The sequence below is a fragment of the Hydractinia symbiolongicarpus genome, chromosome 14, assembly GCF_029227915.1.
Source record: "Hydractinia symbiolongicarpus strain clone_291-10 chromosome 14, HSymV2.1, whole genome shotgun sequence".
Taxonomy (NCBI): Eukaryota; Metazoa; Cnidaria; class Hydrozoa; order Anthoathecata; family Hydractiniidae; genus Hydractinia; species Hydractinia symbiolongicarpus.
In genome coordinates this window covers 19,890,652-19,962,740 of record NC_079888.1, presented here as the reverse complement: position 1 = coordinate 19,962,740, position 72,089 = coordinate 19,890,652, and positions in this window count along the sequence as shown.

Genomic DNA, 72,089 nt, shown 5'->3' with positions numbered 1-72,089 from the left:
TGACACCGTTAAAAGTCAATGAAATGTAGTTTTTGAAACTATCGCTATTTCTTCAGCGCGCGGTAACGGATAGGATTGGTCCTACAGTAAAGAATGACTTATTTATCTGAATTTTTAAATGAAGCGCTACCACAGCGCCCAGTGTAATCGCTGAGTTCCGGCAATCACGTCAAATTAAGAAAAATGTTATTTCTTGGAGTCCAATTGTCTCATTAATCACATTTATCAGGTCACACTCCAAAGTTAGTTCAATTAAATCCCACAGTCAATCGTTTCACTGTTAAAAGCGATGCAACCTAGTAATATCAGATAAATATCGCTAAATACATGTTGGTTCGAATATTTGACCAAACCGTTGAAATTCAAACGGACTGACACCGTTAGAAAGTCATTGAAATGTAGTTCTTGAAACTGTCACTATTTCTTTAGCGCGCGATAACGGCTATGATTGGTCCCACAACAAAAAAATGACTTTTTTATCTTAATTCTTAAATGAAGCGCTACCACAGAGCCCAGTGTAATCGCTCAGTTTCGGCAATCATGTCAAATTAACAAGAATGTTATTTCTTGGAGTCCAATTGTCTCATTTATCACATTTATCAGGTCACAGTCCAAAGTTAATTCAATTAAGTCCCACAGTCAATCGTTTCATAGTTAAAAGCGATGCAACCTAGTAATATCAGATAAATATCGCTAAATACATCTTGGTACGTATTTGTGACCAAACCGTTGTAACTGAAATGGCCTGACACCGTTATAAAGTCATGGAAATGTAGTTTTTGAGAATGTCGCTATTTCTTCAGCGCGTGATAACGGATAGGATTGGTCCCACAGTAAAGAATGACTTATTTATCTAAACTCTCAAATGAAGCGATACCACAGCGGCCAGTGTAATCGCTGAGTTCCGGCAATCACGTCAAATTAAGAAGAATGTTTTTTCTTGGAGTCTAATTGTCTCATTTTTCACATTTATCAGGTCACTGTCTAAAGTTAGTTCAATTAACTCCCACAGTCAATCGTTTCATTGTCAAAAGCGATGCTACCTAGTAACATCAAAAAAAAATCGCTAAATATATGTTGGTACGAATATGTGACACAACCGTTGAAACTTAAACGGACTAACACCGTTAGAAAGTCAATGAAATGTAGTTTTTGAAACTATCGCTATTTCTTCAGCGCGCGGTAACGGATAGGATTGGTCCCACAGTAAAGAATGACTTTTTCATCTTAATTTTTAATTGAAGCGTTACCACATAGCCCAGTGTAATCGCTGAGTTCCGGCAATCATGTCAAATTTAGAAGAGTTATTTTTTTTGAGTCCATTTGTGTCATTTATCACATTGATCAGGCCACGGTCCAAATTTAGTTCAATTAAGTCCCACAGTCAATCGTTTCACTGTTAAAAGCGATGCAAACTAGTAATATCAGATAAATATCGCTAAATACATGTTGGTACGAATATGTGACCCAACCGTTGAAACTCAAACGGACTGACACCGTTAAAAAGTCAATGAAATGTTCTTTTTGAAACTGTCGCTATTTCCTCAGCGCGCGATAACGTCTAGGATTTGTCCCACAATAAAAAAATGACTTTTTTTATCCTAATTTTTAATTGAAGCGCTACCACAGCGCCCAGTGTAATCGCTGAGTTCCGGCAATCATGTCAAATTTAGAATAATTTTTTTTCTGAGTCCATTTGTGTCATTTATCACATTGATCAGGTCACGGTCCAAATTTAGTTCAATTAAGTCCCACGGTCAATCGTTTCATCGTTAAAAGCGATGCAACCAAGTAATATTAGAAAAATATCGCTAAATACATGTTGGTACGAATATGTGACCCAACCATTGTAACTCAAACGGACTGACACCGTTAGAAAATCAATGAAATGTAGTTTTTGAAACTATCCTTATTTCTTCAGTGGACGATAACGGATAGGGTTGGTCCCACAGTAAAGAATGACTTATTTATCTAAATTTTTAAATGAAGCGCTACCACAGCGCCCAGTGTAATCGCTGAGTTCCGGCAATCTCGCCAAATAAAGAAGAATGTTATTTCTTGGAGTCCAATTGACTCATTTATCACATTTATCAGGTCACACTCCAAAGTTAGTTCAATTAAATCCCACAGTCAATTGTTTCACTGTTAAAAGCGATGCAACCTAGTAATATCAGGAAAATATAGCTAAATACATGTTGGTGCGAATATATGACCCAACCGTTGTAACTCAAACGGACTGATACCGTTAGAAAGTCAATGAAATGTAGTTTTTGAAACTGTCTCTATTTCTGCAGCGCGGGATAATGGCTAGGATTTGTCCCACAGTAAGAAATGACTTAATTATCTTAATTCTTAAATGAAACGCTACCACAGAGCCCAGTGTAATCGCTGAGTTTTGGCAATCATGTCAAATTAACAAGAATGTTATTTCTTGGAGTCCAATTGTCTCATTTATCACATATATCAGGTCACAGTCCAAAGTTAGTTCAATTAAGTCCCACAGTCAATTGTTTCGTAGTTAAAAGCGATGCAACCTAGTAATATCAGATAAATATCGCTAAATAAATTTTGGTACGTATTTGTGACGAAACCGTTGTAACTGAAATGGACTGACACCGTTAGAAAGTCATGGAAATGTAGTTTTTGAAAATGACGCTATTTCTTCAGCGCGTGATAACGGATAGGATTGGTCCCACAGTAAAGAATGACTTATTTATCTAAACTCTTAAATGAAGCGATACCACAGCGGCCAGTGTAATCGCTGAGTTCCGGCAATCACGTCAAATTAAGAAGAATGTTTTTTCTTGGAGTCTAATTGTCTCATTTTTCACATTTATCAGGTCACAGTCTAAAGTTAGTTCAACTAACTCCCACAGTCAATCGTTTCATTGTCAAAAGCGAGGCAACCTAGTAATATCAAAAAAATATCGCTAAATATATGTTTGTACGAATATGTGACACAACCGTTGAAACTCAAACGGACTGACACCGTTAGAAAGTCAATGAAATGTTGTTTTTGAAACAATCCCTATTTATTCAGCGCGCGATAACGGATAGGATTGGTCCCACATTAAAGAATGACTTATTTATCTAAATTTTTAAATGAAGTGCTACCACAGCGCTCAGTGTAATCACTGAGTTCCGGCAATCATGTCAAATTAAGAAGAATGTTATTTCTTGGAGTCCAATTGTCGCATTTATCACATTTATCAGGTCACAGTCCAAAATCAGTTCAATTAAGTCCCACGGTCAATCGTTTCACTGTTAAAATCGATACAACCTAGTAAAAACGAAAAGATATCACGAAATACATGTTGGTAAGAATATGTGCCTCAACCGTTGTAACTCAAACGGATTGATACTGTTACAAAGTCAATGAAATGTACTTTTTGAAACTGTCCCTATTCCTTCAGCGCGGGATAACGGCTAGGATTGGTCCCACAGTAAGAAATGACTTATTTATCTAAATTTTTAAATGAAGCGCTACCACAGCGCCCAGTGTAATCGCTGAGTTTCGGCAATCATTTCATATTAAGAAGAATGTTTTTTCTTAGAGTCCAATTGTCTCACTTTCACATTTATAAGGTCACAGTCCAAAATCAGTTCAATGAAGTCCCACAGTCAATGGTTTTACTGTTAAAAGCCATACAACCTAGTAATATCAGAAAAAGTATCGCTAAATACATGTTGGTACAAATATGTGACCCAACCGCTGTAACTCAAACGGATTGACACCGTAAGAAAGTCAATGAAATGTAGGTTTTGAAAATGTCGCTATTTCTTCAGCGCGGGATAACGGCTAGGATTGGTCCCACAGTAAGAAATGACTTATTTATCTAAATTTTTAAATGAAGCGCTACCACAGCGCCCAGTGTAATCGCTGACTTTCGGCAATCATTTCATATTAAGAAGAATGTTATTTCTTAGAGTCCAATTGTCTCACTTTCACATTCATAAGGTCACAGTTTATAATCAGTTCAATGAAGTCCCACAGTCAATGGTTTCACTGTTAAAAGCCATACAACCTAGTAATATCAGAAAAAGTATCGCTAAATACATGTTGGTACGAATATGTGACCCAACTGATGTAACTCAAACGGACTGACACCGTTAGAAAGTCAATAAAATGTAGTTTTTGAAACTATCCCTATTTCTTCAGCGCGCGATAACAGATAGGATTGGTCCCACATTAAAGAATGACTTATTTATCTAAATTTTTAAATGAAGTGCTACCACAGCGCCCAGTGTAATCACTGAGTTCCGGCAATCACGTCAAATTAAGAAGAATGTTATTTCTTGGAGTCCAATTGTCGCATTTATCACATTTATCAGGTCACAGTCCAAAACCAGTTCAATTAAGTCCCACGGTCAATCGTTTCACTGTTAAAATCGATACAACCTAGTAAAAACGGAAAGATATCACGAAATACATGTTGGTAAGAATATGTGCCTCAACCTTTGTTACTCGAACGGATTGACACCGTAAGAAAGTCAATGAAATGTAGTTTTTAAAACTGTCGCTATTTCTTCAGTGTGCAATAACGGATAGGATTGGTCCCACAGTAAAGAACGACTTATTTATCTAATTTTTTAAATGAAGCGCTACCACAGCGCCCAGTGTAATCACTGAGTTCCAGCAATCACGTCAAATTAAGAAGAATGTTATTTCTTGGAGTCCAATTGTCGCATTTATCACATTTATCAGGTCACAGTCCATAATCAGTTCAATTAAGTCCCACAGTCAATGGTTTCACTGTTAAAAGCCATACAACCTAGTAATATCAGAAAAATATCGCTAAATACATGTTGGTACGAATATGTGACCCAACCGTTGAAACTCAAACGGATTGACACTGTAAATAAGTCAATGAAATGTAGTTTTTGAAACTGTCGCTATTTCTTCAGCGCGCGATAACGGCTAGGATTGTTCCCACAGTGAAAAATGACTTTTTTATTTTAATTTTTAATTGAAACGGTACCACAGCAACCAGTGTAATCGCTGAGTTTCGGCAATCATTTCATATTAAGAAGAGTTATTTTTTTGTTGTCCATTGGTGTCATTTTTCACATTGATCAGGTCATGGTCCAAATTTAGTTCAATTAAGTCCCACAGTCAATCCTTTCACTGTTAAAAGCCATACAACCTTGTAATGTCAGAAAAATATCGCTAAATACATGTTGGTACGAATATGTGACCCAACCGTTGTAAGTCAAACGGATTGACACCGTTAGAAGGTCAATGAAATGTAGTTTTTGAAACTGTCGCTATTTTTTCAGCGCGCGATAACGGGTAGGATTGGTCCCACAGTAAAGAACGGCTTATTTATCTAATTTTTTAAATGAAGCGCTACCACAGCGCCCAGTGTAATCGCTGATTTCCGGCAATCATGTCAAATTAAAAAGAATTTTTTTTTTGGAGTCCATTTGTGTTATTTATCACATTGATCAGGTCACGGTCCAAATTTAGTTCAATTAAGTCCCACAGTCAATCGTTTCACTGTTATAAGCGATGCAAACTAGTAATATCAGATAAATATCGCTAAATACATGTTGGTACGAATATGTGACCCAACCGTTGAAACACAAACGGACTGACACCGTTAAAAAGTCAATGAAATGTAGTTTTTGAAACTGTCGCTATTTCTTCAGGGCGCGATAACGGCTAGGATTGGTCCCACAGTAAAAAATGACTATTTTATTTTAATTTTTAATAGAAACGCTACCCCACCGCCCAGTGTAATCGCTGAGTTTCGGCAATCATTTCATATTAAGAAGAATGTAATTTCTTGGAGTTCAATTGTCTCACTTTCACATTTGTAAGGTCACAGTCCATAATCAGTTCAATTAAGTCCCACAGTCAATGGTTTCACTGTTAAAAGCCATACAACCTAGTAATATCAGAAAAATATCGCTAAATACATGTTGGTACGAATATGTGACCCAACCGTTGTAAGTCAAACGGATTGACACCGTTAAAAAGTCAATGAAATGTAGTTTTTGAAACTGTCGCTATTTGTTCAGGGCGCGATAACGGCTAGGATTGGTCCCACAGTAAAAAATGACTTTTTTATTTTAATTTTTAATAGAAACGCTACCCCACCGCCCAGTGTAATCGCTGAGTTTCGGCAATCATTTCATATTAAGAAGAATGTAATTTCTTGGAGTTCAATTGTCTCACTTTCACATTTGTAAGGTCACAGTCCATAATCAGTTCAATTAAGTCCCACAGTCAATGGTTTCACTGTTAAAAGCCATACAACCTGGTAATATCAGAAAAATATCGCTAAATACATGTTGGTACGAATATGTGACCCAACCGTTGTAAGTCAAACGGATTGACACCGTTAGAAAGTCATTAAAATGTAGTTTTTGAAACTGTCGCTATTTTTTCAGCGCGCGATAAAGGGTAGGATTGGTCCCACAGTAAAGAACGGCTTATTTATCTAATTTTTTAAATGAAGCGCTACCACAGCGGCCAGTGTAATCGCTGATTTCCGGCAATCATGTCAAATTAAGAAGAATTTTTTTTTTGGAGTCCATTTGTGTCATTTATCACATTTATCAGGTCACGGTCCAAATTTAGTTCAATTAAGTCCCACAGTCAATCGTTTCACTGTTATAAGCGATGCAAACTAGTAATATCAGATAAATATCGCTAAAGACATGTTGTTACGAATATGTGACCAAACCGTTGAAACTCAAACGGACTGACACCGTTAAAAAGTCAATGAAATGTAGTTTTTGAAACTGTCGCTATTTCTTCAGGGCGCGATAACGGCTAGGGTTGGTCCCACAGTAAAGAATGACTTTTTTATTTTAATTTTTAATTGAAACGCTACCACAGCGCCCAGTGTAATCGCTGAGTTTCGGCAATCATTTCATATTAAGAAGAATGTTATTTCTTAGAGTCCAATTAACTCACTTTCACATTCATAAGGTCACAGTCCATAATCAGTTCAATGAAGTCCCACAGTCAATGGTTTCACTGTTAAAAGCCATACAACCTAGTAATATCAGAAAAAGTATCGCTAAATACATGTTGGTACGAATATGTGACCCAACCGTTGAAACACAAACGGACTGACACCGTTAAAAAGTCAATGAAATGTAGTTTTTGAAACTGTCGCTATTTCTTCAGGGCGCGATAACGGCTAGGATTGGTCCCACAGTAAAAAATGACTTTTTTATTTTAATTTTTAATAGAAACGCTACCTCACCGCCCAGTGTAATCGCTGAGTTTCGCCAATCATTTCATTTTAGAAGAATGTAATTTCTTGGAGTTCAATTGTCTCACTTTCACATTTGTAAGGTCACAGTCCATAATCAGTTCAATTAAGTCCCACAGTCAATGGTTTCACTGTTAAAAGCCATACAACCTAGTAATATCAGAAAAATATCGCTAAATACATGTTGGTACGAATATGTGACCCAACCGTTGTAAGTCAAACGGATTGACACCGTTAGAAAGTCATTGAAATGTAGTTTTTGAAACTGTCGCTATTTTTTCAGCGCGCGATAAAGGGTAGGATTGGTCCCACAGTAAAGAACGGCTTATTTATCTAATTTTTTAAATGAAGCGCTACCACAGCGGCCAGTGTAATCGCTGATTTCCGGCAATCATGTCAAATTAAGAAGAATTTTTTTTTTGGAGTCCATTTGTGTCATTTATCACATTTATCAGGTCACGGTCCAAATTTAGTTCAATTAAGTCCCACAGTCCATCGTTTCACTGTTATAAGCGATGCAAACTAGTAATATCAGAAAAATATCGCTAAAGACATGTTGGTACGAATATGTGACCAAACCGTTGAAACTCAAACGGACTGACACCGTTAAAAAGTCAATGAAATGTAGTTTTTGAAACTGTCGCTATTTCTTCAGGGTGCGATAACGGCTAGGGTTGGTCCCACAGTAAAGAATGACTTTTTTATTTTAATTTTTAATTGAAACGCTACCACAGCGCCCAGAGTAATCGCTGAGTTTCGGCAATCATTTCATATTAAGAAGAATGTTATTTCTTAGAGTCCAATTAACTCACTTTCACATTCATAAGGTCACAGTCCATAATCAGTTCAATGAAGTCCCACAGTCAATAGTTTCACTGTTAAAAGCCATACAACCTAGTAATATCAGAAAAAGTATCGCTAAATACATGTTGGTACGAATATGTGACCCAACCGTTGAAACACAAACGGACTGACACCGTTAAAAAGTCAATGAAATGTAGTTTTTGAAACTGTCGCTATTTCTTCAGGGCGCGATAACGGCTAGGATTGGTCCCACAGTAAAAAATGACTTTTTTATTTTAATTTTTAGTAGAAAGGCTACCCCACCGCCCAGTGTAATCGCTGAGTTTCGGCAATCATTTCATATTAAGAAGAATGTAATTTCTTGGAGTTCAATTGTCTCACTTTCACATTTGTAAGGTCACAGTCCATAATCAGTTCAATTAAGTCCCACAGTCAATGGTTTCACTGTTGAAAGCCATACAACCTAGTAATATCAGAAAAATATCGCTTAATACATGTTGGTACGAATATGTGACCCAACCGTTGTAAGTCAAACGGATTGACACCGTTAGAAAGTCATTGAAATGTAGTTTTTGAAACTGTCGCTATTTTTTCAGCTCGCGATAAAGGGTAGGATTGGTCCCACAGTAAAGAACGGCTTATTTATCTAATTTTTTAAATGAAGCGCTACCACAGCGGCCAGTGTAATCGCTGATTTCCGGCAATCATGTCAAATTAAGAAGAATTTTTTTTTGTTGTCCATTTGTGTCATTTATCACATTTATCAGGTCACAGTCCATAATCAGTTCAATTAAGTCCCACGGTCAATCGTTTCACTGTTAAAATCGATACAACCTAGTAAAAACGGAAAGATATCACGAAATACATGTTGGTAAGAATATGTGACCCAACCGTTGTAATTCAAACGGATTGACACCGTTAGAAAGTCATTGAAATGTAGTTTTTGAAACTGTCGCTATTTTTTCAGCGCGCGATAACGGGTAGGATTGGTCCCACAGTAAGAAATGACTTATTTATCTAAATTTTAAATGAAGCGCTACCACAGCGCCCAGTGTAATCGCTGAGTTTCGGCAATAATTTCATATTAAGAAGAATGTTATTACTTACAGTCCAATTGTCTCACTTTCACATTCATAAGGTCACAGTCCATAATCAGTTCAATGATGTCCCACAGTCAATGGTTTCACTGTTAAAAGCCATACAACCTAGTAATATCAGAAAAAGTATCGCTAAATACATGTTGGTACGAATATGTGACCCAACTGTTGTAACTCAAACGGACTGACACCGTTAGAAAGTCAATGAAATGTAGTTTTTGAAACTATCCCTATTTATTCAGCGCGCGATAACGGATAGGATTGGTCCCACATTAAAGAATGACTTATTTATCTAAATTTTTAAATGAAGTGCTACCACAGCGCCCAGTGTAATCACTGAGTTCCGGCAATCACGTCAAATTAAGAAGAATGTTATTTCTTGGAGTCCAATTGTCGCATTTATCACATTTATCAGGTCACAGTCCAAAATCAGTTCAATTAAGTCTCACGGTCAATCGTTTCACTGTTAAAATCGATACAACCTAGTAAAAACGGAAAGATATCACGAAATACATGTTGGTAAGAATATGTGCCTCAACCGTTGTTACTCAAACGGATTGACACCGTAAGAAAGTCAATGAAATGTAGTTTCTAAAACTGTCGCTATTTCTTCAGTGTGCAATAACGGATAGGATTGGTCCCACAGTAAAGAACAACTTATTTATCTAATTTTTTAAATGAAGCGCTACCACAGCGCCCAGTGTAATCGCTGAGTTCCGGCAATCATGTCAAATTAAGAAGAATTTTCTTTTGGAGTCCATTTGTGTCATTTATCACATTGATCAGATCACGGTCCAAATTTAGTTCAATTAAGTCCCACAGTCAATCGTTTCACTGTTAAAAGCGATGCAAACTAGTAATATCAGATAAATATCGCTAAATACATGTTGGTACCCATATGTGACCCAACCGTTGTAACTCAAACGGATTGACACCGTTAGAAATTCAATGAAATGTAGTTTTTGAAACTGTCGCTATTTCTTCAGCGCGCGATAACGGACAGGCTTGTTCCCACAGTAAAGAACGACTTATTTATCTAAATTTTTTAAGTGAAGCGCTACCACAGCGCCCAGTGTAATCGCTGATGTCCGGAAATCATGTCAAATTAAGAAGATTGTTTTTTTGGAGTCCATTTGTGTCATTTATGACATTGATCAGGTCACGATCCAAATTTAGTTCAATTAAGTCCCACAGACAATCGTTTCACTGTTAAAAGCGATGCAAACTAGTAATATCAGATAAATATCGCTAAATACATGTTGGTACGAATATGTGACCCAACCGTTGAAACTCAAACGGACTGACACCGTTAAAAAGTCAATAAAATGTAGTTTTTGAAACTGTCGCTATTCCTTCAGCGCGCGATAACGGGTAGGATTGGTCCCACAGTAAAGAACGACTTATTTATCTAATTTTTTAAATGAAGCGCTACCACAGCGCCCAGTGTAATCGCTGAGTTCCGGCAATCATGTCAAATTAAGAAGAATTTTCTTTTTGAGTCCATTTGTGTCATTTATCACATTGATCAGGTCACGGTCCAAATTTAGTTCAATTAAGTCCCACAGACAATCGTTTCACTGTTAAAAGCGATGCAAACTAGTAATATCAGATAAATATCGCTAAATACATGTTGGTACGAATATGTGACCCAACCGTTGAAACTCAAACGGACTGACACCGTTGAAAAGTCAATGAAATGTAGTTTTTGAAACTGTTGCTATTTCTTCAGCGCGCGATAACGGCTAGGATTGGTCCCACAGTAAAAATAGACTTTTTTATTTTAATTTTTAATTGAAACGCTACCACAGCGCCCAGTGTAATCGCTGAATTTCGGCAATCATTTCACATTAAGAAGAATGTTATTTCTTGGAGTCCAATTGTCTCACTTTTACATCTATAAGGTCACAGTCCATAATCAGTTCAATTAAGTCCCACAGGCAATGGTTTCACTGTTAAAAGCCATACAACCTAGTAATATCAGAAAAATATCGCTAAATACATGTTGATACGAATGTGTGACCCAACTGTTGTAACTCAAACGGATTGACACCGTTAAAAAGGCAATGAAGTGTAGTTTTTGAAACTGTCTCTACTTCGTCAGCGCGGGATAACGGCTAGGATTGGTCCCACAGTAAGAAATGACTTATTTATCTAAATATTTAAATGAAGGGCTACCACAGCGCCCAGTGTAATCGCTGATTTCCGACAATCACGTCAAATTAAGAAGAATGTTTTTTCTTGGAGTCCAACTGTCTCATTTATCACATTTATCAGGGCACAGTCCAAAGTTAGTTCAAATAAGTCCCACAGTCAATCGTTTCACTGTTAAAAGCGATGCAAACTAGTATTGTCAGAAAAATATCGCTAAATACATGTTGGTACGAATATGTGACCCAACCGTTGTAACTCAAACGGATTGACACAGTTAGAAAGTCAATGAAATGTAGTTTTTGAAACTGTCGCTATTTCTTCATCGCGCGATAACGGCTAGGATTGGTCCTACAGTTAAAAATGACTTATTAATCTAAATTTTTAAATGAAGCGCTACCACAGCGTCCTGTGTAATCTCTGAGTTCCGGCAATCATGTCAAATTAAGAAGAATGTTATTTCGTGGAGTCCAATTTCCTCATTTATCACATTTATCAGGTCACAGTCCAAAGTTAGCTCAATTAAGTCCCACAGTCAATCGTTTCATTGTTAAAAGCGATGCAACCTAGTAATATCAGAACAATATCGCTAAATACATGTTGGTACGAATATGTGACCCAACCGTTGTAAGTCAAACGGATTGACACCGTTAGAAAGTCAATGAAATGTAGTTTTTGAAACTGTCGTTATTTCTTCAGCGTGCGATAACGGCTAGGATTGGTCCCACAGTTAAAAATGACTAATTAATCTAAATTTTTAAATGAAGCGCTACCACAGCGCCCAGTGTAAACTTTGAGTTTCGGCAATCATTTCATATTAAGAAGAATGTTATTTCTTGGAGTCCAATTGCCTCACTTTTACATTTATAAGGTCACAGTCCATAATCAGTTCAATTAAGTCCCACAGTCAATGGTTTCACTGTTAAAAGCCATACAACCTAGTAATATCAGAAATATATCGCTAAATACATGTTGGTACGAATATGTGACCCAACCGTTGTAAGTCAAACGGATTGACACCGTTAGAAAGTCATTGAAATGTAGTTTTTGAAACTGTCGCTATTTCTTCAGTGTGCAATAACGGATAGGATTGGTCCCACAGTAAAGAACAACTTATTTATCTAATTTTTTAAATGAAGCGCTACCACAGCGCCCAGTGTAATCGCTGAGTTCCGGCAATCATGTCAAATTAAGAAGAATTTTCTTTTGGAGTCCATTTGTGTCATTTATCACATTGATCAGATCACGGTCCAAATTTAGTTCAATTAAGTCCCACAGTCAATCGTTTCACTGTTAAAAGCGATGCAAACTAGTAATATCAGATAAATATCGCTAAATACATGTTGGTACCCATATGTGACCCAACCGTTGTAACTCAAACGGATTGACACCGTTAGAAATTCAATGAAATGTAGTTTTTGAAACTGTCGCTATTTCTTCAGCGCGCGATAACGGACAGGCTTGTTCCCACAGTAAAGAACGACTTATTTATCTAAATTTTTTAAGTGAAGCGCTACCACAGCGCCCAGTGTAATCGCTGATGTCCGGAAATCATGTCAAATTAAGAAGATTGTTTTTTTGGAGTCCATTTGTGTCATTTATGACATTGATCAGGTCACGATCCAAATTTAGTTCAATTAAGTCCCACAGACAATCGTTTCACTGTTAAAAGCGATGCAAACTAGTAATATCAGATAAATATCGCTAAATACATGTTGGTACGAATATGTGACCCAACCGTTGAAACTCAAACGGACTGACACCGTTAAAAAGTCAATAAAATGTAGTTTTTGAAACTGTCGCTATTTCTTCAGCGCGCGATAACGGGTAGGATTGGTCCCACAGTAAAGAACGACTTATTTATCTAATTTTTTAAATGAAGCGCTACCACAGCGCCCAGTGTAATCGCTGAGTTCCGGCAATCATGTCAAATTAAGAAGAATTTTCTTTTTGAGTCCATTTGTGTCATTTATCACATTGATCAGGTCACGGTCCAAATTTAGTTCAATTAAGTCCCACAGACAATCGTTTCACTGTTAAAAGCGATGCAAACTAGTAATATCAGATAAATATCGCTAAATACATGTTGGTACGAATATGTGACCCAACCGTTGAAACTCAAACGGACTGACACCGTTGAAAAGTCAATGAAATGTAGTTTTTGAAACTGTCGCTATTTCTTCAGCGCGCGATAACGGCTAGGATTGGTCCCACAGTAAAAATAGACTTTTTTATTTTAATTTTTAATTGAAACGCTACCACAGCGCCCAGTGTAATCGCTGAATTTCGGCAATCATTTCATATTAAGAAGAATGTTATTTCTTGGAGTCCAATTGTCTCACTTTTACATCTATAAGGTCACAGTCCATAATCAGTTCAATTAAGTCCCACAGGCAATGGTTTCACTGTTAAAAGCCATACAACCTAGTAATATCAGAAAAATATCGCTAAATACATGTTGATACGAATGTGTGACCCAACCGTTGTAACTCAAACGGATTGACACCGTTAGAAAGGCAATGAAGTGTAGTTTTTGAAACTGTCTCTACTTCGTCAGCGCGGGATAACGGCTAGGATTGGTCCCACAGTAAGAAATGACTTATTTATCTAAATTTTTAAATGAAGGGCTACCACAGCGCCCAGTGTAATCGCTGATTTCCGACAATCACGTCAAATTAAGAAGAATGTTTTTTCTTGGAGTCCAACGGTCTCATTTATCACATTTATCAGGGCACAGTCTAAAGTTAGTTCAAATAAGTCCCACAGTCAATCGTTTCACTGTTAAATGCGATGCAAACTAGTATTGTCAGAAAAATATCGCTAAATACATGTTGGTACGAATATGTGACCCAACCGTTGTAACTCAAACGGATTGACACAGTTAGAAAGTCAATGAAATGTAGTTTTTGAAACTGTCGCTATTTCTTCATCGCGCGATAACGGCTAGGATTGGTCCTACAGTTAAAAATGACTTATTAATCTAAATTTTTAAATGAAGCGCTACCACAGCGTCCTGTGTAATCTCTGAGTTCCGGCAATCATGTCAAATTAAGAAGAATGTTATTTCGTGGAGTCCAATTTCCTCATTTATCACATTTATCAGGTCACAGTCCAAAGTTAGCTCAATTAAGTCCCACAGTCAATCGTTTCATTGTTAAAAGCGATGCAACCTAGTAATATCAGAACAATATCGCTAAATACATGTTGGTACGAATATGTGACCCAACCGTTGTAAGTCAAACGGATTGACACCGTTAGAAAGTCAATGAAATGTAGTTTTTGAAACTGTCGTTATTTCTTCAGCGTGCGATAACGGCTAGGATTGGTCCCACAGTTAAAAATGACTAATTAATCTAAATTTTTAAATGAAGCGCTACCACAGCGCCCAGTGTAATCTTTGAGTTTCGGCAATCATTTCATATTAAGAAGAATGTTATTTCTTGGAGTCCAATTGCCTCACTTTTACATTTATAAGGTCACAGTCCATAATCAGTTCAATTAAGTCCCACAGTCAATGGTTTCACTGTTAAAAGCCATACAACCTAGTAATATCAGAAAAATATCGCTAAATACATGTTGGTACGAATATGTGACCCAACCGTTGTAAGTCAAACGGATTGACACCGTTAGAAAGTCATTGAAATGTAGTTTTTGAAACTGTCGCTATTTTTTCAGCGCGCGATAAAGGGTAGGATTGGTCCCACAGTAAAGAACGGCTTATTTATATAATTTTTTTAAATGAAGCGCTACCACAGCGCCCAGTGTAATCGCTGATTTACGGCAATCATGTCAAATTAAGAAGAATTATTTTTTTGTTGTCCATTTGTGTCATTTATGACATTGATCAGGTCATGGTCCAAATTTAGCTCAATTAAGTCCCACAGTCAATTGTTTCACTGTTAAAAGCGAAGCAAACTAGTAATATCAGATAAATATCGCTAAATACATATTGGTACGAATATGTGACCCAACCGTTGAAACTCAAACGGACTGACACAGTAAAGAAGTCAATGAAATGTAGTTTTTGAAACTGTCGCTATTTCTTCAGCGCGCGATAACGGCTAGGATTGGTCCCACAGTAAAAAATGACTTTTTAATTTTAATTTTAAATTGAAACGCTAAAACAGCAACCAGTGTAATCGCTGATTTCCGACAATCACGTTAAATTAAGAAGAATGTTATTTTTTGGAGTCCAATTGTCTGATTTATCACATTGATCAGGTCATGGTCCAAATTTAGTTCAATTAAGTCCCACAGTCAATCGTTTCACTGTTAAAAGCGAAGCAAACTAGTAATATCAGATAAATATCGCTAAATACATGTTGGTACAAATATGTGACCCAACCGTTGAAACTCAAACGGATTGACACTGTAAAAAAGTCAATGAAATGTAGTTTTTGAAACTGTCGCTATTTCTTCAGCGCGCGATAACGGCTAGGATTGGTCCCACAGTAAAAAATGACTTTTTTATTTTAATTTTTAATTGAAACGCTACCACAGCAACCAGTGTGATCGCTGAGTTTCGGATATCATTTCATATTAAGAAGAACGTAATTTCTTTGAGTTTAATTGTGTCACCTTCACATTTGTAAGGTCACAGTCCATAATCAGTTCAATTAAGTCCCACAGTCAATGGTTTCACTGTTAAAAGCCATACAACCTAGTAATATCAGAAAAATATCGCTAAATACATGTTGGTACGAATATGTGACCCAACCGTTGTAATTCAAACGGATTGACACCGTTAGAAAGTCATTGAAATGTAGTTTTTGAAACTGTCGCTATTTTTTCAGCCCGCGATAACGGGTAGGATTGGTCCCACAGTAAAGAACGGCTTATTTATCTAATTTTTTAAATGAAGCGCTACCACAGCGCCCAGTGCAATCGCTGATTTCCGGCAATCATGTCAAATTAAGAAGAATTTTTTTTTTGTTGTCCATTTGTGTCATTTATCACATTGATCAGGTCATAGTCCAAATTTAGTTCAATTAAGTCCCACATTCAATCGTTTCACTGTTAAAAGCGAAGCAAACTAGTAATAGCAGATAAATATCGCTAAATACATGTTGGTACGAATATGTGACCCAACCGTTGAAACTCAAACGGACTGACACAGTAAAGAAGTCAATGAAATGTAGTTTTTGAAACTGAAGCTATTTCTTCAGCGCGCGATAACGGCTAGGATTGGTCCCACAGTAAAAAATGACTTTTTTATTTTAATTTTTAATTGAAACGCTAAAACAGCAACCAGTGTAATCGCTGATTTCCGACAATCACGTCAAATTAAGAAGAATGTTTTTTCTTGGAGTCCAACTGTCTCATTTATCACATTTATAAGGGCACAGTCCAAAGTTAGTTCAAATAAGTCCCACAGTCAATCGTTTCACTGTTAAAAGCGATGCAAACTAGTAATATCAGATAAATATCGCTAAACACATGTCGGTACGAATATGTGACCCAACCGTTGAGACTCAAACGGACTGGCACCGTTAGAAAGTCAATGAAATGTAGTTTTTTGAAACTGTCGCTATTTCTTCATCGCGCGATAACGGCTAGGATTGGTCCTACAGTTAAAAATGACTTATTAATCTAAATTTTTAAATGAAGTGCTACCACAGAGTCCAGTGTAATCTCTGAGTTCCGGCAATCATGTCAAATTAAGAAGAATCTTATTTCATGGAGTCCAATTTCCTCATTTATCACATTTATCAGGTCACAGTTCAAAGTTAGTTCAATTAAATCCCACAGTCAATCGTTTCACTGTTTAAAGCGATGCAACCTAGTAATATCAAAAAAATATCGCTAAATACATGTTGGTAGGAATATGTGACCCAACCTTTGGAAGTCAAACGGATTGACACCGTTAGAAAGTCAATGAAATGTAGTTTTTGAAACTGTCGCTATTTCTTCTGCGTGCGATAACGGCTAAGATTGGTACCACAGTAAAAAATGACTTTTTTATTTTAATTTCTTATTGAAACGCTACCACAGCGCCCAGTGTAATCGCTGATTTCCGGCAATCATGTCAAATTAAGAAGAATTTTTTTTTTTGTTGTCCATTTGTTTCATTTATCACATTGATCAGGTCATGGTCCAAATTTAGTTCAATTAAGTCCCACAGTCAATCCTTTCACTGTTAGAAGCGATGCAAACTAGTAACATCAGATAAATATCGCTAAATACATGTTGGTACGAATATGTGACCCAACCGTTGAAACTCAAACGGATTGACATAGTAAAAAAGTCAATGAAATGTAGTTTTTGAAACTGTCGTTATTTCTTCAGCGCGCGATAACGGCTAGGATTGGTCCCACAGTAAAAAATGACTTTTTTATTTTAATTTTTAATTGAAACGCTACCACAGCAACCAGTGTAATCGCTGAGTTTCGACAATCATTTCATATTAAGAAGAATGTTATTTCTTGGAGTCCAATTGTCTCACTTTCACATTTATAAGGTCACAGTCCATAATCAGTTCAATTACGTCCCACAGTCAATGGTTTCACTGTTAAAAGCCATACAACCTTGTAATGTCAGAAAAATATCGCTAAATACATGTTGGTACGAATATGTGACCCAACTGTTGTAAGTCAAACGGATTGACACCGTTAGAAAGTCAATGAAATGTAGTTTTTGAAACTGTCGCTATTTTTTCAGCGCGCGATAACGGGTAGGATTGGTCCCACAGTAAAGAACGGCTTATTTATCTAATTTTTTAAATGAAGCGCTACCACAGTGCCCAGTGTAATTGCTGATTTCCGGCAATCATGTTAAATTAGGAAGAATTATTTTTTTGTTGTCCATTTGTGTCATTTATCACATTGATCAGGTCATGGTCCAAATTTAGTTCAATTAAGTCCCACAGTCAATCGTTTCACTGTTAAAAGCGATGCAAACTAGTAATATCAGATAATTATCGCTAAATACATGTTGGTACGAATATGTGACCCAACCGTTGAAACTCAAACGGACTGACACAGTAAAAAAGTCAATGAAATGTAGTTTTTGAAACTGTCGCTATTTCTTCAGCGCGCGATAACGGCTAGGATTGGTCCCACAGTAAAAAATGACTTTTTTATTTTAATTTTTAATTGAAACGCTAAAACAGCAACCAGTGTAATCGCTGAGTTTCGGCAATCATTTCATATTAAGAAGAATGTTATTTCTTGGAGTCCAATTGTCTCACTTTCACATTTATAAGCTCACAGTCCATAATCAGTTCAGTTAAATCCCACTGTCAATGGTTTCACTGTTAAAAGCCATACAACCTAGTAATGTCAGAAAAATATCGCTAAATACATGTTGGTACGAATATGTGACGCAACCGTTGAAACTCAAACGGACTGGCACCGTTAGAAAGTCAATGAAATGTAGTTTTTGAAACTGTCGCTATTTCTTCAGCGCGAGATATTGGCTAGGATTGGTCCCACAATAAAAAAATGACTTTTTATCTTAATTCTTAAATGAAGCGCTACCACAGAGCACAGTGTAATCGCTGAGTTCCGGCAATCACGTCAAATTAAGAAGAATGTTATTTCTTGGAGTCCAATTGTCTCGTTTATCACATTTATCAGGTTACAGTCCAAAGTTAGTTCAATTAAGTCCCACAGTCAACGTTTCATTGTTAAAAGCGATGCAACCTAGTAATATCAAAGAAATATCGCTAAATACATGTTGGTACGAATATGTGACACAACCGTTGTAACTCAAACGGACTGACACCGTTAGAAAGTCAATGAAATGTAGTTTTTGAAACTGTCGCTATTTCTTCAACGCACGATAACGGGCAGGATTGGTCCCACAGTAAAGAACGACTTATTTTTCTAATTTTTTTAAGTGAACCGCTACCACAACGCCCAGTGTAATCGCTGATTTCCGGCAATCATGTCAAATTAAGTAGAATTTTCCTTTTGGAGTCCCTTTGTGTCATTTATGACATTGATCAGTTCACGGTCCAAATTTAGTTCAATTAAGTCCCACAGTCAATCGTTTCACTGTTAAAAGCGATGCAACCTAGTAATATCAGAAAAATATCGCTAAATACATGTTGGTACGAATATGTGACCCAACCGTTGTAACTCAAACGGATTGACACCGTTAGAAAGTCAATGAAATGTAGTTTTTGAAACTGTCGCTATTTTTTCATCGCGCGATAACGGCTAGGATTGGTCCCACAGTTAAAAATGACTAATTAATCTAAATTTTTAAATGAAGCGCTACCACAGCGCCCAGTGTAACCTTTGAGTTTCGGCAATCATTTCATATTAAGAAGAATGTTATTTCTTGGAGTCCAATTGTCTCACTTTCACATATAATAGGTCACAGTCCATAATCAGTTCAATTAAGTCCCACAATCAATGGTTTCACTGTTAAAAGCCATACAACCTAGTAATATCAGAAAAATATCGCTAAATACATGTTGGTACGAATATGTGACCCAACCGTTGAGACTCAAACGGACTGGCACCGTTAGAAAGTCAATGAAATGTAGTTTTTGAAACTGTCGCTATTTCTTCATCGCGCGATAACGGCTAGGATTGGTCCTACAGTTAAAAATGACTTATTAATCTAAATTTTTAAATGAAGCGCTACCACAGCGTCCAGTGTAATCTCTGAGCTCCGGCAATCATGTCAAATTAAGAAGAATGTTATTTCGTGGAGTCCAATTTCCTCATTTATCACATTTATCAGGTCACAGTTCAAAGTTAGTTCAATTAAATCCCACAGTCAATCGTTTCACTGTTAAAAGCGATGCAACCTAGTAATATCAGATAAATATCGCTAAATACATGTTGGTAGGAATATGTGACCCAACCGTTGTAAGTCAAACGAATTGACACCGTTAGAAAGTCAATGAAATGTAGTTTTTGAAACTGTCGCTATTTCTTCAGCGTGCGATAACGGCTAGGATTGGTACCACATTAAAAAATGACATTTTTATTTTAATTTTTAATTGAAACGCTACCACAGCGCCCAGTGCAATCGCTGAGTTTCGGCAATCATTTCATATTAAGAAGAATGTTATTTCCTGGAGTCCAATTGTCTTACTTTCACATTTAAAAGGTTACAGTCCATAATCAGTTCAATTAAGTCCCACAGTCAATGGTTTCACTGTTAAAAGCCATATAACCTAGTAATATCAGAACAATATCGCTAAATACATGTTGGTACGAATATGTGACCCAACCGTTGTAAGTCACACGGATTGACACCGTTAGAAAGTCATTGAAATGTAGTTTTGGAAACTGTCGCTATTTTTTCAGCGCGCGATAACGGGTAGGATTGGTCCCATAGTTAAAAATGACTAATTAATCTAAATTTTTAAATGAAGCGCTACCACAGCGCCCAGTGTAATCTTTGAGTTTCGGCAATCATTTCATATTAAGAAGAATGTTACTTCTTGGAGTCCAATTGTCTTACTTTCACATTTAAAAGGTTACAGTCCATAATCAGTTCAATTAAGTCCCACAGTCAATGGTTTCACTGTTAAAAGCCATATAACCTAGTAATATCAGAACAATATCGCTAAATACATGTTGGTACGAATATGTGACCCAACCGTTGTAAGTCACACGGATTGACACCGTTAGAAAGTCATTGAAATGTAGTTTTTGAAACTGTCACTATTTTTTCAGCGCGCGATAACGGGTAGGATTGGTCCCACAGTAAAGAACGGCTTATTTATCTAATTTTTTAAATGAAGCGCTACCACAGCGCCCAGTGTAATCGCTGATTTCCGGCAATCATGTCAAATTAAGAAGAATTATTTTTTTGTTGTCTATTTGTGTCATTTATCACATTGATCAGGTCATGGTCTAAATTTAGTTCAATTAAGTTCCACAGTCAATCCTTTCACTGTTAAAAGAGATGCAAACTAGTAATATCAGATAAATATCGCTAAATACATGTTGGTACGAATATGTGACCCAACCGTTGAAACTCAAACGTATTGACACAGTAAAAAAGTCAATGAAATGTAGTTTTTGAAACTGTCGCTATTTCTTCAGCGCGCGATAACGGCTAGGATTGGTCCAACAGTAAAAAATGACTTTTTTATTTTAATTTTTAATTGAAACGCTACCACAGCAACCAGTGTAATCGCTGAGTTTCGGCAATCATTTCATATTAAGAAGATTGTTTTTTCGTGGAGTCCAATTGTCTCACTTTCACATTTATAAGGTCACAGTCCATAATCAGTTCAATTAAGTCCCACAGTCAATGGTTTCACTGTTAAAAGCCATACAACCTTGTAATGTCAGAAAAATATCGCTAAATACATGTCGGTACGAATATGTGACCGAACCGTTGTAACTCAAACGGATTGACACCGTTAGAAAGTCATTGAAATGTAGTTTTTGAAACTGTCGCTATTTTTTCAGCGCGCAATAACGGGTAGGATTGGTCCCACAGTAAAGAACGGCTTATTTATCTAATTTTTTAAATGAAGCGCTACCACAGCGCCCAGTGTAATCGCTGATTTCCGGCAATCATGTCAAATTAAGAAGAATTTTCCTTTTGGAGTCCCTTTGTGTCATTTATGACATTGATCAGTTCACGGTCCAAATTTAGTTCAATTAAGTCCCACAGTCAATCGTTTCACTGTTAAAAGCGATGCAACCTAGTAATATCAGAAAAATATCGCTAAATACATGTTGGTACGAATATGTGACCCAACCGTTGTAACTCAAACGGATTGACACCGTTAGAAAGTCAATGAAATGTAGTTTTTGAAACTGTCGCTATTTTTTCATCGCGCGATAACGGCTAGGATTGGTCCCACAGTTAAAAATGACTAATTAATCTAAATTTTTAAATGAAGCGCTACCACAGCGCCCAGTGTAACCTTTGAGTTTCGGCAATCATTTCATATTAAGAAGAATGTTATTTCTTGGAGTCCAATTGTCTCACTTTCACATATAATAGGTCACAGTCCATAATCAGTTCAATTAAGTCCCACAGTCAATGGTTTCACTGTTAAAAGCCATACAACCTAGTAATATCAGAAAAATATCGCTAAATACATGTTGGTACGAATATGTGACCCAACCGTTGAGACTCAAACGGACTGGCACCGTTAGAAAGTCAATGAAATGTAGTTTTTGAAACTGTCGCTATTTCTTCATCGCGCGATAACGGCTAGGATTGGTCCTACAGTTAAAAATGACTTATTAATCTAAATTTTTAAATGAAGCGCTACCACAGCGTCCAGTGTAATCTCTGAGCTCCGGCAATCATGTCAAATTAAGAAGAATGTTATTTCGTGGAGTCCAATTTCCTCATTTATCACATTTATCAGGTCACAGTTCAAAGTTAGTTCAATTAAATCCCACAGTCAATCGTTTCACTGTTAAAAGCGATGCAAACTAGTAATATCAGATAAATATCGCTAAATACATGTTGGTACGAATATGTGACCCAACCGTTGAAACTCAAACGTATTGACACAGTAAAAAAGTCAATGAAATGTAGTTTTTGAAACTGTCGCTATTTCTTCAGCGCGCGATAACGGCTAGGATTGGTCCAACAGTAAAAAATGACTTTTTTATTTTAATTTTTAATTGAAACGCTACCACAGCAACCAGTGTAATCGCTGAGTTTCGGCAATCATTTCATATTAAGAAGATTGTTTTTTCGTGGAGTCCAATTGTCTCACTTTCACATTTATAAGGTCACAGTCCATAATCAGTTCAATTAAGTCCCACAGTCAATGGTTTCACTGTTAAAAGCCATACAACCTTGTAATGTCAGAAAAATATCGCTAAATACATGTCGGTACGAATATGTGACCGAACCGTTGTAACTCAAACGGATTGACACCGTTAGAAAGTCATTGAAATGTAGTTTTTGAAACTGTCGCTATTTTTTCAGCGCGCAATAACGGGTAGGATTGGTCCCACAGTAAAGAACGGCTTATTTATCTAATTTTTTAAATGAAGCGCTACCACAGCGCCCAGTGTAATCGCTGATTTCCGGCAATCATGTCAAATTAAGAAGAATTTTCCTTTTGGAGTCCCTTTGTGTCATTTATGACATTGATCAGTTCACGGTCCAAATTTAGTTCAATTAAGTCCCACAGTCAATCGTTTCACTGTTAAAAGCGATGCAACCTAGTAATATCAGAAAAATATCGCTAAATACATGTTGGTACGAATATGTGACCCAACCGTTGTAACTCAAACGGATTGACACCGTTAGAAAGTCAATGAAATGTAGTTTTTGAAACTGTCGCTATTTTTTCATCGCGCGATAACGGCTAGGATTGGTCCCACAGTTAAAAATGACTAATTAATCTAAATTTTTAAATGAAGCGCTACCACAGCGCCCAGTGTAACCTTTGAGTTTCGGCAATCATTTCATATTAAGAAGAATGTTATTTCTTGGAGTCCAATTGTCTCACTTTCACATATAATAGGTCACAGTCCATAATCAGTTCAATTAAGTCCCACAGTCAATGGTTTCACTGTTAAAAGCCATACAACCTAGTAATATCAGAAAAATATCGCTAAATACATGTTGGTACGAATATGTGACCCAACCGTTGAGACTCAAACGGACTGGCACCGTTAGAAAGTCAATGAAATGTAGTTTTTGAAACTGTCGCTATTTCTTCATCGCGCGATAACGGCTAGGATTGGTCCTACAGTTAAAAATGACTTATTAATCTAAATTTTTAAATGAAGCGCTACCACAGCGTCCAGTGTAATCTCTGAGCTCCGGCAATCATGTCAAATTAAGAAGAATGTTATTTCGTGGAGTCCAATTTCCTCATTTATCACATTTATCAGGTCACAGTTCAAAGTTAGTTCAATTAAATCCCACAGTCAATCGTTTCACTGTTAAAAGCGATGCAACCTAGTAATATCAGATAAATATCGCTAAATACATGTTGGTAGGAATATGTGACCCAACCGTTGTAAGTCAAACGAATTGACACCGTTAGAAAGTCAATGAAATGTAGTTTTTGAAACTGTCGCTATTTCTTCAGCGTGCGATAACGGCTAGGATTGGTACCACATTAAAAAATGACATTTTTATTTTAATTTTTAATTGAAACGCTACCACAGCGCCCAGTGCAATCGCTGAGTTTCGGCAATCATTTCATATTAAGAAGAATGTTATTTCCTGGAGTCCAATTGTCTCACTTTTACATCTATAAGGTCACAGTCCATAACCAGTTCAATTAAGTCCCACAATCAATCGTTTCACTGTTAAAAGCCATACAACCAAGTAATATCAGAAAAATATCGCTAAATACATGTTGGTACGAATATGTGACCCAACCGTTGTAACTCAAACGGATTGACACCGTTAGAAAGTCAATGAAATGTAGATTTTGAAACTGTCGCTATTTCTTCATCGCGCGATAACGGCTAGGATTGGTCCCATAGTTAAAAATGACTAATTAATTTAAATTTTTAAATGAAGCGCTACCACAGCGCCCAGTGTAATCTTTGAGTTTCGGCAATCATTTCATATTAAGAAGAATGTTACTTCTTGGAGTCCAATTGTCTCACTTTCACATTTATAAGGTCACAGTCCATAATCAGTTAAATTAAGTCCCACAGTCAATGGTTTCACTGTTAAAAGCCATACAACCTTGTAATGTCAGAACAATATCGCTAAATACATGTTTGGTACGAATATGTGACCCAACCGTTGTAAGTCAAACGGACTGGCACCGTTAGAAAGTCAATGAAATGTAGTTTTTGAAACTGTCGCTATTTCTTCAGCGCGAGATATTGGCTAGGATTGGTCCCACAATAAAAAAATGACTTTTCATCTTAATTCTTAAATGAAGCGCTACCACAGAGCACAGTGTAATCGCTGAGTTCCGGCAATCACGTCAAATTAAGAAGAATGTTATTTCTTGGAGTCCAATTGTCTCGTTTATCACATTTATCAGGTTACAGTCCAAAGTTAGTTTAATTAAGTCCCACAGTCAACGTTTCATTGTTAAAAGCGATGCAACCTAGTAATATCAAAGAAATATCGCTAAATACATGTTGGTACGAATATGTGACACAACCGTTGTAACTCAAACGGACTGACACCGTTAGAAAGTCAATGAAATGTAGTTTTTGAAACTGTCGCTATTTCTTCAACGCACGATAACGGACAGGATTGGTCCCACAGTAAAGAACAACTTATTTATCTAATTTTTTTAAGTGAACCGCTACCACAACGCCCAGTGTAATCGCTGATTTCCGGCAATCATGTCAAATTAAGAAAAAGTTTCCTTTTGGAGTCCCTTTGTGTCATTTATGACATTGATCAGTTCACGGTCCAAATTTAGTTCAATTAAGTCCCACAGTCAATCGTTTCACTGTTAAAAGCGATGCAACCTAGTAATATCAGAAAAATATCGCTAAATACATGTTGGTACGAATATGTGACCCAACCGTTGTAACTCAAACGGATTGACACCGTTAGAAAGTCAATGAAATGTAGTTTTTGAAACTGTCGCTATTTTTTCATCGCGCGATAACGGCTAGGATTGGTCCCACAGTTAAAAATGACTAATTAATCTAAATTTTTAAATGAAGCGCTACCACAGCGCCCAGTGTAACATTTGAGTTTCGGCAATCATTTCATATTAAGAAGAATGTTATTTCTTGGAGTCCAATTGTCTCACTTTCACATATAATAGGTCACAGTCCATAATCAGTTCAATTAAGTCCCACAGTCAATGGTTTCACTGTTAAAAGCCATACAACCTAGTAATATCAGAAAAATATCGCTAAATACATGTTGGTACGAATATGTGACCCAACCGTTGAGACTCAAACGGACTGGCACCGTTAGAAAGTCAATGAAATGTAGTTTTTGAAACTGTCGCTATTTCTTCATCGCGCGATAACGGCTAGGATTGGTCTTACAGTTAAAAATGACTTATTAATCTAAATTTTTAAATGAAGCGCTACCACAGCGTCCAGTGTAATCTCTGAGCTCCGGCAATCATGTAAAATTAAGAAGAATGTTATTTCGTGGAGTCCAATTTCCTCATTTATCACATTTATCAGGTCACAGTTCAAAGTTAGTTCAATTAAATCCCACAGTCAATCGTTTCACTGTTAAAAGCGATGCAACCTAGTAATATCAGATAAATATCGCTAAATACATGTTGGTAGGAATATGTGACCCAACCGTTGTAAGTCAAACGAATTGACACCGTTAGAAAGTCAATGAAATGTAGTTTTTGAAACTGTCGCTATTTCTTCAGCGTGCGATAACGGCTAGGATTGGTACCACATTAAAAAATGACATTTTTATTTTAATTTTTAATTGAAACGCTACCACAGCGCCCAGTGCAATCGCTGAGTTTCGGCAATCATTTCATATTAAGAAGAATGTTATTTCCTGGAGTCCAATTGTCTCACTTTTACATCTATAAGGTCACAGTCCATAACCAGTTCAATTAAGTCCCACAGTCAATCGTTTCACTGTTAAAAGCCATACAACCAAGTAATATCAGAAAAATATCGCTAAATACATGTTGGTACGAATATGTGACCCAACCGTTGTAACTCAAACGGATTGACACCGTTAGAAAGTCAATGAAATGTAGATTTTGAAACTGTCGCTATTTCTTCATCGCGCGATAACGGCTAGGATTGGTCCCATAGTTAAAAATGACTAATTAATCTAAATTTTTAAATGAAGCGCTACCACAGCGCCCAGTGTAATCTTTGAGTTTCGGCAATCATTTCATATTAAGAAGAATGTTACTTCTTGGAGTCCAATTGTCCCACTTTCACATTTAAAAGGTTACAGTCCATAATCAGTTCAATTAAGTCCCACAGTCAATGGTTTCACTGTTAAAAGCCATACAACCTAGTAATATCAGAACAATATCGCTAAATACATGTTGGTACGAATATGTGACCCAACCGTTGTAAGTCACACGGATTGACACCGTTAGAAAGTCATTGAAATGTAGTTTTTGAAACTGTCGCTATTTTTTCAGCGCGCGATAACGGGTAGGATTGGTCCCACAGTAAAGAACGGCTTATTTATCTAATTTTTTAAATGAAGCGCTACCACAGCGCCCAGTGTAATCGCTGATTTCCGGCAATCATGTCAAATTAAGAAGAATTATTTTTTTGTTGTCCATTTGTGTCATTTATCACATTGATCAGGTCATGGTCTAAATTTAGTTCAATTAAGTTCCACAGTCAATCCTTTCACTGTTAAAAGAGATGCAAACTAGTAATATCAGATAAATATCGCTAAATACATGTTGGTACGAATATGTGACCCAACCGTTGAAACTCAAACGGATTGACACAGTAAAAAAGTCAATGAAATGTAGTTTTTGAAACTGTCGCTATTTCTTCAGCGCGCGATAACGGCTAGGATTGGTCCAACAGTAAAAAATGACTTTTTTATTTTAATTTTTAATTGAAACGCTACCACAGCAACCAGTGTAATCGCTGAGTTTCGGCAATCATTTCATATTAAGAAGATTGTTATTTCTTGGAGTCCAATTGTCTCACTTTCACATTTATAAGGTCACAGTCCATAATCAGTTCAATTAAGTCCCACAGTCAATGGTTTCACTGTTAAAAGCCATACAACCTTGTAATGTCAGAAAAATATCGCTAAATACATGTCGGTACGAATATGTGACCGAACCGTTGTAACTCAAACGGATTGACACCGTTAGAAAGTCATTGAAATGTAGTTTTTGAAACTGTCGCTATTTTTTCAGCGCGCGATAACGGGTAGGATTGGTCCCACAGTAAAGAACGGCTTATTTATCTAATTTTTTAAATGAAGCGCTACCACAGCGCCCAGTGTAATCGCTGATTTCCGGCAATCATGTCAAAGAAGAATTATTTTTTTGTTGTCCATTTGTGTCATTTATCACATTGATCAGGTCATGGTCCAAATTTAGTTCAATTAAGTCCCACAGTCAATCCTTTCACTGTTAAATGAGATGCAAACTAGTAATATCAGAAAAATATCGCTAAATACATGTTGGTACGAATATGTGACCCAACCGTTGAAACTCAAACGGATTGACACAGTAAAAAAGTCAATGAAATGTAGTTTTTGAAACTGTCGCTATTTCTTCAGCGCGCGATAACGGCTAGGATTGGTCCCACAGTAAAAAATGACTTTTTATTTTAATTTTTAATTGAAACGCTACCACAGCAACCAGTGTAATCGCTGAGTTTCGGCAATCATTTCATATTAAGAAGAATGTTATTTCTTGGAGTCCAATTGTCTCACTTTCACATTTATAAGGTCACAGTCCATAATCAGTTAAATTAAGTCCCACAGTCAATGGTTTCACTGTTAAAAGCCATACAACCTTGTAATGTCAGAAAAATATCGCTAAATACATGTTTGGTACGAATATGTGACCCAACCGTTGTAAGTCAAACGGATTGACACCGTTAGAAACTCATTGAAATGTAGTTTTTGAAACTGTCGCTATTTTTTCAGCGGGCGATAACGGGTAGGATTGGTCCCACGGTAAAGAACGGCTTATTTATCTAATTTTTTAAATGAGGCGCTACCACAGCGCCCAGTGTAATCGCTGATTTCCGGCAATCATGTCAAATTAAGAAGAATTATTTTTTTGTTGTCCATTTGTGTCATTTATCACATTGATCAGGTCATGGTCCAAATTTAGTTCAATTAAGTCCCACAGTCAATCGTTTTACTGTTAAAAGCGATGCAACCTAGTAACTGTTGAAACTCAAACGGACTGACACAGTAAAAAAGTCAATGAAATGTAGTTTTTGAAACTGTCGCTATTTCTTCGGCGCGCGATAACGGCTAGGTTTGGTACCACAGTAAAAAATGACTTTTTTATCCTAATTTTTATTTAAAGCACTACCACAGCGCCCAGTGTAATCGCTGATTTCCGGCAATCACGTCAAATTAAGAAGAATGTTTTTTCTTGGAGTCCAATTGTCTCATTTATCACATTTATCAGGGCACAGTCCAAAGTTAGTTCAATTAAGTCCCACAGTCAATCGTTTCATTGTTAAAAGCGATGCAACCTAGTAATCTCATAAACATATCGCTAAACACATGTTCGTACGAATATGTGACCCAACCGTTGAAACTCAAACGGACTGGCACCGTTAAAAGGTCAATGAAATGTAGCTTTTGAAACTGTCGCTATTTTTTCATCGCGCGATAACGGCTAGGATTGGTCCCACAGTTAAAAATGTCTTATTAATCTAAACTTTTAAATGAAGCGCTACCACAGCGCCCAGTGTAATCGCTGAGTTTCGGCAATCATTTCATATTAAAAAAATGTTATTTCTTGGAGTCCAATTGCCTCACTTTCACATTTATAAGGTCACAGTCCATAATCAGTTCAATTAAGTCCCACAGTCAATCGTTTCGCTGATAAAAGCCATACAACCTAGTAATATCAGACAAATATCGCTAAATATATGTTCGTACGAATATCTAACCCAACCGTTGTAACTCAAACGGATTGACACCATTAGAAACTCAATGAAATGTAGTTTTTGAAACTGTCGCTATTTCTTCAACGCGCGATAACGGCTAGGATTGGTCCCCCAGTAAAGAACGACTTATTTATCTAATTTTTTTAAGTGAAGCGCTACCACAACGCCCAGTGTAATCGCTGATTTCCGGCAATTATGTCAAATTAAGAAGAATTTTTCTTTTGGAGTCCCTTTGTGTCATTGATGACATTGATCCGGTCACGGTCCAAATTTAGTTCAATTAAGTCCCACAGTCAATCGTTTCACTGTTAAAAGCGATGCAAACTAGTAATATCAGATAAATATCGCTAAATACATGTTGGTACGAATAGGTGACCCAACCGTTGAAACTCAAACGGACTGACACCGTGACCTGATCAATGTGATAAATGACACAAATGGACTCCAAAAAAATAATTCTTCTTAATTTGACATGATTGCCGGAAATCAGCGATTACACTGGGCGCTGTGGTAGCGCTTCATTTAAAAAATTAGATAAATAAGTCGTTCTTTACTGTGGGACCAATCCTACCAGTTATCGCGCGCTGAAAAAATAGCGACAGTTTCAAAAACTACATTTCATTGACTTTCTAACGGTGTCAATCCGTTTGACTTACAACGGTTGGGTCACATATTCGTACCAACATGTATTTAGCGATATTGATCTGATATTACTAGTTTGCATCGCTTTTAACAGTGAAACGATTGACTGTGGGACTTAATTGAACTAAATTTGGACCGTGACCTGATCAATGTCAATGAAATGTAGTTTTTGAAACTGTCGCTATTTCTTCAGCGCGCGATAACGGCCAGGTTTGGTCCCACAGTAAAAAATGACTTTTTTATCCTAATTTGTATTTGAAGCGCTACCACAGCGCCCAGTGTTATCGCTGATTTCCGGCAATCACGTCAAATTAAGAAAAATGTTTTTTCTTGGAGGCCAATTGTCTCATTTATCACATTTATCAGGGCACAGTCCAATGTTAGTTTAATTAAGTCCCACAGTCAATCGTTTCATTGTTAAAAGCGATGCAACCTAGTAATCTCAGAAAGATAACGCTAAACACATGTTCGTACGAATATGTGACCCAACCGTTGAAACTCAAACGGACTGGCACCGCTAAAAAGTCAATGAAATGTAGTTTTTGAAACTGTCGCTATTTCTTAAGTGCGCCATAACAGCTAGGATTGGTCCCGCAGTAAAAAATGACTTTTTTATCTTAATTTTTAATTGAAGCGCTACCACAGCGCCCAGTGTAATCGCTGAGTTTCGGCAATCATTTCATATTAAAAAAATGTTATTTCTTGGAGTCCAATTGCCTCACTTTCACATTTATAAGGTCACAGTCCATAATCAGTTCAATTAAGTCCCACAGTCAATCGTTTCGCTGATAAAAGCCATACAACCTAGTAATATCAGACAAATATCGCTAAATATATGTTCGTACGAATATCTAACCCAACCGTTGTAACTCAAACGGATTGACACCATTAGAAACTCAATGAAATGTAGTTTTTGAAACTGTCGCTATTTCTTCAACGCGCGATAACGGCTAGGATTGGTCCCCCAGTAAAGAACGACTTATTTATCTAATTTTTTTAAGTGAAGCGCTACCACAACGCCCAGTGTAATCGCTGATTTCCGGCAATTATGTCAAATTAAGAAGAATTTTTCTTTTGGAGTCCCTTTGTGTCATTGATGACATTGATCCGGTCACGGTCCAAATTTAGTTCAATTAAGTCCCACAGTCAATCGTTTCACTGTTAAAAGCGATGCAAACTAGTAATATCAGATAAATATCGCTAAATACATGTTGGTACGAATAGGTGACCCAACCGTTGAAACTCAAACGGACTGACACCGTGACCTGATCAATGTGATAAATGACACAAATGGACTCCAAAAAAATAATTCTTCTTAATTTGACATGATTGCCGGAAATCAGCGATTACACTGGGCGCTGTGGTAGCGCTTCATTTAAAAAATTAGATAAATAAGTCGTTCTTTACTGTGGGACCAATCCTACCAGTTATCGCGCGCTGAAAAAATAGCGACAGTTTCAAAAACTACATTTCATTGACTTTCTAACGGTGTCAATCCGTTTGACTTACAACGGTTGGGTCACATATTCGTACCAACATGTATTTAGCGATATTGATCTGATATTACTAGTTTGCATCGCTTTTAACAGTGAAACGATTGACTGTGGGACTTAATTGAACTAAATTTGGACCGTGACCTGATCAATGTCAATGAAATGTAGTTTTTGAAACTGTCGCTATTTCTTCAGCGCGCGATAACGGCCAGGTTTGGTCCCACAGTAAAAAATGACTTTTTTATCCTAATTTGTATTTGAAGCGCTACCACAGCGCCCAGTGTTATCGCTGATTTCCGGCAATCACGTCAAATTAAGAAAAATGTTTTTTCTTGGAGGCCAATTGTCTCATTTATCACATTTATCAGGGCACAGTCCAATGTTAGTTTAATTAAGTCCCACAGTCAATCGTTTCATTGTTAAAAGCGATGCAACCTAGTAATCTCAGAAAGATAACGCTAAACACATGTTCGTACGAATATGTGACCCAACCGTTGAAACTCAAACGGACTGGCACCGCTAAAAAGTCAATGAAATGTAGTTTTTGAAACTGTCGCTATTTCTTAAGTGCGCCATAACAGCTAGGATTGGTCCCGCAGTAAAAAATGACTTTTTTATCTTAATTTTTAATTGAAGCGCTACCACAGCGCCCAGTGTAATCGCTGATTTCCGGAAATCACGTCAAATTAAGGAGAATGTTTTTTCTCGGAGTCCAATTGTCTCATTTATCACATTTATCAGGGCACAGTCCAAAGTTAGTTTAATTAAGTCCCACAGTCAATCGTTACATTGTTAAAAGCGATGCAACCTAGTAATCTCAGAAAAATATCGCTAAACACATGTTCGTACGAATATGTGACCCAACCGTTGAAACTCAAACGGACTGGCACCGTTAGAAAGTCAATGAAATGTAGTTTTTGAAACTGTCGCTATTTTTTCCGCGCGCAAAAACGGGTAGGATTGGTCCCACAGTAAAGAACGACTTATTTATCTAATTTTTTAAATGAAGCGCTACCACAGCGCCCAGTGTAATCGCTGATTTCCGGCAATCATGTCAAATTAAGAAGAATTATTTTTTTGGAGTCCATTTGTGTCATTCATCACATTGATCAGGTCACGGTCCACATTTAGTTCATTTAAGTCCCGCAGTCAATCGTTTCAATGTTAAAAGCGATGCAAACTAGTAATAGCAGATAAATATCGCTAAATATATGTTCGTACGAATATTTGACCCAACCGTTGTAACTCAAACGAATTGACACCGTTAGAAAGTCAATGAAATGTAGTTTTTGAAACTGTCGCTATTTCTTCAACGCGCGATAACGGACAGGATTGGTCCCACAGTAAAGAACGACTTATTTATCTAATTTTTTTAAGTGAAGCGCTACCACAGCGCCCAGTGTAATCGCTGATTTCCGGCAATCATGTCAAAATAAGAAGAATTTTTCTTTTGGAGTCCCTTTGTGTCATTTATGACATTGATCGCGTCACGGTCCAAATTTAGTTCAATTAAGTCCCACAGTCAATCGTTTCACTGTTAAAAGCGATGCAAACTAGTAACATCAGATAAATATCGCTAAATACATGTTGGTACGAATATGTGACCGAACCGTTGAAACTCAAACGGACTGACACCGTTAAAAAGTCAATGAAATGCAGTTTTTGAAACTGTCGCTATTTCTTAAGCGCGCCATAACAGCTAGGATTGGTCCCACAGTAAAAAATGACTTTTATATCTTAATTTTTAATTGAAGCGCTACCACAGCGCCCAGTGTAATCGCTGAGTTTCGGCAATCATTTCATATTAAGAAGAATGTTATTTCTTGGAGTCCAATTGTCTCACTTTCACATTTATAAGGTCATAGTCCACAGTCAGTTCAATTAAGTCCCACAGTCAATGTGGACCGTGACCTGATCAATGTGATAAATGACACAAATGAACTCCAAGAAAATAATTCCTCCTCTATTTCCTCAGCGCGCGATAACGTCTAGGATTGGTCCCACAATAAAAAAATGACTTTTTTATCTTAATTCTTAAATGAAGCGCTACCACAGCGCCCAGTGTAATCGCTGAGTTCCGGGAATCACGTCAAATTAAGAAGAATGTTATTTCTTGGAGTCCAATTGTCTCATTTATCACATTTATCAGGTCACAGTCCAAATTTAGTTCAATTAAGTCCCACAGTCAATCCTTTCATTGTTAAAAGCGATGCAACCTAGTAATACCAGAATAATATCAAGAAATACATGTTGGTAAAAATTTGTGACCCAACCGTTGTAACTCAAACGGACTGACACCGTTATAGAGTCAATGAAGTGTAGTTCTTCAAACTGTCGCTATTTCTTTAGCGCGAAAGCGGCTAGGATTGGTCCCACAATAAAAAAATGACTTTTTTTATCTTAATTCTTAAATGAAGCGCTACCACAGAGCCCAGTGTAATCGCTGAGTTTCGGCAATAATGTCAAATTAACAAGAATGTTATTTCTTGGAGTCCAATTGTCTCTTTTATCACATTTATCAGGTGACAGTCCAAATTTAGTTCAATTAAGTCCCACAGTCAATCATTTCATAGTTAAAAGCGATGCAACCTAGTAATATCAGAAAAATATCGCTAAATACATGTTGGTACGTATTTGTGACCAAACCGTTGTAACTCAAACGGACTGACACCATTAGAAATTCAATGAAATGTAGTTTTTGAAACTGTCGCTATTTCTTCAGCGCGCAATAACGGCTAAGATTGGTCTCACAGTAAAAAAATGACTTGTTAATTTAAATTTTGAAATGAAGCGCTACAACAGCGCCCAGTATAATCGCTGAGTTTCCGCAATCATTTCATATTAAGAAGAATGTTATTTCTTGGAGTGCAATTGTCTCACTTTCATATTTATAAGGTCACAGTCCATAATCACTTCAATTAAGTCCCACAGTCAATGGTTTCACTGTTAAAAGCCAAACAACGTAGTAATCTCCGAAAATTGTCGCTAAATACATGTTGGTACCAATATGTGACCCAACCGTTGTAACTCAAACGGACTGACACCGTTAGAAAGTCAATGAAATGTAGTTTTTGAAACTGTCACTATTTCTTCAGCGCGCGATAAGGGATAGGATTGGTCCCACAGTAAAGAATGACTTATTTATCTAAACTCTTAAATGAAGCGCTACCACAGCGGCCAGTGTAATCGCTGTGTTCCGGCAATCACGTCAAACTAAGAAGAATGTTTTTTCTTGGAGTCCAATTGTCTCATTTTTCACATTTATCAGGTCACAGTCCAAAGTTAGTTCAATTAAGTCCCACAGTCAATCGTTTCGTTGTTAAAAGCGTTGCAACGTAGTAATCTCCGACAATTGTCGCTAAATACATGTTGGTACCAATATGTGACCCAACCGTTGTAACTCAAACGGACTGAAACCGTTAGAAATTCAATGAAATGTAGTTTTTGAAACTGTCGCTATTTCTTCAGCGCACGATAACGGCTAAGATTGGTCCCACAGTAAAAAATCACTTATTTATCTAAACTCTTAAATGAAGCGCTACCACAGCGGCCAGTGTAATCGCTGAGTTTCGGCAATAATGTCAAATTAACAAGAATGTTATTTCTTGGAGTCCAATTGTCTCTTTTATCACATTTATCAGGTGACAGTCCAAATTTAGTTCAATTAAGTCCCACAGTCAATCATTTCATAGTTAAAAGCGATGCAACCTAGTAATATCAGAAAAATATCGCTAAATACATGTTGGTACGTATTTGTGACCAAACCGTTGTAACTGAAAGGGACTGACACCGTTAGAAAGTCAATGAAATGTAGTTTTTGAAACTGTCGCTATTTCTTCAGCGTGCGATAAGGGATAGGATTGGTCCCACAGTAAAGAATGACTTATTTATCTAAACTCTTAAATGAAGCGCTACCACAGCGGCCAGTGTAATCGCTGTGTACCGGCAATCACGTCAAATTAAGAAGAATGTTATTTCTTGGAGTCCAATTGTCTCATTTTTCACATTTATCAGGTCACAGTCCAAAGTTAGTTCAATTAAGTCCCACAGTCAATCGTTTCGTTGTTAAAAGCGATGCAACGTAGTAATCTCCGACAATTGTCGCTAAATACATGTTGGTACCAATATGTGACCCAACCGTTGTAACTCAAACGGACTGAAACCGTTAGAAATTCAATGAAATGTAATTTTTGAAACTGTCGCTATTTCTTCAGCGCGCAATAACGGCTAAGATTGGTCTCACAGTAAAAAAATGACTTGTTAATTTAAATTTTGAAATGAAGCGCTACCACAGCGCCCAGTATAATCGCTGAGTTTCCGCAATCATTTCATATTAAGAAGAATGTTATTTCTTGGAGTGCAATTGTCTCACTTTCATATTTATAAGGTCACAGTCCATAATCACTTCAATTAAGTCCCACAGTCAATGGTTTCACTGTTAAAAGCCAAACAACGTAGTAATCTCCGAAAATTGTCGCTAAATACATGTTGGTACCAATATGTGACCCAACCGTTGTAACTCAAACGGACTGACACCGTTAGAAAGTCAATGAAATGTAGTTTTTGAAACTGTCACTATTTCTTCAGCGCGCGATAAGGGATAGGATTGGTCCCACAGTAAAGAATGACTTATTTATCTAAACTCTTAAATGAAGCGCTACCACAGCGGCCAGTGTAATCGCTGTGTTCCGGCAATCACGTCAAATTAAGAAGAATGTTTTTTCTTGGAGTCCAATTGTCTTATTTTTCACATTTATCAGGTCACAGTCCAAAGTTAGTTCAATTAAGTCCCACAGTCAATCGTTTCGTTGTTAAAAGCGTTGCAACGTAGTAATCTCCGACAATTGTCGCTAAATACATGTTGGTACCAATATGTGACCCAACCGTTGTAACTCAAACGGACTGAAACCGTTAGAAATTCAATGAAATGTAGTTTTTGAAACTGTCGCTATTTCTTCAGCGCACGATAACGGCTAAGATTGGTCCCACAGTAAAAAATGACTTATTTATCTAAACTTTTAAATGAAGCGCTACCACAGCGGCCAGTGTAATCGCTGTGTTCTGGCAATCACGTCAAATTAAGAAGAATGTTATTTCTTGGAGTCCAATTGTCTCATTTTTCACATTTATCAGGTCACAGTCCAAAGTTAGTTCAATTAAGTCCCACAGTCAATTGTTTCACTGATAAAAGCCATACAACCTAGTAATATCAGAAAAATATCGCTTTATACATGTTCGTACGAATATGTGACCCAACCGTTGTAACTCAAACGGATTGACACAGTTAGAAAGTCAATGAAATGTAGTTTTGAAACTGTTGCTATTTCTTCAGCGCGCGAAAACAGATAAGATTGGTCCCACAGTAAAGAACGACTTATTTATTTAAATTTTTAAATGAAGCGCTACCACAGCGCCCAGTGTAATCGCTGATTTCCGGCAATCACGTCAAATTAAGAAGAATGTTTTTTCTTGGAGTCCAATTTTCTCACTTATTACATTTATCAGGTCACAGTCGAAAGTTAGTTCAATTAAGTCCCACAGTCAATCGTTTCGTTGTTAAAAGCGATGCAACGTAGTAATCTCCGAAAATTGTCGCTAAGTACATGTTGGTACCAATATGTGACCCAACCGTTGTAACTCAAACGAACTGAAACCGTTAGAAAGTCAATGAAATGTAGTTTTTAAAACTGTCGCTATTTCTTCAGCGCGCGATAACGGCTAAGATTGGTCTCACAGTAAAAAAATGACTTGTTAATTTAAATTTTTAAATGAAGCGCTACCACAGCGCCCAGTGTAATCGCTCAGTTCCGGCAATCACGTCAAATTAAGAAGAATGTTATTTCTTGGAGTCCAATTGTCTCACTTTCATATTTATAAGGTCACAGTCCATAATTAGTTCAATTAAGTCCCACAGTCAATGGTTTCACTGTTAAAAGCCATACAACCTAGTAATATCAGAAAAATATCGCTAAATACATGTTGGTACGAATATGTGTCCCAACCGTTTTGTAACTCAAACGGATTGACACCGTTAGAAAGTCAATGAAATGTAGTTTTTGAAACTGTCGCTTATTCTTCTGCGCGCGATAACGGCTAAGATTGGTCCCAAAGTAAAAAAATGACTTGTTAATATAAATTTTTAAATGAAGCGCTACCACAGCGCCCAGTATAATCGCTGTGTTCCGGCAATCACGTCAAATTAAGAAGAATGTTATTTCATGGAGTCCAATTGTCTCATTTTTCACATTTATCAGGTCACAGTCCAAAGTTAGTTCAATTAAGTCCCACAGTCAATCGTTTCGTTGTTAAAAGCGATGCAACGTAGTAATCTCCGAAAATTGTCGCTAAATACATGTTGGTACCAATATGTGACCCAACCGTTGTAACTCAAACGGACTGAAACCGTTGGAAAGTCAATGAAATGTAGTTTTTGAAACTGTCGCTATTTCTTCAGCGCGCGATAACGGCTAAGATTGGTCTCACAGTAAAAAAATGACTTGTTAATTTAAATTTTTAAATGAAGCGCTACCATAGCGCCCAGTATAATCGCTGAGTTTCCGCAATCATTTCATATTAAGAAGAATGTTATTTCTTGGAGTCCAATTGTCTCACTTTCATATTTATCAGGTCACAGTCCATAATCACTTCAATTACGTCCCACAGTCAATGGTTTCACTGTTAAAAGCCATACAACCTAGTAATAGCAGAAAAATATCGCTAAATACATGTTGGTACGAATAATTTGTGACCAAACCGTTGTAACTGAAAGGGACTGACACCGTTAGAAAGTCAATGAAATGTAGTTTTTGAAACTGTCGCTATTTCTTCAGCGCGCGATGAGGGATAGGATTGGTCCCACAGTAAAAAATGACTTATTTATCTAAACTCTTAAATGAAGCGCTACCACAGCGGCCAGTGTAATCGCTGTGTTCCGGCAATCACGTCAAATTAAGAAGAATGTTATTTCTTGGAGTCCAATTGTCTCATTTTTCACATTTATCAGGTCACAGTCCAAAGTTAGTTCAATTAAGTCCCACAGTCAATTGTTTCACTGATAAAAGCCATACAACCTAGTAATATCAGAAAAATATCGCTATATACATGTTCGTACGAATATGTGACCCAACCGTTGTAACTCAAACGGATTGACACAGTTAGAAAGTCAATGAAATGTAGTTTTGAAACTGTTGCTATTTCTTCAGCGCGCGATAACGGCTAAGATTGGTCTCACAGTAAAAAAATGACTTGTTAATTTAAATTTTTAAATGAAGCGCTACCACAGCGCCCAGTATAATCGCTGAGTTTCCGCAATCATTTCATATTAAGAAGAATGTTATTTCTTGGAGTCCAATTGTCTCACTTTCATATTTATAAGGTCACAGTCCATAATCACTTCACTTACGTCCCACAGTCAATGGTTTCACTGTTAAAAGCCATACAACCTAGTAATAGCAGAAAAATATCGCTAAATACATGTTGGTACGAATAATTTGTGACCAAACCGTTGTAACTGAAAGGGACTGACACCGTTAGAAAGTCAATGAAATGTAGTTTTTGAGACTGTCGCTATTTCTTCAGCGCGCGATGAGGGATATGATTGGTCCCACAGTAAAAAATGACTTATTTATCTAAACTCTTAAATGAAACGCTACCACAGCGGCCAGTGTAATCGCTGTGTTCCGGCAATCACGTCAAATTAAGAAGAATGTTATTTCTTGGAGTCCAATTGTCTCATTTTTCACATTTATCAGGTCACAGTCCAAAGTTAGTTCAATTAAGTCCCACAGTCAATTGTTTCACTGATAAAACCCATACAACCTAGTAATATCAGAAAAATATCGCTATATACATGTTCGTACGAATATGTGACCCAACCGTTGTAACTCAAACGGATTGACACAGTTAGAAAGTCAATGAAATGTAGTTTTGAAACTGTTGCTATTTCTTCAGCGCGCGAAAACGGATAAGATTGGTCCCACAGTAAAGAACGACTTATTTGTTTAAATTTTTAAATGAAGCGCTACCACAGCGCCCAGTGTAATCGCTGATTTCCGGCAATCACGTCAAATTAAGAAGAATGTTTTTTCTTGGAGTCCAATTTTCTCACTTATCACATTTATCAGGTCACAGTCGAAAGTTAGTTCAATTAAGTCCCACAGTCAATCGTTTCGTTGTTAAAAGCGATGCAACGTAGTAATCTCCGAAAATTGTCGCTAAACACATGTTCGTACGAATATGTGACCCAACCGTTGTAACTCAAACGGATTGACACAGTTAGAAAGTCAATGAAATGTAGTTTTGAAACTGTTGCTATTTCTTCAGCGCGCGATAACGGCTAAGATTGGTCTCACAGTAAAAAAATGACTTGTTAATTTAAATTTTTAAATGAAGCGCTACCACAGCGCCCAGTATAATCGCTGAGTTTCCGCAATCATTTCATATTAAGAAGAATGTTATTTCTTGGAGTCCAATTGTCTCACTTTCATATTTATAAGGTCACAGTCCATAATCACTTCACTTACGTCCCACAGTCAATGGTTTCACTGTTAAAAGCCATACAACCTAGTAATGGCAGAAAAATATCGCTAAATACATGTTGGTACGAATAATTTGTGACCAAACCGTTGTAACTGAAAGGGACTGACACCGTTAGAAAGTCAATGAAATGTAGTTTTTGAGACTGTCGCTATTTCTTCAGCGCGCGATGAGGGATATGATTGGTCCCACAGTAAAAAATGACTTATTTATCTAAACTCTTAAATGAAACGCTACCACAGCGGCCAGTGTAATCGCTGTGTTCCGGCAATCACGTCAAATTAAGAAGAATGTTATTTCTTGGAGTCCAATTGTCTCATTTTTCACATTTATCAGGTCACAGTCCAAAGTTAGTTCAATTAAGTCCCACAGTCAATTGTTTCACTGATAAAACCCATACAACCTAGTAATATCAGAAAAAGATCGCTATATACATGTTCGTACGAATATGTGACCCAACCGTTGTAACTCAAACGGATTGACACAGTTAGAAAGTCAATGAAATGTAGTTTTGAAACTGTTGCTATTTCTTCAGCGCGCGAAAACGGATAAGATTGGTCCCACAGTAAAGAACGACTTATTTATTTAAATTTTTAAATGAAGCGCTACCACAGCGCCCAGTGTAACCGCTGATTTCCGGCAATCACGTCAAATTAAGAAGAATGTTTTTTCTTGGAGTCCAATTTTCTCACTTATCACATTTATCAGGTCACAGTCGAAAGTTAGTTCAATTAAGTCCCACAGTCAATCGTTTCGTTGTTAAAAGCGATGCAACGTAGTAATCTCCGAAAATTGTCGCTAAACACATGTTGGTACCAATATGTGACCCAACCGTTGTAACTCAAACGGACTGAAACCGTTAGAAAGTCAATGAAATGTAGTTTTTGAAACTGTCGCTATTTCTTCAGCGCGCGATAACGGCTAAGATTGGTCTCACAGTAAAAAAATGACTTGTTAATTTAAATTTTTAAATGAAGCGCTACCAGAGCGCCCAGTATAATCGCTGAGTTTCCGCAATCATTTCATATTAAGAAGAATGTTATTTCTTGGAGTCCAATTGTCTCACTTTCATATTTATAAGGTCACAGTCCATAATTAGTTCAATTAAGTCCCACAGTCAATGGTCTCACTGTTAAAAGCCATACAACCTAGTAATATCAGAAAAATATCGCTAAATACATGTTGGTACGAATATGTGACCCAACCGTTTTGTAACTCAAACGGATTGACACCGTTAGAAAGTCAATGAAATGTAGTTTTTGAAACTGTCGCTATTTCTTCAGCGCGCGATAACGGCTAAGATTGGTCTCACAGTAAAAAAATGACTTGTTAATTTAAATTTTTAAATGAAGCGCTACCACAGCGCCCAGTATAATCGCTGAGTTTCCGCAATCATTTCATATTAAGAAGAATGTTATTTCTTGGAGTCCAATTGTCTCACTTTCATATTTATAAGGTCACAGTCCATAATTAGTTCAATTAAGTCCCACAGTCAATGGTCTCACTGTTAAAAGCCATACAACCTAGTAATATCAGAAAAATATCGCTAAATACATGTTGGTACGAATATGTGACCCAACCGTTTTGTAACTCAAACGGATTGACACCGTTAGAAAGTCAATGAAATGTAGTTTTTGAAACTGTCGCTTATTCTTCAGCGCGCGATAACGGCTAAGATTGGTCCCAAAGTAAAAAAATGACTTGTTAATCTAATTTTTTAAATGAAGCGCTACCACAGCGCCCAGTGTAATCGCTGTGTTCCAGCAATCACGTCAAATTAAGAAGAATGTTATTTCTTGGAGTCCAATTGTGTCATTTTTCACATTTATCAGGTCACAGTCCAAAGTTAGTTCAATTAAGTACCACAGTCAATCGTTTCGTTGTTAAAAGCGATGCAACGTAGTAATCTCCGAAAATTGTCGCTAAATACATGTTGGTACCAATATGTGACCCAACCGTTGTAACTCAAACGGACTGAAACCGTTAGAAAGTCAATGAAATGTAGTTTTTGAAGCTGTCGCTATTTTTTCAGCGCGCGATAACGGCTAAGATTGGTCTCACAGTAAAAAAATGACTTGTTAAATTAAATTTTTAAATGAAGCGCTACCACAGCGGCCAGTGTAATCGCTGTGTTCCGGCAATCACGTCAAATTAAGAAGAATGTTATTTCTTGGAGTCCAATTGTCTCATTTTTCACATTTATCAGGTCACAGTCCGAAGTTAGTTCAATTAAGTCCCACAGTCAATTGTTTCACTGATAAAAGCCATACAACCTAGTAATATCAGAAAAATATCGCTATATACATGTTCGTACGAATATGTGACCCAACCGTTGTAACTCAAACGGATTGACACAGTTAGAAAGTCAATGAAATGTAGTTTTGAAACTGTTGCTATTTCTTCAGCGCGCGAAAGCGGCTAGGATTGGTCCCACAATAAAAAAATGACTTTTTTTATCTTAATTCTTAAATGAAGCGCTACCACAGAGCCCAGTGTAATCGCTGAGTTTCGGCGATAATGTCAAGTTAACAAGAATGTTATTTCTTGGAGTCCAATTGTCTCCCTTATCACATTTATCAGGTGACATTCCAAAGTTAGTTCAATTAAGTCCCATAGTCAATCGTTTCATAATTAAAAACGATGCAACCTAGTAATATCAGAAACATATCGCCAAATACATGTTGGTACAAATATGTGACTCAACCGTTGTAACTCAAACGGATTGATACTTTTAGAAAGTCTATGAAATGTAGTTTTTGAAACTGTCGCTATTTCTTCAGCGCGCAATAACGGCTAGGATTGGTCCCACAGTAAAGAATGACTTATTTACCTAAACATTTAAATGAAGCGCTACCACAGCGACCAGTGTAATCGCTGAGTTCCGGGAATCACGTCAAATTAACAAAAATGTTATTTCTTGGAGTCCAATTGTCTTTTTTATCACATTTATCAGGTCACAGACTAGAGTTAGTTCAATTAAGTCCCACAGGCAACGTTTCACTGTTAAAAGCCATACAACCTAGTAATATCAGAAAAATATCGCTAAATACATGTTGGTACGAATATGTGAACCAACCGTTTTGTAACACAAACGGATTGAAACCGTTAGAAAGTCAATGAAATGTAGTTTTTGAAACAGTCGCTAATTCTTCCGCGCGCCATAACGGCTAAGATTGGTCCCACAGTAAAAAAATGACTTGTTAATCTAAATTTTTAAATGAAGCGCTACCACAGCGCCCAGTTTAATCGCTGAGTTTCCGCAATCATTTCATATTAAGAAGAAGGTTATTTCTTGGAGTCCAATTGTCTCATTTATCACATTTATCAGGTCACAGTCCAAATTTAGTTCAATTAAGACCCACAGTCAATCCTTTTATTGTTAAAAGCGATGCAACCTAGTAATATCAAAAAAATATCGCTAAATACATGTTGGTACGAATATGTGAGACAACCGTTGAAACTCAAACGGACTAAAACCGTTAGAAAGTCAATGAAATGTAGTTTTTGAAACTGTTGCTATTTCCTCAGCGCGCGATAACGTCTAGGATTGGTCCCACAATAAAAAAAATGACTTGTTTATCTTAATTCTTAAATGAAGCGCTACCACAGCGCCCAGTGTAATCGCTGTGTTCCGGCAATCACGTCAAATTAAGAAGAATGTTATTTCTTGGAGTCTAATTGTCTCATTTTTCACATTTATCAGGTCACAGTCCAAAGTTAGTTCAATTAAGTCCCACAGTCAATCGTTTCGTTGTTAAAAGCGATGCAACTTAGTAATCTCCGAAAATTGTTTCTAAATACATGTTGGTACCAATATGTGACCCAACCGTTGTAACTCAAACGGATTGACACAGTTAGAAAGTCAATGAAATGTAGTTTTGAAACTGTTGCTATTTCTTCAGCGCGCGAAAACGGATAGGATTGGTCCCACAGTAAAGAACGACTTATTTATTTAAATTTTTAAATGAAGCGCTACCACAGCGCCCAGTGTAATCGCTGATTTCCGGCAATCACGTCAAATTAAGAAGAATGTTTTTTCTTGGAGTCCAATTTTCTCACTTATCACATTTATCAGCTAACAGTCGAAAGTTAGTTCAATTAAGTCCCACAGTCAATCGTTTCGTTGTTAAAAGCGATGCAACGTAGTAATCTCCGAAAATTGTCGCTAAATACATGTTGGTACCAATATGTGACCCAACCGTTGTAACTCAAACGGACTGAAACTGTTAGAAAGTCAATGAAATGTAGTTTTTGAAACTCTCGCTATTTCTTCAGCCCGCGATAACGGCTAAGATTAGTCTCACAGTAAAAAAATGACTTGTTAATTTAAATTTTTAAATGAAGCGCTACCACAGCGCCCAGTATAATCGCTGAGTTTCCGCAATCATTTCATATTAAGAAGAATGTTATTTCTTGGAGTCCAATTGTCTCACTTTCATATTTATCAGGTCACAGTCCATAATCACTTCAATTACGTCCCACAGTCAATGGTTTCACTGTTAAAAGCCATACAACCTAGTAATATCAGAAAAATTTCGCTAAATACATGTTGGTACGAATAATTTGTGACCAAACCGTTGTAACTGAAAGGGACTGACACCGTTAGAAAGTCAATGAAATGTAGTTTTTGAAACTGTCGCTATTTCTTCAGCGCGCGATGAGGGATAGGATTGGTCCCACAGTAAAAAATGACTTATTTATCTAAACTCTTAAATGAAGCGCTACCACAGCGGCCAGTGTAATCGATGTGTTCCGGCAATCACGTCAAATTAAGAAGAATGTTATTTCTTGGAGTCCAATTGTCTCACTTTCATATTTATAAGGTCACAGTCCATAATTAGTTCAATTAAGTCCCACAGTCAATGGTTTCACTGTTAAAAGCCATACAACCTAGTAATATCAGAAAAATATCGCTAAATACATGTTGGTACCAATATGTGACCCAACCGTTTTGTAACTCAAACGGATTGACACCGTTAGAAAGTCAATAAAATGTAGTTTTTGAAACTGTCGCTATTTCTTCAGCGCGCAATAACGGCTAAGATTGGTCCCAAAGTAAAAAAATGACTTGTTAATCTAATTTTTTAAATGAAGCGCTACCACAGCGCCCAGTGTAATCGCTGTGTTCCGCCAATCACGTCAAATTAAGAAGAATGTTATTTCTTGGAGTCCAATTGTCTCATTTTTCACATTTATCAGGTCACAGTCCAAAGTTAGTTCAATTAAGTCCCACAGTCAATCGTTTCGTTGTTAAAAGCGATGCAACGTAGTAATCTCCGAAAATTGTCGCTAAATATCTTGTTGGTACCAATATGTGACCAAACCGTTGTAACTCAAACGGACTGAAACCGTTAGAAAGTCAATGAAATGTAGTTTTTGAAACTGTCGCTATTTCTTCAGCGCGCGATAACGGCTAAGACTGGTCTCACAGTAAAAAAATGACTTGTTAATTTAAATTTTTAAATTAAGCGCTACCACAGCGCCCAGTATAATCGCTGAGTTTCAGCAATCATTTCATATTAAAAAGAATGTTATTTCTTGGAGTCCAATTGTCTCACTTTCATATTTATAAGGTCACAGTCCATACTCACTTCAATTACGTCCCACAGTCAATGGTTTCACTGTTAAAAGCCATACAACCTAGTAATATCATAAAAATATCGCTAAATACATGTTGGTACGAATAATTTGTGACCAAACCGTTGTAACTGAAAGGGACTGACATCGTTAGAAAGTCAATGAAATGTAGTTTTTGAAACTGTCCCTATTTCTTCAGCGCGCGATGAGGAATAGGATTGGTCCCACAGTAAAGAACGACTTATTTATTTAAATTTTTAAATGAAGCGCTACCACAGCGCCCAGTGTAATTGCTGATTTCCGGCAATCACGTCAAATTAAGAAGAATGTTTTTTCTTGGAGTCCCATTTTCTCACTTATCACATTTATCAGGTCACAGTCGAAAGTTAGTTCAATTAAGTCCCACAGTCAATCGTTTCGTTGTTAAAAGCGATGCAACGTAGTAATCTCCGAAAATTGTCGCTAAATACATGTTGGTACCAATATGTGACCCAACCGTTGTAACTCAAACGGACTGAAACCGTTAGAAAGTCAATGAAATGTAGTTTTTGAAACTGTCGCTATTTCTTTAGCGCGAAAGCGGCTAGGATTGGTCCCACAATAAAACAATGACTTTTTTTATCTTAATTCTTAAATGAAGCGCTACCACAGCGCCCAGTGTAATCGCTGAGTTCCGGGAATCACGTCAAATTAAGAAGAATATTTTTTCTTGGAGTCCAATTTTCTCATTTATCACATTTATCAGGTTGCAGTCCAAAGTTAGTTCAATTAAGTCCTACAGTCAATCGTTTCATTGTTAAAAGCGATGCAACCTAGTAATACCAGAATAATATCAAGAAATAAATGTTGGTACAAATATGTGACCCAACCGTTGTAACTCAAACGAACTGAAACCGTTATAGAGTCAATGAAGTGTAGTTCTTCAAACTGTCGCTATTTCTTTGGCGCGAAAGCGGCTGGGATTGGTCCCACAATAAAAAAAATGACTTTTTTATCTTAATTCTTAAATGAAGCGCTACCACAGAGCCCAGTGTAATCGCTGAGTTTCGGCAATAATGTCAAATTAACAAGAATGTTATTTGTTGGAGTCCAATTGTCTCTTTTATCACATTTATCAGGTGACAGACCAAATTTAGTTCAATTAAGTCCCACAGTCAATCGTTTTATAGTTAAAAGCGATGCAACCTAGTAATATCAGAAAAAAATCGCTAAATACATGTTGGTACGTATTTGTGACCAAACCGTTGTAACTAAAAGTGACTGACACCGTTAGAAAGTCAATGAAATATAGTTTTTGAAACTGTCGCTATTTCTTCAGCGCGCCAAAAGGGATAGGATTGGTCCCACAGTAAAGAATGACTTATTTATCTAAACTCTTAAATGAAGCGCTACCACAGCGGCCAGTGTAATCGCTGTGTTCCGGCAATCAGGTCAAATTAAGAAGAATGTTATTTCTTGGAGTCCCATTTTTTCACTTATCACATTTATCAGGTCACAGTCGAAAGTTAGTTCAATTAAGTCCCACAGTCAATCGTTTCGTTGTTAAAAGCGATGCAACGTAGTAATCTCCGAAAATTGTCGCTAAATACATGTTGGTACCAATATGTGACCCAACCGTTGTAACTCAAACGGACTGAAACCGTTAGAAAGTCAATGAAATGTAGTTCTTCAAACTGTCGCTATTTCTTTAGCGCGAAAGCGGCTAGGATTGGTCCCACAATAAAACAATGACTTTTTTTATCTTAATTCTTAAATGAAGCGCTACCACAGAGACCAGTGTAATCGCTGAGTTTCGGCAATAATGTCAAATTAACAAGTATGTTATTTCTTGGAGTCCAATTGTCTCCCTTATCACATTTATCAGGTGACAGTCCAAAGTTTGTTCAATTAAGTCCCATAGTCAATCGTTTTATAATTAAAAGTGATGCAACCTAGTAATATCAGAAAAATGTCGCAAAATACATGTTGGTACAAATATGTGACTCAACCGTTGTAACTCAAACGGATTGATACTTTTAGAAAGTCTATGAAATGCAGTTTTTGAAACTGTCGCTATTTCTTCAGCGCGCAATAACGGCTAGGATTGGTCCCACAGTAAGGAATGACTTATTTACCTAAACTTTTAAATGAAGCGCGACCACAGCGCCCAGTGTAATCGCTGAGTTCCGGGAATCACGTCAAATTAAGAAGAATATTTTTTCTTGGAGTCCAATTTTCTCATTTGTCACATTTATCAGGTTACAGTCCAAAGTTAGTTCAATTAAGTCCTACAGTCAATCGTTTCATTGTTAAAAGCGATGCAACCTAGTAATACCAGAATAATATCAAGAAATAAATGTTGGTACAAATATGTGACCCAACCGTTATAACTCAAACGGACTGACACCGTTATAGAGTTAATGAAGTGTAGTTCTTCAAACTGTCGCTATTTCTTTAGCGCGAAAGCGGCTAGGATTGGTCCCACAGTAAAAAAATGACTTGTTAATTTAAATTTTTAATTGAAGCGCTACCACAGCGCCCAGTGAAATCGCTGAGTTTCGGCAATAATGTCAAATTAACAAGAATGTTATTTCTTGGAGTCCAATTGTCTCTTTTATCACATTTATCAGGTTACAGTCCAAAGTTAGTTCAATTAAGTCCTACAGTCAATCGTTTCATTGTTAAAAGCGATGCAACCTAGTAATACCAGAATAATATCAAGAAATAAATGTTGGTACAAATATGTGACCCAACCGTTGTAACTCAAACGGACTGACACTGTTATAGAGTCAATGAAGTGTAGTTCTTCAAACTGTCGCTATTTCTTTAGCGCGAAAGCGGCTAGGATTGGTCCCACAGTAAAAAAATGACTTGTTAATTTAAATTTTTAAATGAAGCGCTACCACAGCGCCCAGTGTAATCGCTGAGTTTCGGCAATAATGTCAAATTAACAAGAATGTTATTTCTTGGAGTCCAATTGTCTCTTTTATCACATTTATCAGGTGACAGTCCAAATTTAGTTCAATTAAGTCCCACAGTCAATCGTTTCATAGTTAAAAGCGATGCAACCTAGTAATACCAGAATAATATCAAGAAATACATGTTGGTAAAAATTTGTGACCCAACCGTTGTAACTGAAACGGAATGACACCGTTATAGAATCAATGAAGTGTAGATCTTCAAACTGTCGCTATTTCTTTAGCGCGAAAGCGGCTAGGATTGGTCCCACAATAAAAAAAATGACTTTTTTATCTTCATTCTTAAATGAAGCGCTACCACAGAGCCCAGTGTAATCGCTGAGTTTCGGCAATAATGTCAAATTAACAAGAATGTTATTTGTTGGAGTCCAATTGTCTCTTTTATCACATTTATCAGGTGACAGACCAAATTTAGTTCAATTAAGTCCCACAGTCAATCGTTTCATAGTTAAAAGCGATGCAACCTAGTAATATCAGAAAAATATCGCTAAATACATGTTGGTACGTATTTGTGACCAAACCGTTGTAACTAAAAGTGACTGACACCGTTAGAAAGTCAATGAAATATAGTTTTTGAAACTGTCGCTATTTCTTCAGCGCGCCATAAGAGATAGGATTGGTCCCACAGTAAAGAATGACTTATTTATCTAAACTCTTAAATGAAGCGCTACCACAGCGGCCAGTGTAATCGCTGTGTTCCGGCAATCACGTCAAATTAAGAAGAATGTTATTTCTTGGAGTCCAATTGTCTCATTTTTCACATTTATCAGGTCACAGTCCAAAGTTAGTTCAATTAAGTCCCACAGTAAATTGTTTCACTGATAAAAGCCATACAACCTAGTAATATCAGAAAAATATCGCTATATACATGTTCGTACGAATATGTGACCCAACCGTTGTAACCCAAACGGTTACAATTGTTTCACTGATAAAAGCCAAACAACCTAGTAATATCAGAAAAATATCGCTATATACATGTTCGCACGAATATATGACCCAATCGTTGTAACTCAAACGGATTGACACAGTTAGAAAGTCAATGAAATGTAGTTTTTGAAACTGTCGCTATTTCTTAAGCGCGCGAAAACGGATAGGATTGGTCCCATAGTAAAGAACGACTTATTTATTTAAATTTTTAAATGAAGCGCTACCACAGCGCCCAGTGTAATCGCTGATTTCCGGCAATCACGTCAAATTAAGAAGAATGTTTTTTCTTGGAGTCCAATTTTCTCACTTATCACATTTATCAGGTCACAGTCGAAAGTTAGTTCAATTAAGTCCCACAGTCAATCGTTTCGTTGTTAAAAGCGATGCAACGTAGTAATCTCCGAAAATTGTCGCTAAATACATGTTGATACCAATATGTGACCCAACCGTTTTAACCCAAACGGACTGAAACCGTTAGAAAGTCAATGAAATGTAGTTTTTGAAACTGTCGCTATTTCTTCAGCGCGCGATAACGGCTAAGATTGGTCTCACAGTAAAAAAATGACTTGTTATTTTAAATTTTTAAATGAAGCGCTACCACAGCGCCCAGTATAATCGCTGAGTTTCGGCAATAATGTCAAATTAACAAGAATGTTATTTCTTGGAGTCCAATTGTCTCCCTTATCACATTTATCAGGTGACATTCCAAAGTTAGTTCAATTAAGTCCCATAGTCAATCGTTTCATAATTAAAAACGATGCAACCTAGTAATATCAGAAACATATCGCCAAATACATGTTGGTACAAATATGTGACTCAACCGTTGTAACTCAAACGGATTGATACTTTTAAAAAGTCTATGAAATGTAGTTTTTGAAACTGTCGCTATTTCTTCAGCGCGCAATAACGGCTAGGATTGGTCCCACAGTAAAGAATGACTTATTTACCTAAACATTTAAATGAAGCGCTACCACAGCGACCAGTGTAATCGCTGAGTTCCGGGAATCACGTAAAATTAACAAAAATGTTATTTCTTGGAGTCCAATTGTCTTTTTTATCACATTTATCAGGTCACAGTCCAGAGTTAGTTCAATTAAGTCCCACAGGCAACGTTTCACTGTTAAAAGCCATACAACCTAGTAATATCAGAAAAATATCGCTAAATACATGTTGGTACGAATATGTGAACCAACCGTTTTGTAACACAAACGGATTGAAACCGTTAGAAAGTCAATGAAATGTAGTTTTTGAAACAGTCGCTATTTCTTCCGCGCGCCATAACGGCTAAGATTGGTCCCACAGTAAAAAAATGACTTGTTAATCTAAATTTTTAAGTGAAGCGCTACCACAGCGCCCAGTTTAATCGCTGAGTTTCCGCAATCATTTCATATTAAGAAGAAGGTTATTTCTTGGAGTCCAATTGTCTCATTTATCACATTTATCAGGTCACAGTCCAAATTTAGTTCAATTAAGACCCACAGTCAATCCTTTCATTGTTAAAAGCGATGCAACCTAGTAATACCAAAAAATATCGCTAAATACATGTTGGTACGAATATGTGAGACAACCGTTGAAACTCAAACGGACTAAAACCGTTAGAAAGTCAATGAAATGTAGTTTTTGAAACTGTTGCTACTTCCTCAGCGCGCGATAACGTCTAGGATTGGTCCCACAATAAAAAAAATGACTTGTTTATCTTAATTCTTAAATGAAGCGCTACCACAGCACCCAGTGTAATCGCTGTGTTCCGGCAATCACGTCAAACTAAGAAGAATGTTATTTCTTGGAGTCTAATTGTCTCATTTTTCACATTTATCAGGTCACAGTCCAAAGTTAGTTCAATTAAGTCCCACAGTCAATCGTTTCGTTGTTAGAAGCGATGCAACGTAGTAATCTCCGACAATTGTTTCTAAATACATGTTGGTACCAATATGTAACCCAACCGTTGTAACTCAAACGGATTGACACAGTTAGAAAGTCAATGAAATGTAGTTTTGAAACTGTTGCTATTTCTTTAGCGCGCGAAAACGGATAGGATTGGTCCCACAGTAAAGAACGACTTATTTATTTAAATTTTTAAATGAAGCGCTACCACAGCGCCCAGTGTAATCGCTGATTTCCGGCAATCACATCAAATTAAGAAGAATGTTTTTTCTTGGAGTCCAATTTTCTCACTTATCACATTTATCAGCTCACAGTCGAAAGTTAGTTCAATTAAGTCCCACAGCCAATCGTTTCGTTGTTAAAAGCGATGCAACGTAGTAATCTCCGAAAATTGTCGCTAAATACATGTTGGTACCAATATGTGACCCAACCGTTGTAACTCAAACGGACTGAAACTGTTAGAAAGTCAATGAAATGTAGTTTTTGAAACTCTCGCTATTTCTTCAGCCCGCGATAACGGCTAAGATTAGTCTCACAGTAAAAAAATGACTTGTTAATTTAAATTTTTAAATGAAGCGCTACCACAGCGCCCAGTATAATCGCTGAGTTTCCGCAATCATTTCATATTAAGAAGAATGTTATTTCTTGGAGTCCAATTGTCTCACTTTCATATTTATCAGGTCACAGTCCATAATCACTTCAATTACGTCCCACAGTCAATGGTTTCACTGTTAAAAGCCATACAACCTAGTAATATCAGAAAAATATCGCTAAATACATGTTGGTACGAATAATTTGTGACCAAACCGTTGTAACTGAAAGGGACTGACACCGTTAGAAAGTCAATGAAATGTAGTTTTTGAAACTGTCGCTATTTCTTCAGCGCGCGATGAGGGATAGGATTGGTCCCACAGTAAAAAATGACTTATTTATCTAAACTCTTAAATGAAGCGCTACCACAGCGGCCAGTGTAATCGCTGTGTTCCTGCAATCACGTCAAATTAAGAAGAATGTTATTTCTTGGAGTCCAATTGTCTCACTTTCATATTTATAAGGTCACAGTCCATAATTAGTTCAATTAAGTCCCACAGTCAATGGTTTCACTGTTAAAAGCCATACAACCTAGTAATATCAGAAAAATATCGCTAAATACATGTTGGTACCAATATGTGACCCAACCGTTTTGTAACTCAAACGGACTGAAACCGTTAGAAAGTCAATGAAATGTAGTTTTTGAAACTGTCGCTATTTCTTCAGCGCGCAATAACGGCTAAGATTGGTCTCACAGTAAAAAAATGACTTGTTAATTTAATTTTTTAAATTAAGCGCTACCACAGCGCTCAGTATAATCGCTGAGTTTCCGCAATCATTTCATATTAAAAAGAATGTTATTTCTTGGAGTCCAATTGTCTCACTTTCATATTTATAAGGTCACAGTCCATACTCACTTCAATTACGTCCCACAGTCAATGGTTTCACTGTTAAAAGCCATACAACCTAGTAATATCATAAAAATATCGCTAAATACATGTTGGTACGAATAATTTGTGACCAAACCGTTGTAACTGAAAGGGACTGACATCGTTAGAAAGTCAATGAAATGTAGTTTTTGAAACTGTCGCTATTTCTTCAGCGCGCGATGAGGAATAGGATTGGTCCCACAGTAAAAAATGAGTTATTTATCTAAACTCTTAAATGAAGCGCTACCACAGCGGCCAGTGTAATCGCTGTGTTCCGGCAATCACGTCAAATTAAGAAGAATGTTATTTCTTGGAGTCCAATTGTCTCATTTTTCACATTTATCAGGTCATAGTCCAAAGTTAGTTCAATTAAGTCCCACAGTCAATTATTTCACTGATAAAAGCCATACAACCTAGTAATATCAGAAAAATATCGCTATATACATGTTCGTACGAATATGAGACCCAACCGTTGTAACTCAAACGGAATGACACAGTTAGAAAGTCAATGAAATGTAGTTTTGAAACTGTTGCTATTTCTTCAGCGCGCGAAAACGGATAGGATTGGTCCCACAGTAAAGAACGACTTATTTATTTAAATTTTTAAATGAAGCGCTACCACAGCACCCAGTGTAATCGCTGATTTCCGGCAATCACGTCAAATTAAGAAGAATGTTTTTTCTTGGAGTCCCATTTTCTCACTTATCACATTTATCAGGTCACAGTCGAAAGTTAGTTCAATTAAGTCCCATAGTCAATCGTTTCATAATTAAAAACGATGCAACCTAGTAATATCAGAAACATATCGCCAAATACATGTTGGTACAAATATGTGACTCAACCGTTGTAACTCAAACGGATTGATACTTTTAAAAAGTCTATGAAATGTAGTTTTTGAAACTGTCGCTATTTCTTCAGCGCGCAATAACGGCTAGGATTGGTCCCACAGTAAAGAATGACTTATTTACCTAAACATTTAAATGAAGCGCTACCACAGCGACCAGTGTAATCGCTGAGTTCCGGGAATCACGTCAAATTAACAAAAATGTTATTTCTTGGAGTCCAATTGTCTTTTTTATCACATTTATCAGGTCACAGTCCAGAGTTAGTTCAATTAAGTCCCACAGGCAACGTTTCACTGTTAAAAGCCATACAACCTAGTAATATCAGAAAAATATCGCTAAATACATGTTGGTACGAATATGTGAACCAACCGATTTGTAACAAAAACGGATTGAAACCGTTAGAAAGTCAATGAAATGTAGTTTTTGAAACAGTCGCTATTTCTTCCGCGCGCCATAACGGCTAAGATTGGTCCCACAGTAAAAAAATGACTTGTTAATCTAAATTTTTAAGTGAAGCGCTACCACAGCGCCCAGTTTAATCGCTGAGTTTCCGCAATCATTTCATATTAAGAAGAATGTTATTTCTTGGAGTCTAATTGTCTCATTTTTCACATTTATCAGGTCACAGTCCAAAGTTAGTTCAATTAAGTCCCACAGTCAATCGTTTCGTTGTTAGAAGCGATGCAACGTAGTAATCTCCGACAATTGTTTCTAAATACATGTTGGTACCAATATGTAACCCAACCGTTGTAACTCAAACGGATTGACACAGTTAGAAAGTCAATGAAATGTAGTTTTGAAACTGTTGCTATTTCTTTAGCGCGCGAAAACGGATAGGATTGGTCCCACAGTAAAGAACGACTTATTTATTTAAATTTTTAAATGAAGCGCTACCACAGCGCCCAGTGTAATCGCTGATTTCCGGCAATCACATCAAATTAAGAAGAATGTTTTTTCTTGGAGTCCAATTTTCTCACTTATCACATTTATCAGCTCACAGTCGAAAGTTAGTTCAATTAAGTCCCACAGCCAATCGTTTCGTTGTTAAAAGCGATGCAACGTAGTAATCTCCGAAAATTGTCGCTAAATACATGTTGGTACCAATATGTGACCCAACCGTTGTAACTCAAACGGACTGAAACTGTTAGAAAGTCAATGAAATGTAGTTTTTGAAACTCTCGCTATTTCTTCAGCCCGCGATAACGGCTAAGATTAGTCTCACAGTAAAAAAATGACTTGTTAATTTAAATTTTTAAATGAAGCGCTACCACAGCGCCCAGTATAATCGCTGAGTTTCCGCAATCATTTCATATTAAGAAGAATGTTATTTCTTGGAGTCCAATTGTCTCACTTTCATATTTATCAGGTCACAGTCCATAATCACTTCAATTACGTCCCACAGTCAATGGTTTCACTGTTAAAAGCCATACAACCTAGTAATATCAGAAAAATATCGCTAAATACATGTTGGTACGAATAATTTGTGACCAAACCGTTGTAACTGAAAGGGACTGACACCGTTAGAAAGTCAATGAAATGTAGTTTTTGAAACTGTCGCTATTTCTTCAGCGCGCGATGAGGGATAGGATTGGTCCCACAGTAAAAAATGACTTATTTATCTAAACTCTTAAATGAAGCGCTACCACAGCGGCCAGTGTAATCGCTGTGTTCCTGCAATCACGTCAAATTAAGAAGAATGTTATTTCTTGGAGTCCAATTGTCTCACTTTCATATTTATAAGGTCACAGTCCATAATTAGTTCAATTAAGTCCCACAGTCAATGGTTTCACTGTTAAAAGCCATACAACCTAGTAATATCAGAAAAATATCGCTAAATACATGTTGGTACCAATATGTGACCCAACCGTTTTGTAACTCAAACGGACTGAAACCGTTAGAAAGTCAATGAAATGTAGTTTTTGAAACTGTCGCTATTTCTTCAGCGCGCAATAACGGCTAAGATTGGTCTCACAGTAAAAAAATGACTTGTTAATTTAATTTTTTAAATTAAGCGCTACCACAGCGCTCAGTATAATCGCTGAGTTTCCGCAATCATTTCATATTAAAAAGAATGTTATTTCTTGGAGTCCAATTGTCTCACTTTCATATTTATAAGGTCACAGTCCATACTCACTTCAATTACGTCCCACAGTCAATGGTTTCACTGTTAAAAGCCATACAACCTAGTAATATCATAAAAATATCGCTAAATACATGTTGGTACGAATAATTTGTGACCAAACCGTTGTAACTGAAAGGGACTGACATCGTTAGAAAGTCAATGAAATGTAGTTTTTGAAACTGTCGCTATTTCTTCAGCGCGCGATGAGGAATAGGATTGGTCCCACAGTAAAAAATGAGTTATTTATCTAAACTCTTAAATGAAGCGCTACCACAGCGGCCAGTGTAATCGCTGTGTTCCGGCAATCACGTCAAATTAAGAAGAATGTTATTTCTTGGAGTCCAATTGTCTCATTTTTCACATTTATCAGGTCATAGTCCAAAGTTAGTTCAATTAAGTCCCACAGTCAATTATTTCACTGATAAAAGCCATACAACCTAGTAATATCAGAAAAATATCGCTATATACATGTTCGTACGAATATGAGACCCAACCGTTGTAACTCAAACGAATTGACACAGTTAGAAAGTCAATGAAATGTAGTTTTGAAACTGTTGCTATTTCTTCAGCGCGCGAAAACGGATAGGATTGGTCCCACAGTAAAGAACGACTTATTTATTTAAATTTTTAAATGAAGCGCTACCACAGCACCCAGTGTAATCGCTGATTTCCGGCAATCACGTCAAATTAAGAAGAATGTTTTTTCTTGGAGTCCCATTTTCTCACTTATCACATTTATCAGGTCACAGTCGAAAGTTAGTTCAATTAAGTCCCACAGTCAATCGTTTCGTTGTTAAAAGCGATGCAACGTAGTAATCTCCGAAAATTGTCGCTAAATACATGTTGGTACCAATATGTGACCCAACCGTTGTAACTCAAACGGACTGAAACCGTTAGAAAGTCAATGAAATGTAGTTTTTGAAACTGTCGGTATTTCTTCAGCGCGCAATACCGGCTAGGATTGGTCCCACAGTAAGGAATGACTTATTTACCTAAACTTTTAAATGAAGCGCGACCACAGCGCCCAGTGTAATCGCTGAGTTCCGGGAATCACGTCAAATTAAGAAGAATATTTTTTCTTGGAGTCCAATTTTCTCATTTGTCACATTTATCAGGTTACAGTCCAAAGTTAGTTCAATTAAGTCCTACAGTCAATCGTTTCATTGTTAAAAGCGATGCAACCTAGTAATACCAGAATAATATCAAGAAATAAATGTTGGTACAAATATGTGACCCAACCGTTGTAACTCAAACGGACTGACACCGTTATAGTGTCAATGAAGTGTAGTTCTTCAAACTGTCGCTATTTCTTTAGCGCGAAAGCGGCTAGGATTGATCCCACAGTAAAAAAATGACTTGTTAATTTAAATTTTTAAATGAAGCGCTACCACAGCGTCCAGTGTAATCGCTGAGTTTCGGCAATAATGTCAAATTAACAAGAATGTTATTTCTTGGAGTCCAATTGTCTCTTTTATCACATTTATCAGGTGACAGTCCAAATTTAGTTCAATTAAGTCCCGCAGTCAATCGTTTCATAGTTAAAAGCGATGCAACCTAGTAATACCAGAATAATATCAAGAAATACATGTTGGTAAAAATTTGTGACCCAACCGTTGTAACTGAAACGGAATGACACCGTTATAGAGTCAATGAAGTGTAGTTTTTCAAACTGTCGCTATTTCTTTAGCGCGAAAGCGGGTAGGATTGGTCCCACAATAAAAAAAATGACTTTTTTATCTTAATTCTTAAATGAAGCGCTACCACAGAGCCCAGTGTAATCGCTGAGTTTCGGCAATAATGTCAAATTAACAAGAATGTTATTTGTTGGAGTCCAATTGTCTCTTTTATCACATTTATCAGGTGACAGACCAAATTTAGTTCAATTAAGTCCCACAGTCAATCGTTTCATAGTTAAAAGCGATGCAACCTAGTAATATCAGAAAAATATCGCTAAATACATGTTGGTACGTATTTGTGACCAAACTGTTGTAACTAAAAGTGACTGACACCGTTAGAAAGTCAAAGAAATATAGTTTTTGAAACTGTTGCTATTTCCTCAGCGCGCGATAACGTCTAGGATTGGTCCCACAATAAAAAAATGTCTTTTTTTTCTTAATTCTTAAATGAAGCGCTACCACAGCGCCCAGTGTAATCGCTGATTTCCGGCAATCACGTCAAATTAAGAAGAATGTTTTTTTTGGAGTGCACTTTTCTCATTTATCACATTTATCAGGTCACAGTCGAAAGTTAGTTCAATTAAGTCCCACAGTCAATCGTTTCATTGTTAAAAGCAATGCAACCTAGTAACACCGGAATAATATCAAGAAATACATGTTGGTGCAAATATGTGACCCAACTTTTGTAACTCAAACGGACTGACACCGTTATAGAGTCAATGAAGTGTAGTTTTTCAAACTGTCGCTATTTCATTAGCGCGAAAGCGGCTAGGATTGGTCCCACAATAAAACAATGACTTTTTTTATCTTAATTCTTAAAGGAAGCGCTACCACAGAGCCCAGTGTAATCGCTGAGTTCCGGGAATCACGTCAAATTAAGAAGAATGTTATTTCTTGGAGTCCAATTGTCTCATTTATCACATTTATCAGATCACAGTCCAAATTTAGTTCAATTAAGTCCCACAGTCAATCCTTTCATTGTTAAAAGCGATGCAACCTAGTAATATCAAAAAAATATCGCTAAATACATGTTGGTACGAATATGTGACACAACCGTTGAAACTCAAACGGACTGACACCGTTAGAAAGTCAATGAAATGTAGTTTTTGAAACTGTTGCTATTTCCTCAGCGCGCGATAACGTCTAGGATTGGTCCCACAATAAAAAAATGTCTTTTTTATCTTAATTCTTAAATGAAGCGCTACCACAGCGCCCAGTGTAATCGCTGATTTCCGGCAATCACGACAAATTAAGAAGAATGTTTTTTTTGGAGTCCACTTTTCTCATTTATCACATTTATCAGGTCACAGTCGAAAGTTAGTTCAATTAAGTCCCACAGTCAATCGTTTCATTGTTAAAAGCAATGCAACCTAGTAACACCGGAATAATATCAAGAAATACATGTTGGTGCAAATATGTGACCCAACTTTTGTAACTCAAACGGACTGACACCGTTATAGAGTCAATGAAGTGTAGTTCTTCAAACTGTCGCTATTTCATTAGCGCGAAAGCGGCTAGGATTGGTCCCACAATAAAACAATGACTTTTTTTATCTTAATTCTTAAAGGAAGCGCTACCACATAGCCCAGTGTAATCGCTGAGTTCCGGGAATCACGTCAAATTAAGAAGAATGTTATTTCTTGGAGTCCAATTGTCTCATTTATCACATTTATCAGGTCACAGTCCAAATTTAGTTCACTTAAGTCCAACAGTCAATCGTTTCATTGTTAAAAGCGATGCAACCTAGTAATATCAAAAAAATATCGCTAAATACATGTTGGTACGAATATGTGACACAACCGTTGAAACTCAAACGGATTGATACTTTTAGAAAGTCTATGAAATCTAGTTTTTAAAACTGTCGCTATTTCCTCAGCGCGCAATAACGTCTAGGTTTGGTCCCACAATAAAAAAATGACCTTTTTATCTTAATTCTTAAATGAAGCGCTACCACAGAGCCCAGTGTAATCGCTGATTTCCAGCAATCACGTCAAATTAAGAAGAATGTTTTTTCTTGGAGTCCAATTTTCTCATTTATCACATTTATCAGGTCACAGTCGAAAGTTAGTTCAATTAAGTCCCACAGTCAATCGTTTCATTGTTAAAAGCGATGCAACGTAGTAATCTTCGAAAATTATCGCTAAATACATGTTGGTACCGATATGTGACCCAACTGTTGTATTTCAAACGGACTGAAACCGTTAGAAAGTCAATGAAATGTAGTTTTTGAAACTGTCGCTATTTCTTCAGCGCGCGATAACGGCTAAGATTGGTCTCACAGTAAAAAAATGACTTGTTAATATAAATTTTTAAATGAAGCGCTACCACAGCGCCCAGTATAATCGCTGAGTTTCCGCAATCATTTCATATTAAGAAGGATGTTAATTCTTGGAGTCCAATTTTCTCACTTTCACATTTACAAGGTGACAGTCCAAAGTTAGTTTAATTAAGTCCCATAGTCAATCGTTTCATAATTAAAAGCGATGCAACCTAGTAATATCAGAAAAATATCGCCAAATACATGTTGGTACGAATATGTGACTCAACCGTTGTAACTCAAACGGATTGATACTTTTAGAAAGTCTATGTAATGAAGTTTTTGAAACTGTCGCTATTTCTTCAGCGCGCAATAACGGCTACGATTGGTCCCACATTAAAGAATGACTTATTTACCTAAACTTTTAAATGAAGCGCTACCACAGCGCCCAGTGTAATCGCTGAGTTCCGGGAATCACGTCAAATTAAGAAGAATGTTATTTCTTGGAGTCCAATTGTCTCATTTATCACATTTATCAGGTCACAGTCCAAATTTAGTTCAATTAAGTCCCACAGTCAATCGTTTCATAGTTAAAAGCGATGCAACCTAGTAATATCAGAAAAACATCGCTAAATACATGTTGGTACGTATTTGTGACCTAACCGTTGTAACTCAAACGGACTGACACTGTTAGAAAGTCAATGAAATGTAGTTTTTGAAACTGTCGCTATTTCTTCGGCGCGCGATAACGAATAGGATTGGTCCCACTGTAAAGAATGACTTATTTATCTAAATTTTTAAATGAAGCGCTACCACAGCGCCCAGTGTAATCGCTGAGTTTCGGCAATCATTTCATATTAAGAAGAATGTTATTTCTTGTTGTCCAATTGTCTCACTTTCACATTTATAAGGTCACAGTCCATAATCAGTTCAATAAAGTCCCACAGTCAATCGTTTCACTGTTAAAAGCCATACAACCTAGTAATATCAGAAAAATATCGCTAAATACATGTTGGTACGAATATGTGAACCAACCGTTTTGTAACACAAACCGATTGAAACCGTTAAAAAGTCAATGAAATGTAGTTTTTGAAACAGTCGCTATTTCTTCCGCGCGCCATAACGGCTAAGATTGGTCCCACAGTAAAAAAATGACTTGTTAATCTAAATTTTTAAATGAAGCGCTACCACAGCGCCCAGTTTAATCGCTGAGTTTCCGCAATCATTTCATATTAAGAAGAAGGTTATTTCTTGGAGTCCAATTTTCTCACTTTCACATTTATAAGGTCACAGTCCATAATCAATTCAATTAAGTCCCACAGTCAATGGTTTCACTGTTAAAAGCCATACGACCTAGTAATATCAGAAAAATATCGCTAAATACATGTTGGTACGAATATGTGACCCAACCGTTTTGTAACTCAAACGGATTGATACTTTTAGAAAGTCTATGAAATGAAGTTTTTGAAACTGTCGCTATTTCTTCAGCGCGCAATAACGGCTAGGATTGGTCCCACATTAAAGAATGACTTATTTACCTAAACTTTTAAATGAAGCGCTACCACAGCGCCCAGTGTAATCGCTGAGTTCCGGGAATCACGTCAAATTAAGAAGAATGTTATTTCTTGGAGTCCAATTGTGTCATTTATCACATTTTTCAGGTCACAGTCCAAATTTAGTTCAATTAAGTCCCACAGTCAATCGTTTCATAGTTAAAAGCGATGCAACCTAGTAATATCAGAAAAATATCGCTAAATACATGTTGGTACGTATTTGTGACCTAACCGTTGTAACTCAAACGGACTGACACTGTTAGAAAGTCAATGAAATGTAGTTTTTGAAACTGCCGCTATTTCTTCGGCGCGCGATAACGAATAGGATTGGTCCCACAGTAAAGAATGACTTATTTATTTAAATTTTTAAATGAAGCGCTACCACAGCGCCCAGTGTAATCGCTGAGTTTCGGCAATCATTTCATATTAAGAAGAATGTTATTTCTTGTTGTCCAATTGTCTCACTTTCACATTTATAAGGTCACAGTCCATAATCAGTTCAATAAAGTCCCACAGTCAATCGTTTCACTGTTAAAAGCCGTACAACCTAGTAATATCAGAAAAATATTGCTAAATACATGTTGGTACGAATATGTGAACCAACCGTTTTGTAATACAAACGGATTGAAACCGTTAGAAAGTCAATGAAATGTAGTTTTTGAAACAGTCGCTATTTCTTCCGCGCGCCATAAGGGCTAAGATTGGTCCCACAGTAAAAAAATCACTTGTTAATCTAAATTTTTAAATGAAGCGCTACCACAGCGCCCAGTTTAATCGCTGAGTTTCCGCAATCATTTCATATTAAGAAGAAGGTTATTTCTTGGAGTCCAATTTTCTCACTTTCAATCAATTCAATTAAGTCCCACAGTCAATGGTTTCACTGTTAAAAGCCATACGACCTAGTAATATCAGAAAAATATCGCTAAATACATGTTGGTACGAATATGTGACCCAACCGTTTTGTAACTCAAACGGATTGATACTTTTAGAAAATCTATGAAATGAAGTTTTTGAAACTGTCGCTATTTCTTCAGCGCGCAATAACGGCTAGGATTGGTCCCACAATAAAGAATGAATTATTTACCTAAACTTTTAAATGAAGCGCTACCACAGCGCCCAGTGTAATCGCTGAGTTCCGGGAATCACGTCAAATTAAGAAGCATGTTATTTCTTGGAGTCCAATTGTCTCATTTATCACATTTTTCAGGTCACAGTCCAAATTTAGTTCAATTAAGTCCCACAGTCAATCGTTTCATAGTTAAAAGCGATGCAACCTAGTAATATCAGAAAATATCGCTAAATACATGTTGGTACGTATTTGTGACCTAACCGTTGTAACTCAAACGGACTGACACTGTTAGAAAGTCAATGAAATGTAGTTTTTGAAACAGTCGCTATTTCTTCCGCGCGCCATAACGGCTAAGATTGGTCCCACAGTAAAAAAATGACTTGTTAATCTAAATTTTTAAATAAAGCGCTACCACAGCGCCCAGTTTAATCGCTGAGTTTCCGCAATCATTTCATATTAAGAAGAAGGTTATTTCTTGGAGTCCAATTTTCTCACTTTCACATTTATAAGGTCACAGTCCATAATCAATTCAATTAAGTCCCACAGTCAATGGTTTCACTGTTAAAAGCCATACGACCTAGTAATATCAAAAAAATATCGCTAAATACATGTTGGTACGAATATGTGACACAACCGTTGAAACTCAAACGGACTGACACCGTTAGAAAGTCAATGAAATGTAGTTTTTGAAACTGTCGCTATTTCCTCAGCGCGCGATAACGTCTAGGATTGGTCCCACAATAAAAAAATGACCTTTTTATCTTAATTCTTAAATGAAGCGCTACCACAGCGCCCATTGTAATCGCTGATTTCCGGCAATCACGTCAAATTAAGAAGAATGTTTTTTCTTGGAGTCCAATTTTCTCATTTATCACATTTATCAGGTCACAGTCGAAAGTTAGTTCAATTAAGTCCCACAGTCAATCGTTTCATTGTTAAAAGCGATGCAATGTAGTAATCTTCGAAAATTATCGCTAAATACATGTTGGTACCAATATGTGACCCAACTGATGTAACTCAAACGAACTGAAACCGTTAGAAAGTCAATGAAATGTAGTTTTTGAAACTGTCGCTATTTCTTCAGCGCGCGATAACGGCTAAGATTGGTCTCACAGTAAAAAAATGACTTGTTAATATAAATTTTTAAATGAAGCGCTACCACATCGCCCAGTATAATCGCTGAGTTTCCGCAATCATTTCATATTAAGAAGGATGTTAATTCTTGGAGTCCAATTTTCTCACTTTCACATTTATAAGGTGACAGTCCAAAGTTAATTTAATTAAGTCCCATAGTCAATCGTTTCATAATTAAAAGCGATGCAACCTAGTAATATCAGAAAAATATCGCTAAATACATGTTGGTACGTATTTGTGACCTAACCGTTGTAACTCAAACGGACTGACACTGTTAGAAAGTCAATGAAATGTAGTTTTTGAAACTGCCGCTATTTCTTCGGCGCGCGATAACGAATAGGATTGGTCCCACAGTAAAGTATGACTTATTTATCTAAATTTTTAAATGAAGCGCCACCACAGCGCCCAGTGTAATCGCTGAGTTTCGGCAATCATTTCATATTAAGAAGAATGTTATTTCTTGTTGTCCAATTGTCTCACTTTCACATTTATAAGGTCACAGTCCATAATCAGTTCAATAAAGTCCCACAGTCAATCGTTTCACTGTTAAAAGCCATACAACCTAGTAATATCAGAAAAATATCGCTAAATACATGTTGGTACGAATATGTGAACCAACCGTTTTGTAACACAAACGGATTGAAACCGTTAGAAAGTCAATGAAATGTAGTTTTTGAAACAGTCGCTATTTCTTCCGCGCGCCATAACGGCCAAGATTGGTCCCACAGTAACAAAATGACTTGTTAATCTAAATTTTCAAATGAAGCGCTACCACAGCGCCCAGTTTAATCGCTGAGTTTCCGCAATCATTTCATATTAAGAAGAAGGTTATTTCTTGTAGTCCAATTTTCTCACTTTCACATTTATAAGGTCACAGTCCATAATCAATTCAATTAAGTCCCACAGTCAATGGTTTCACTGTTAAAAGCCATACGACCTAGTAATATCAGAAAAATATCGCTAAATACATGTTGGTACGAATATGTGACACAGCCGTTGTAACTCAAACGGATTGATACTTTTAGAAAGTCTATGAAATGAAGTTTTTGAAACTGTCGCTATTTCTTCAGCGCGCAATAACGGCTAGGATTGGTCCCACATTAAAGAATGACTTATTTACCTAAACTTTTAAATGAAGCGCTACCACAGCGCCCAGTGTAATCGCTGAGTTCCGGGAATCACGTCAAATTAAGAAGAATGTTATTTCTTGGAGTCCAAATTTCTCACTTTCACATTTATAAGGTCACAGTCCATAATCAATTCAATTAAGTCCCACAGTCAATGGTTTCACTGTTAAAAGCCATACGACCTAGTAAGATCAGAAAAATATCGCTAAATACATGTTGGTACGAATATGTGACCCAACCGTTTTGTAACTCAAACGGACTGACACTGTTACAAAGTCAATGAAATGTAGTTTTTGAAACTGCCGCTATTTCTTCGGTGCGTGATAACGAATAGGATTGGTCCCACAGTAAAGAATGACTTATTTATCTAAATTTTTAAATGAAGCGCTACCACAGCGTCCAGTGTAATCGCTGAGTTTCGGCAATCATTTCATATTAAAAAGAATGTTATTTCTTGTTGTCCAATTGTCCCACTTTCACATCTATAAGGTCACAGTCCACAATCAGTTCAATAAAGTCCCACAGTCAATCGTTTCACTGTTAAAAGCCATACAACCTAGTAATATCAGAAAAATATCGCTAAATACATGTTGGTACGAATATGTGAACCAACTGTTTTGTAACACAAACGGATTGAAACCGTTAGAAAGTCAATGAAATGTAGTTTTTGAAACAGACGCTATTTCTTCCGCGCGCCATAACGGCTAAGATTGGTCCCACAGTAAAAAAATGACTTGTTAATCTAAATTTTTAAATGAAGCGCTACCACAGCGCCCAGTTTAATCGCTGAGTTTCCGCAATCATTTCATATTAAGAAGAAGGTTATTTCTTGGAGTCCAATTTTCTCACTTTCACATTTATAAGGTCACAGTCCATAATCAATTCAATTAAGTCCCACAGTCAATGGTTTCACTGTTAAAAGCCATACGACCTAGTAATATCAGAAAAATATCGCTAAATACATGTTGGTACGAATATGTGACTCAACCGTTGTAACTCAAACGGATTGATACTTCTAGAAAGTCTATGAAATGAAGTTTTTGAAACTGTCGCTATTTCTTCAGCGCGCAATAACAGCTAGGATTGGTCCCACATTAAAGAATGACTTTTTTACCTAAACTTTTAAATGAAGCGCTACCACAGCGCCCAGTGTAATCGCTGAGTTCCGGGAATCACGTCAAATTAAGAAGAATGTTATTTCTTGGAGTCCAATTGTCTCATTTATCACATTTATCAGGTCACAGTCCAAATTTAGTTCAATTAAGTCCCACAGTCAATCGTTTCATAGTTAAAAGCGATGCAACCTAGTAATATCAGAAAAATATCGCTAAATACATGTTGGTACGTATTTGTGACCTAACCGTTGTAACTCAAAAGGACTGACACCGTTAGAAAGTCAATGAAATGTAGTTTTTGAAACTGCCGCTATTTCTTCGGCGCGCGATAACGAATAGGATTGGTCCCACAGTAAAGAATGACTTATTTATCTAAATTTTTAAATGAAGCGCTACCACAGCGCCCAGTGTAATCGCTGAGTTTCGGCAATCATTTCATATTAAGAAGAATGTTATTTCTTGTTGTCCAATTGTCTCACTTTCACATTTATAAGGTCACAGTCCATAATCAGTTCAATAAAGTCCCACAGTCAATCGTTTCACTGTTAAAAGCCATACAACCTAGTAATATCAGAAAAATATCGCTAAATACATGTTGGTACGAATATGTGAACCAACTGTTTTGTAACACAAACGGATTGAAACCGTTAGAAAGTCAATGAAATGTAGTTTTTGAAACAGTCGCTATTTCTTCCGCGCGCCATAACGGCTAAGATTGGTCCCACAGTAAAAAAATGACTTGTTAATCTAAATTTTTAAATGAAGCGCTACCACAGCGCCCAGTTTAATCGCTGAGTTTCTGCAATCATTTCATATTAAGAAGAAGGTTATTTCTTGGAGTCCAATTTTCTCATTTATCACATTTATCAGGTGACAGTCCAAAGTTAGTGTAATTAAGTCCCATAGTCAATCGTTTCATAATTAAAAGCGATGCAACCCAGTAATATCAGAAAAATAACGTCAAATACATGTTGGTACGAATATGTGACTCAACCGTTGTAACTCAAACTGATTGACACCGTTAGAAAGTCAATGAAATGTAGTTTTTGAAACTGCCGCTATTTCTTCGGCGCACGATAACGAATAGGATTGGTCCCACAGTAAAGAATGACTTATTTATCCTAATTCTTAAATGAAGCGCTACCACAGCGCCCATTGTAATCGCTGATTTCCGGCAATCACGTCAAATTTAGAAGAATGTTTTTTCTTGGAGTCCAATTTTCTCATTTATTACATTTATCAGGTCACAGTCGAAAGTTAGTTCAATTAAGTCCCACAGTCAATCGTTTCATTGTTAAAAGCGATGCAATGTAGTAATCTTCGAAAATTATCGCTAAATACATGTTGGTACCAATATGTGACCCAACTGATGTAACTCAAACGGACTGAAACCGTTAGAAAGTCAATGAAATGTAGTTTTTGAAACTGTCGCTATTTCTTCAGCGCGCGATAACGGCTAAGATTGGTCTCACAGTAAAAAAATGACTTGTTAATATAAATTTTTAAATGAAGCGCTACCACATCACCCAGTATAATCGCTGAGTTTCCGCAATCATTTCATATTAAGAAGGATGTTAATTCTTGGAGTCCAATTTTCTCACTTTCACATTTATAAGGTGACAGTCCAAAGTTAATTTAATTAAGTCCCATAGTCAATCGTTTTATAATTAAAAGCGATGCAACCTAGTAATATCAGAAAAATATCGCTAAATACATGTTGGTACGTATTTGTGACCTAACCATTGTAACTCAAACGGACTGACACTGTTAGAAAGTCAATGAAATGTAGTTTTTAAAACTGCCGCTATTTTTTCAGCGCGCGATAACGAATAGGATTGGTCCCACAGTAAAGTATGACTTATTTATCTAAATTTTTAAATGAAGCGCTACCACAGCGCCCAGTGTAATCGCTGAGTTTCGGCAATCATTTCATATTGAGAAGAATGTTATTTCTTGTTGTCCAATTGTCTCACTTTCACATTTATAAGGTCACAGTCCATAATCAGTTCAATAAAGTCCCACAGTCAATCGTTTCACTGTTAAAAGCCATACAACCTAGTAAGATCAGAAAAATATCGCTAAATACATGTTGGTACGAATATGTGACCCAACCGTTTTGTAACTCAAACGGATTGATACTTTTAGAAAGTCTATGAAATGAAGTTTTTGAAACTGTCTCTATTTCTTCAGCGCGCAATAACGGCTAGGATTGGTCCCACATTAAAGAATGACTTATTTACCTAAACTTTTAAATGAAGCGCTACCACAGCGCCCAGTGTAATCGCTGAGTTCCGGGAATCACGTCAAATTAAAAAGAATGTTATTTCTTGGAGTCCAATTGTCTCATTTATCACATTTATCAGGTCACAGTCCAAATTTAGTTCAATTAAGTCCCACAGTCAATCGTTTCATAGTTAAAAGCGATGCAACCTAGTAATATCAGAAAAATATCGCTAATTACATGTTGGTACGTATTTGTGACCTAACCGTTGTAACTCAAACGGACTGACACTGTTACAAAGTCAATGAAATGTAGTTTTTGAAACAGACGCTATTTCTTCCGCGCGCCATAACGGCTAAGATTGGTCCCACAGTAAAAAAATGACTTGTTAATCTAAATTTTTAAATGAAGCGCTACCACAGCGCCCAGTTTAATCGCTGAGTTTCCGCAATCATTTCATATTAAGAAGAAGGTTATTTCTTGGAGTCCAATTTTCTCACTTTCACATTTATAAGGCCACAGTCCATAATCAATTCAATTAAGTCCCACAGTCAATGGTTTCACTGTTAAAAGCCATACGACCTAGTAATATCAGAAAAATATCGCTAAATACATGTTGGTACGAATATGTGACACAACCGTTGTAACTCAAACGGATTGATACTTCTAGAAAATCTATGAAATGAAGTTTTTGAAACTGTCGCTATTTCTTCAGCGCGCAATAACAGCTAGGATTGGTCCCACATTAAAGAATGACTTATTTACCTAAACTTTTAAATGAAGCGCTACCACAGCGCCCAGTGTAATCGCTGAGTTCCGGGAATCACGTCAAATTAAGAAGAATGTTATTTCTTGGAGTCCAATTGTCTCATTTATCACATTTATCAGGTCACAGTCCAAATTTAGTTCAATTAAGTCCCACAGTCAATCGTTTCATAGTTAAAAGCGATGCAACCTAGTAATATCAGAAAAATATCGCTAAATACATGTTGGTACGTATTTGTGACCTAACCGTTGTAACTCAAACCGACTGACACCCGTAGAAAGTCAATGAAATGTAGTTTTTGAAACTGCCGCTATTTCTTCGGCGCACGATAACGAATAGGATTGGTCCCACAGTAAAGAATGACTTATTTATCTAAATTTTTAAATGAAGCGCTACCACAGCGCCCAGTGTAATCGCTGAGTTTCGGCAATCATTTCATATTAAGAAGAATGTTATTTCTTGTTGTCCAATTGTCTCACTTTCACATTTATAAGGTCACAGTCCATAATCAGTTCAATAAAGTCCCACAGTCAATCGTTTCACTGTTAAAAGCCATACAACCTAGTAATATCAGAAAAATATCGCTAAATACATGTTGGTACGAATATGTGAACCAACTGTTTTGTAACACAAACGGATTGAAACCGTTAGAAAGTCAATGAAATGTAGTTTTTCAAACAGTCGCTATTTCTTCCGCGCGCCATAACGGCTAAGATTGGTCCCACAGTAAAAAAATGACTTGTTAATCTAAATTTTTAAATGAAGCGCTACCACAGCGCCCAGTTTAATCGCTGAGTTTCCGCAATCATTTCATATTAAGAAGAAGGTTATTTCTTGGAGTCCAATTTTCTCATTTATCACATTTATCAGGTGACAGTCCAAAGTTAGTGTAATTAAGTCCCATAGTCAATCGTTTCATAATTAAAAGCGATGCAACCCAGTAATATCAGAAAAATAACGTCAAATACATGTTGGTACGAATATGTGACTCAACCGTTGTAACTCAAACTGATTGACACCGTTAGAAAGTCAATGAAATGTAGTTTTTGAAACTGTCGCTATTTCTTCAGCGCACAATAACGGCTAGGATTGGTCCCACAGTAAAGAATGACTTACTTACCTAAACTTTTAAATGAAGCGCTACCACAGCGCCCAGTGTAATCGCTGAGTTCCGGGAATCACGTCAAATTAAGAAGAATGTTATTTCTTGGAGTCAAATTGTCTCATTTATCACATTTATCAGGTCACAGTCCAAATTTAGTTCAATTAAGTCCCACAGTCAATCGTTTCATAGTTAAAAGCGATGCAACCTAGTAATATCAGAAAAATATCGCTAAATACATGTTGGTACGTATTTGTGACCAAACCGTTGTAACAGAAGGGGACTGACACAGTTAGAAAGTCAATGAAATGTAGTTTTTGAAACTGCCGCTATTTCTTCGGCGCGCGATAACGAATAGGATTGGTCCCACAGTAAAGAATGACTTATTTATCTAAACTCTTTAATGAAGCGCTACGAAAGCGGCCAGTGTAATCGCTGTGTTCCGGCAATCACGTCAAATTAAGAAAAATGTTTTTTTTTGGAGTCCAATTGTCTCATTTTTCACATTTATCAGGTCACAGTCCAAATTAGTTCAATTAAGTCCCACAGTTTATCGTTTTATAGTTAAAAGCTATGCAACCTAGTAAGATTAGAAAAGTATCGCTAAATACATGTTGGTACAAGTATGAGACCCAACCGTTGTAACTCAAACGGACTGACACCGTTAGAAAGTCAATGAAATGTAGTTTTTGAAACTATCGCTATTTCTTCAGCGCGCGATAACTGATAGGATTGATCCCACAGTAAAGAATGACTTATTTATCTAAATTTTTAAATGAAGCGCTACCCCAGAGCCCAGTGTAACCGCTGAGTTTCGGCAATCATGTCAAATTAACAAGAATGTTATTTCTTGGAGTCCAATTGTCTCAATTATCACATTTATCAGGTTACAGTCCAAAGTTTGTTCAATTAAGTGCCAAAGTCAATTGTTTCACTGTTAAAAGCGATGCAACCTAGTAATATCAGATAAATATCGCTAAATACATGTTGGTACGAATATGTGACCCAAACGTTGTAACTCAAACGGACTGACAGCGTTAGAAAGTCAATGAAATGTAGTTTTTGAAACTATCCCTATTTCTTCAGCGCGCGATAACTGATAGGATTGGTCCCACAGTAAAGAATGACTTATTTATCTAAATTTTTAAATGAAGCGCTACCACAGCGCCCAGTGTAATCGCTGAGTTTCGGCAATCATTTCATATTAAGAAGAATGTTATTTCTGGGAGTCCAATTGTCTCACTTTCAAATTTATAAGGTCACAGTCCATAATCAATTCAATAAAGTCCCACAGTCAATCGTTTCGCTGTTAAAAGCCATACAACCTAGTAATATCAGAAAAATATCGCTAAATACATGTTGGTACGAATATGTGTCTCAACCTTTGTAACTCAAAGGGATTGATGCTGTTAGCAAGTCAATGAAATGTACTTATTGAAACTGTCTCTATTTCTTCAGCGCGGGATAACGGCTAGGATTGGTCCCACAGTAAGAAATGACTTATTTATCTAAATTTTTAAATGAAGCACTACCACAGCGCCCAGTGTGATCGCTGAGTTCCAGCAATCACGTCAAATTAAGAAGTATGTTTTTTCTTGGAGTCCAATTGTCTCAATTATCACATTTATCAGGTCACAGTCCAAAGGTAGTTCAAATAAGTCCCACAGTCAATCGTTTCACTGTTGAAAGCGATGCAACCTAGTAATATCATATAAATATCGCTAAATACATGTTGGTTCGAATATGTGACCCAAACGTTGTAACTCAAACGGACTGACACCGTTAGAAAGTCAATGAAATGTAGTTTTTGAAACTATCCCTATTTCTTCAGCGCGCGATAACTGATAGGATTGGTCCCACAGTAAAGAATGACTTATTTATCTAAATTTTTAAATGAAGCCCTACCACAGCGCCCAGTGTA